The sequence below is a fragment of the Nelumbo lutea genome, chromosome 5, assembly GCF_056320005.1.
Source record: "Nelumbo lutea isolate HS-2025 chromosome 5, American lotus-T2T, whole genome shotgun sequence".
NCBI classification, from domain to species: domain Eukaryota; kingdom Viridiplantae; phylum Streptophyta; class Magnoliopsida; order Proteales; family Nelumbonaceae; genus Nelumbo; species Nelumbo lutea.
The window spans coordinates 53,701,523-53,773,611 of record NC_142688.1 but is presented as its reverse complement, the minus strand read 5'-3'; the positions used below and the strand labels follow the sequence as shown (position 1 = coordinate 53,773,611).

Sequence of the window (72,089 nt, the reverse complement as noted above, 5' to 3'; positions counted from 1 at the left end):
AAACCTACCCAATACCTATCCAATGGCCCCAATCAACTCTCACTTACACCTCAACCATTAGATCAAACACATCCACTAGACATAGGACCTTCCAGAACACCTACCCATGAAATTTAAATTCAACATTCCTTTATTTATCCCCTCATCAAATGAAGATTTCATTTCGATTAGGGTGCAAGTCGGGCGGGTTGGGTTGGGTTATGGTCAACCCAGGTCCGACCCTAAAATTTGAGCTTAAGGCTCGAACCTGAGGTCAAGCCCGATTTTCCCAACTCGAGCCCAGTCAGCCCTATAACTTGAGGCACTCGGGTTGGGATTGAGCTCGGGCCAAGCTTGGGTTGGTCAATGAACCCACTCTAAAATTATAAATATATATATGTACTTATGCAAATATATATACAAATGCTATATATACAAATATGTATGTATACACACACATATGTATAAATGTATATAATTGGGTTGGGCTCGCGCCAAGTTCGGGCTACCTAAGGGCTAGGCCTGAGCTCGACCCAAAAAAAAAAACCGACTTCTTGGGCCTGAGCCCAACCCGAGGACCGAAAATCCAAGCCTAGCCCATGTAAAATTCCGGGTTGGGCCAGTTCGGGCTCAGGCTGGGCCCACCCAAGTTGCATCCTTAATTTCGACCTCTCTTGTTAGTTTAAACACTCAGAACCCAGATCCCCTTGATCTTAGCACATTCAAACCGATCAAACCATACCATTAAACTTTGAATCTCAACCCCAAATTCCCCTATTTGCCCTTCCATCAAATCCAAATTCCATTCTAGATCATCCTGTTGACCTAAATTCCTACAATCTTGACCCTCAAAAACTAATCAAACCTCACCATCATATCTCGGACACCTCCAAGTACTCACCCATAAAATTTCAGCCCAAAATACCATTGTTTACCCCTCCATCGCACCTAGATTCCATTTCAAGGCTCTAGATTGTCTGGATTCCAGATCTGCTCGATCCAGGCCCAATTATCCCAATCTAACCTTATCAGTCATCTCAAACTACCCAAAATCCCTATCCTGTGAAGTTTCACACAAAACTACTTCTATTTGGCCCTCGATCACACAAAGATTCTTTTTCGATGTTTCAGATTGACCAAATCAAGCCCTTACCAGATCTACCCAATCCGAATCCAGTTGGCCCAATTCAACATTGCCAATCAACTCAAAATGTCCGAAAACCCCAATCTTTGAAATTTCAGCCAAGAGTACCCTCATTTACCCTTCCATCTAAAAGATTTCATTTCGGCCAATCTCATAAACCCGCACATGCATGACCCCACTCCATGGTCAAATCCAACTCAACCCGGTTGGACCTATTTTCTCAAAATTATCAAAATACCCCTTAAATTTCTAAAAAATAGAAAACTACCCCTAACCCATTATAAAAGAAAAACTAAGTTTTTAATTTAGTGGAATCGACTATTCACCTCCTCCCTCATTTGAATGCGGGCAGCATCTGCGGCAACCTTCTCCGACCCCCATCTCTGGCCTTCCCTCTCCTCTCTTTCTCTTCCTCCCTCTTATTCTTCTTCCCGTTTCCTCCTTTTTTTTTTTTTTCTTTTTTCTTTTTTCGGTCGCCGCTGCAATTCTTGGCAGTGACAAACCACCTTCTCTAGGCCATTTCTCCTCACCCCTCCCAGCCATTCTCTCACTCTCTCTTCTTCTTCTACTTCTACGTCTTCTTCTTTCTCTGCTTTCATTGGCCGCCGTCGAACATCGAACCAGTCTGGTCATGACTATTCCCTCTAGCTCTCTCTCCTATTCTTTTTCTTATCGTTTTTCTCTTTTCTCCTTATTTTTCCTCATCTGCCCATCCTTCCTGCATTTCCATCACTATAAACACCGACCGCCGCTCCCTCCACCCTTCTTCCTCTCCTCTCTACTAATCCTCTCGTCTCGAAATAAAAAATCCCCAGTCTCTGGCTCTCTGTACTTTCCTAGGACGGTCGAACCCTCAAGTCTCTACCGATTGTCATTCGGTCATTGTTCCACCATCGTTGCCGCACCGCCATCACCGAAGCCAACCATTAGTTTCATTCTATACAATTAGAGCAACAGAAGAACCTTCTCAACGAATCAATGGTAACAACCGTCGCCTATATCCATCCTTCACTCAGTTTCGAACACTGTGAATTCATGGTTGTCCTAATTTCCCAGTCCTATTAAAGGAATACGGTTTCGGACCAAAACCGATCTCCCCTCCTCTGTGTCATTGAACGAGCACAGACCAAAATCCGACCAGGTGGGTTCTGTAATCATTTTCTTCAGGTTTTCATTTCTGCGTTTCCATTTTGGATGTTCTGCTACAAGATGGTTAGTTAAGATCTGAGTAGGCGGTCGGAGCTGGTGATGAAGCCTCTGCCAAACCAGTTTCCACGCAATCCGCATGTCACTAGACTGTGAATGGATTGTGAATGTTCCCGATTTCTACAAATAGCATAATGTTCTTTCTCTAACGATTAAATTCAACTTAAATGAGAATACCAGCCCGAGCATTCTACAACAGTCCGCAGGTTTGAATTTTCTCTCTTCAAACCATTCCATTAAGTCCGAAGTTGGGTGTTCCAATAGAAAAGGGGTGAGGGAACAATCTTCCACCCTCTTGTTCAGGCCCTGCATCCAAAAGTTGCGAGTATGGAAGGGAACATCTTTTCGAGCTAATGGAAATGCTAGTCTTTGATTTAGATTAAAAAAAAAAGATAAAAAGGGGAAAGTAAAAAAATACTAAATAAATTAAATATATCTTCTTCTTGTTTTATTTTTAGTTTGTTACTTTCTTTATCATTATCGCTTTTTATTAATCATGTATTTGTGATTATACTCGTTTAAAACACCATGTGAGCTCCACCTATTGGACCTGGGAGAGGGGTGCCTAATCCTTTCCCTCTCCTATCAAAGTCTTATCTAGGCTGGTTAGTTGGTGCTTCAAGATTTGGAATCACTAATAAAGATGCTCACAATAGTTTATTCAGATCGAGTTGTGTCAACCTTTCTCTTTCTTATAATTTTGCAAGCAGACTTCTTCAAAGAGGTTGTGAGTATCAGAAAACAAGTTCACTTGTCACTTGGGTTGGAAATGGAGTCGCCATCCATCATATTGCAAAAAGGAGGTGATGGGACCTCTGAGAATGGTATCAAAATCATTTTGGTTTAATAACAACTCCAATAGCCCGAGGCACCAGTTAAACCAATCCTAGTAAGACTCAGATGGGAGAGGGAAGGAGTTAGGCACCCCTCTCCTGAGTCCAATAGATGGAACCCACATGAGGCTCATTGGCACTTAAAACAAAACAGAAATGATTAATTAAACAAACAATAACTATCTAATAGAAGGAAGGCATTTAAATGACAAATAAGAACTTAACTAAGTAATAAAGAAAGCATAAGTGTCCAACGCATGCATATTTGCCCTACTCATAAGCATTAACAACAATAAGGTAAAAGGGATTTATCAAAGAGAAAGATAAAGAAAAGATTGATGCATTAGCACTCTCAAAGCATCAATTGGATCAAATAAAACTAAACAAAGCATACTTCATCATGAACAAGCAGGTATGAGCTAGTTCAAAAACCATTATTTCAGAAATCACTAACTTAAAAGAAAAAAAAATAATAAAATAAACTAAAAAAACAAACGAAGCTACAAGAAAATGTCCTTTGTAATCAGATTTGAAGAAACCTACACCCATTTGATAACCAAAATTAAAGTAGAGCAAAACTAAACAATTATATCCTAATAAACATTAACTTTAACAACACACTAAGCATAGCAAATTCTAGGTCAGATTGGGCTGAAGAACAGATCTACTAGGGTGAGTTCGATAGAACCTACTTCATCGATCTGTTCTCCAACCTCTAATCGTCTCTGATAGAGATGAAACAAGAAGACTGGGTCCGCAGTTACATGAGGATGTATTGGCCAATTGTTGATTGCAAGAGGGAACAGAGAGAGAGATGTGAAACTTCAACCAGAATGTTGAGAACAATAAAGAAATGAATGCAGTAGAGAGCTTATGAGATGATGACAGATTTTGACTCCAGTTCAAGTGACGGTGGCCGAGCTTGGTTCCTTTTCATTGTCTTCGGATGTAGAGAACAGGAAAGTAAACGGGGGAGATTCAACCCATTTCATCATCGGGTGCTCTTCTCTTGACGGATACGACTCTAGGGTAACGATTGACTTTGATAATAATGGCCGGCAATGTTAGGCCATCTTGGATTATTTGGCGAAACTACTGCCGGTCTTGCATTTGAGTTCTGTCAGAACCATAACTTCAACATGAAAGAAGTGAAGAGGTGGCGGTAACAACCAACGGTGAAGACTGCCGAGAGAAGGATCAGTGGTGACAGACCTTCGGAAATGAAGAAGGAGGAGAAGAAGAAGAAGGGAGAGAGATCCAGTGGTGGGAGGAAGGAAAACGAACTGCTGCCGTAGCGACGTCGGTGAGAGAATGAGAGAGAGGGCGAAAGGGAGAAAAGAAGGAGAAGGAGAAGTCGAAGAAAGAAGAGGGAGAAATCAATGCGAGAAGGGGAAGATCGGTGTTGAGACGAATCACCGCCGCTACTGGTTCACCGCTGCCTAGGTTGGGTTCGAACAAAGGAAAGGTTGTTGCCGCTTGCTGCTTTGTATGAAGATGAGGAATAGTTTTTTTTTTATTAGGGAAAATGTAGAGTTAGGTTAAAATTAATATTAGGGTTAAGGGGTAGTTTTGTAGATTTAGGGAAACCTAGGGTATTTTTGTAATTTTGAGAAAATTGGGTCAAACAGGTTTAGGGGCTCAAACCGGGGTCCTAATTCAATAATGGGTGGTTTTGGGTAAAAAAATAGAGGGTTGAGATGGGTCCAATGGTTGAGAAGGGTTTTGATGCGTATAGACCAATGAGATTGACCAAAACAAAATCTTTTTAGATGAAAGAGTAAATGATGGTGTTTTATGTGAGATTTTACAAGGTAGGATTTTCGGACATTCTTAGTTGATTGGTAGGGTTGGATTGGCCCAAGTAGGCCCGGATTGGGAAGATCTGGAGAGAGCTCGATTTGGTTAATTTGGAGGCTCGAAATAGAATCTTTGTGTGATCGAGGGGCAAACAAGGTCTGTTTTGGATGAAATTTCACAGGGTGGATCTATAATCTGATCAACCTAGAGCCTTCAAACGGAATCTTTCTATGGTCGAAGGTAAATGGAGATCGTTTAGGGCTAAAATTTTATAGGTGGGTATTTGGAGGTATCCAGGATCTGATGACGAGGCCTGATCAATCATAGTGTCAAGATTGTAGGGATTTGGGTCAATGAAATGTTTCGAAATAGAATCTTTGTTTGATGGACGGTCAAATGGGGGAATCTAGGGTTAAAACTTTATGGGCAGGTGTTTTGGGAGGTTATGGGTTTCATGGATGTGTAGGGTCTAATGGTTGAAGCATAAATCAGGGTTAACTAGAGACGTCAGATAGGTATAGGACAAGTTTAACAGTGGATCTGAGGGATTTTGGGCTGGAAGTTGGTTTTTTTAGGTTTTTGGGTGTTTTGGAAGGACCAGAAGGGTCTAATTAGAGGTTCAAGTGGTGGATTGAACAAAAATTGACTGCTAACAAGGGCGTACAAGGTGGAAATCAATGTCAATGGGCTGTTTTCATTATTATTTTTTCTCTTAATTAACATTATTGGCTCCGGTTATACTTTTAAAGGAAAATTCTAATAAATAGCATCAAGCTAGACCACCTATAAAATGTTGATATTGGAGGCACTTTTACTTACCTCTACAAATTTGTTGAGGTAGGGCTTTGTTCTATAGGCATTTATATTTGTCTAACATATCCTTTTAAAAGCTCTTACCAAGTGATCATCTAATTATTGTCAAGGAGTCTAGATCTACTCCTCACCGCTTGGTGCCTCATAGAGTGTGCACAAAATGTAAGGATGCCACACATTCCCAAAACCATGTGAATTAGTATACATGAGTGGGGAGCTTAATAGTTGTTAGTCTCCATTTCGTTTGCCCACTCTCCCCCACCAAGTATTCCCCCCACCACAAGTCTTATTTCTAATTTTCTGTTCTTTTCCACTCAAAGCCCTGCCTCTCTGATTTTCTTTCTAGCAATGAAATTATGAACCCTGGCGCCCTCCACCAGTTGCAATGCTCTCCCTGGCAGCTGGCGATTTCACCGATGACAATACAAAGGCTCTCTGCAATCATTGACGAAATGAAACTTCTGTAACTCTATGCTTTCTATTTTCCTGTCCAAACACTCATCCCTATTTCTTTTCTTTACACGAAGGACCCAAACTAATTACAATCTACTAGCACCGTGAGCATTATCAGGTTCAGGTATTATTCCCATTATCAAGTTCACGAAGGACCCAAACTTATTATCCTATGATTTTTACTTGGTTCATGAAGCTAATTTTTTTTTGTTGGAGGGACTATAAACTCTTTTAGTCCAAATGACTATTTTTTATTTTATAAGCAATTAGTTTATTTTTGGATTGTAGTTTTTTACTAGTTCATGAACAAATGCTAAGCCTTTTTCCATCTTTTTTACTGTTGCATAATTATTAGTTCATGAACAATTGCTCTTGGGTTTATTTTCTTTTAGTTCTCTTATTTCTTCTTTTTTTTTTAATGCTTGTATTGAGTCCAGATCAGGTAGGTACACTTAAATGAATACACTGAGTAAGTTTGGTGAAACCATCTCCGTTGGATCTCATCTGAGTCGGGTGATAAAATCCATATAGAAAGCTTTATATCTTAATTTATTTTAATCTTTATATATCTATACTATTTTAAAAAGTACCAATAACCCCTAAAAATTTCTGGAATTTTAGCTTGATAAATTTTGTCCCTCTATATTAATGTTTTCAGATTTGAATTTGAGGACAAATTTGATATTTTGTTGATTGTTTTAAATGCTTTACTTAAATGAATTATAATTAAAATTTCATGGAGTGTTTAGTTGGATGTATTTATCTCTCTTTTAATTAATAATGAATTGTAACTGAAATTCCATGGAATGCTTAGGTAGGTGTACTTCTATGTTTTAATTAATATTGAACAAAATCATTATTATTTGATATTTAAAAATAGGTCCAATTGTAACTATTTAATGAGTTTAAAATGTAGATTTTTATTGTGAATCCACAATTTTGATAATGGTTTTTGGGTTCACTTTTCCATTGACTTATAAGTATTTTTTGCCCAATCTCAAGATGTTTGAGAGGGTTTCATCCAAAATATCCATTTCAAAAAGTTAACTTTTATCTAAAAAAATTGCTAGTTAGGCTTTAAAAATTAATTTCTAAGATTATGAGCATCCCAATATTGACAAACAAAGAAAAATACTTAAGTGCTCTAATTATTCAAGGTATAACTGATAAGAAGGCTATGAATAACATCACAACTGAAATTAAGAAGAAAATTTAGGGTTCAAAATTGAAAACTTTTTAAAGATGAAAGACCTGTCCTTATCAAATAAGTTTTGAATGTGGTTCTTCTATTTACTAGGTGCCAATTGACTAGACGGTAGGGTCTCATGGTCATTGTAGGTTAGAGCAAGGTTTTAAAAAATTGACCCGAAAACAACCACTTTAACCATCGATTTCCATGTCAGCGGTTCGACTGTTTGGGTTTGGGTCAAACGGTTCGGGCAGGTTGATTTATTTGACCTATTAAGGTAAGAGGATGATGCATTATATACTCAGTTTATGAGAAAAGAGAGAAGTTGTTGTCAGTTGGGAAAGGAAAGAGAAAAAAGAAAAGGAAAGAAAAGAAAAGAAAGGAGAGGGAAGAAAGAAAATGAAGGAAAAAAAAGAAGAAAGGAAGGAAGGAAGGAAAGAAGGAGGAGGAGGAGGAGGAGTTGGTCCATCGGCAACAGTTATAAAGCTGCGACAATGGTAGTGATTGTGACTTAGACTTCACGGATCTCTCAATCTCAATCTCTCTCTCTCTCTCTCTCAATCCCTCTCTCCCCCTCTCTCTCTCTCAATAGTGATTTTAGATCTTGAAATCTCAGATATGAGATCTAATTTCAATCCCTCCCTTCATCTCTTGATCCCCTCTTTGTACATGCTCTCTTAAAAAATTAAATAACAAATATTTTATTAAACTATGAACTGCTACCCGGGTCAAACAGTTTAGTGGTTTGACCGCCTGGGTTAGCATTTCCTGACTAACTCAAGAGTTTTTTTTTTTTTTTTAAATTGGTCCACTTGAAAACTGAACTCGGATGTATGATTGTTTCCCGAGTCAAACGGTTTAACTTTTTGGTCTTATATATTTTTTAAAACAATGATTGAAAGACTTGGAATCAAATCCTACTTACACAAGGGCTGGGAGGTCAGTTTAGGGGATGTGCTACCCCCATTGTGTAACCCCATGGAGCAAAAAAAATTGAAAATGTAACTCCCCTATTTCAAAAGATGTTTAAATGAACATGCCCTTAAAAATATTAATAAAATTCAAAGCCAATTCTTTTGAGACCTAAGAGAAGGCAAGGGAGCAATTGTAGGACATGTTATAAAAGGCTTTACAAATTAGTGACTTTTATTTTTTGGAAAATCATTAAGAGTCCTTGGAGATTTTAAAAAATCTATAAGAATTATTTTTCCCTTTTCTGTTAGTGCTTTCATATTTTAATTTGAGGAAAAATCAAGTATTTTTTTGATTGTTTAATGAGATCAAAATAGGACAAATTGAGCCTCCATTATTAACTTCATGTTAAATTGTATAAGAGGACAAAAATGAAATTCTTTTATGCATCTTAAATAACTACACGTGTTTGATTTTATAGATTTTTTTTTTATAACTCACAATGTGTCTAAATAGACATCTATAAATCATAGAATTTAATGAGTTGTAACTGTATTTAGTTGGACAAATTTAACTTCTCTAAACACTTAGAGCTACATGTTGATTTGTAGATGAATTACAATTTACTTGAAATCTATAAGAGGTGGCAATAGATCTCTAAGGCTTTTGATCTTTTTCTTAACTTTAAATACACTCTCTTTGAATTTGGTCTCTCTTTCTCTTTAAATATATATATATATATATATATATATATACTAGTAAATGTGTGCATGATTTGTACGTGACATTTTTTTATGATGACGATGATGATAGTAAATAATATGTTTCCAAAATTTTATATATTTTTTATATTTCTTTGTCTATGAAAATTATTCTTATTTGTTATACTTATTTTTGTTTAATATGATGTTAAAGATGTATCCAAACATTTTCTACTTTTTTTTTGTATTTTTTATACTTTTATGTGTTTTCATCTTTTTTAATTTTTATTATTGTTCAATTATAACATCAAGGGTTTATACACATGACCTAGAAGGTTGAATTGTTAACTCACTACTAAACATAAAATCAACTCCATTTTTGGATTATTTTAAATTTGTATTTCATTTTTCTCATCAATAAGAGCAATTATTCTTTGTCACTTATTTTTCTTTAATATGGGTAATCAATATACTATTGAAAGAAAGGATGTGAATTAATACCCCGAATATATGACTTAATGAGAACGAATCGAATGAAGAGAAATGTAATTATTCAAATTACATTTTGTGCCCTAACAATTAGATAGAAAACAAATTGAAAAATAGGGATATTCTAGTTAAGAATAGGATTCAATAAATGCTAATGAGAATTAATACCTTAAATATAAGAATTAATAAAAGAAATTTGAATGAGAAAAGTGGTTGTTCAAATTACATTTTTATCCTTACACTTAGAAAGTGACCAAATTAAAAAATTGGGGTATTTTTAGTAAACAAAAGTTCTACACTCTCATTCACACTTTATAATAGTGTATATTATATATACATACATACAATATATATATATATATATATATATATATTGTATTTTATTCTATTTTTTAATTTTATTCCATTCTCTCTCATTAAATCTCCTATTTAAGTTTAACTTCCATTCTCTCTCATTGAATCATATGTTTAATGCATTTTTATTTATCACCATTAAATTTTACTAATTAAATTCATGAATAACAATTTTAATAGTATAAAAACTTGGGTGCGACTATGATATGAAAAAAATAAGATATATGAAAAATAATTGACCAATAAAATGGAATCATAAATGTGGTAGCAAATAAGGTGTTATTTATCAAAATTCATGGGTGGGTTATGATTGGTGAAAATTCTTTCCATACCATATCTTTTCCACATCATAGATTTACTCTAAAAACTTATATATTCAAAATCAACTTGGAAACAAAATTGGTTTCTAAGTATGATAAATAAGAAGAATTTTTGTTAATGATAGAAATGGAATACAAAATTTAAAATTGCCTTAGCAATGAAACCACATTCATGTTTATTAAATGATGGAAATGAAATACAAAAATTATGAAAAAGGAAAATTAATGTTTATTCCATCACCCTTCTAAACAAATGAAATGATATGATTCAAGGTGGAAAATGAACCTAAAATTCTGGTTAAGTAACAATTCAATTAGTCTGATTGGTCTCTAGGCAAACAGTGGTTCAATCAACACAATAAATTGAAAATATTGATATAAGCTACAGAGTAAGAAGATATATATATATATTACATGCAGGAACCATCATGGATTGGACCATATGAAGACCAACAATTGAAGAAAAGGAGGAGTGTCTTAGCCTATCAATATAACTTGTTCATTCTTATTTATTTATTTAATCAATCTGAATTTTGTTAGTCACCTTATATGGACAAGAAGAGTCAAGCCCAAAAACATAGCTTTTGAAGATTGAATTTTAAATGAAAATTGTAGTATACTGAATGTATTACTACTCGATCCAACTTTGTGTGGGTTTAATATGTCATTGAAGGTGTAATTATTCCATGACTTCTGAACTATGGACCTATTTTTTGTAGATAATATTGAAGATTGATGAACATCTACGTATTAGGTTGTTTTTTTGTAGATAATATTGAAGCTTGATGAAGAACTATGGACTTGTTTTTTGTGTTTTAACATGTTTCTCTAGGAGAGGTGGTTAAATAAGTTCCAATGCAGTGATAACCTTAATGATGCAGTTTCATCATACAATTTCAATGTTAAAGAGATACTTCTTTTGGGTGTGGCACCATCTTGTATTTTTTGGGCACTAGTGAGTTGTGTGTAGTATCTTTTAAGGGTGTGACAACACCTTGTATTTTTATTAAGTAATTTGGACAACATGGATGTTTATTAGTTATATGATATTTCTTGCTTTGGCATGGCTTCTAGAGAGCTATAGCGGAAGGGATCAAATTTTATGGAACCTTGTCCCCTATGCAATTTCTTGGTTCATATTAGATGTAAAATCATGAAACAAGCATATTAAATTGGGATACCTGTACCCATAACTTTGTCATGGATTTGAGATGGAATAGATGATCATTCAAAAACAATGTGTCAATATTCATATTCAAGCAATTTGATTATGAATTATTAAGTGTATATGCATGAGAACTGATGGAAATTGCATTCATACCTACAAAGATCTCTATCATGCTTGAAAATTATGTAATCTAAATAAATGCTAGAGTTTTCAACCAGAACCTAGCATTATCCTAAAATTATGTAACCAGTATTTAGTTTTAATTAAAATTAGTGGTTGTGAGATATTGGACCTAGTTGGTTTCTTTCACTTAGCCGCATGATAAGGACTCAATTGTTTCATTCCCCTCAACATTATGTCACTCAGACCTCAACTACACATGGAAGAATTAAATGCCTACTTGATACAAAGGACTAATACAACCATTCAATCATAAATTTTACTTGTTGCAACCATTCAACCGATTTGGATCTCAAAAGCATCATTACTTAGTGCAGCCATTCTACTTATGAGTTTTATAAGGAAATTGTCCCATAAAATGTTCAACTAAATGAAAATAAAACTTTGAAGGAAACTAAAATGGTCCCTATCAAGAGTAAATGACATTACTAGCTCCTAGTTAACCCAATGATACAATAGACATATTCAAATCACAAAACCATTGCTTAGTGCAACCATTATGGTTGCCATCTTTGATTTAGATACTCGCTAAGCTATACTAGTCCTAAAATATATGAAATAAATTGTAGATTTAAAAGTTATAGAGTATTAAGGACATGGATTGAGTTTGTCATGTTACAATAGAGTTTGAGATAGATTAAGATAGACTACATAGAGTCCTAGGTAGAGTCTAAGAGTTTATTAAGGATATGGGTTGAGTTTGTTATGTTATGATAGAGTTTGAGATGAAATGAGATAGATTACAGAATCCTAAATAAAGTCTAAGAGTTTGAGTTTGCGTTTTAATATGTTTGGTTTGTTTTAATCTATAAATATGATGTAAGTACTATATTCAATTAATGCGATTTTTTATTGGCCTTCTCTGAAATCTAACATGGTACCAAAGCCAAAGGTTTGAACCTAGAGGCACCCCACCGTGCTTCCTGTGTTTCCGATGGGTGGCCAAATTCCTAGCCACCCGTCGGGTCTTGTTTCTATTTACATACTAGATTTCACATTTAGTCACTTGTTTCTCTTCACTAGTTTAACCACCCACCATGTCTGCTCTCTTCGTTTACTCATTAGGTTTCCCATTTAGATACTTTTTCAGTTTCCTTTATTCATAATATTGTTGCTATCTTTATTTTTCTAGTTTTATTTTTAGTTTTACTTTCAGTTTCTCCCATATTTCTATTTATTGACTTCTAGATACAAGCTCACCTATCAGATTTCAAGCCCCTATTCCAACATAGCTTTGGATCCTATCAGTTCGGACACTTTCTGCATCTAACATTACCCTCATCGATTTCTTGCTATTGGGATTTACCATCATATCATCCTCAGAAATAGATTTACCCCTTCCCCACCTTTTTTTACCCTCCTACTACTTCACTAATGATTCATCCTCATGTATATTCCTCTCATCTGCCTTCTTATTGGACTTCTTGCTACACAACTTACTTTCTTTACTTCTCTCTCAATCTATCTCTTTTACTTGTCTTCCTCTCTATTTTTGTTCGTCTATAGCCCTTGTTGGCCAATTTCAAATACGCTCCAAAAGAGTTTGTTATTTTATGATAGAGTTTGAGATGGATTGTGATAGACTACATAAAGTCCTAGATAGAGTCTAAGAGTTTATTAAGGATATGGATTGGGTTTGTTATGTTATGATGGAGTATGAGATGAATTGAGACAAACTACATTGAGTTCTAGATAGAGTCTAAGAGTTTTGAGTTTGAATAGGTTTGGTCTGTTTTAGTCTATAAATATGATGTAATTACTATATTCAATTAATGCAATGTTTTACTGACCTTCTCTAAAATCTAACATAGATCGAGCATACTAAAACCAAACATTTAGATGATATGATTTGTAGTCTTTTTTTTTGTTATATTACATGTTTATTTATCTTTGAAGGAGCATATTTGTAGAGTGTATGTGTATTGTTTTTTTGGATGCATCCCATCAAGAGAATTACATTACTCCTTGCATTGGGATATGACAAATTAAGAACTAGTTATTTAGTAAAAAAAATGAAAAGCTAGACAACAAATTTTAAAGTTGCCGGTCTCTGTATAAAAATAAAGAGAAGTTGTTGGTCTCAATCAAGAAATAGGAAGTATTGTTCACTAGAGCTGGTCTCTATATGCTCCAATTCAAACTAGAAAACACTACATTCATTTGGACCAATTTGGAAGAAAAAAAAAGATACTTGGAACCGGTCATGGTCGTCGGTGATAATAGCCTACCAACAATGGTTGTCGATGGGAGTACTCTACAGTAAAAAAAAAAAAATGAAAAACAAAGAACCCCAACACGAGAGACAAATTTTTCAACAACCTTTTGTTCTTGGGATTTTGGGAGATTTACCTGTGTTTGGTCACCAAAGTCAAGTCGTCGTGTCTATTCTTGCTGATGAGATTAACCCCCATTGGAGAGACGAAAGGCTGGATTCTGACAAGAAGAGAAAAGAGGGTTTGGGTCCTTCGTGAAAAGAAAAGAAACATGAGAGTTTGGGCAGGAAAAGAGAAAGCAACAAAGTTTCTAGAGTCTTGTTTCGTCGGTGATTGTAGAGAGCCTTCGTATTGTTGCCAGTTAAATTACCGACTATCATGGAGAGCACTGCAACCGGTGGAAGGCGCTAGGGTTTCATACTTTAATTGTCGGAAGAGGTAGGGGCTTTGAGCGAAAAAGAACAGAAACATAGAAATAAGACTTGCGGTGGGGGGAATAGGGAGGAGGGCAGGCTAATGGAATGGAGACTAACAACGGTTAGGCTCCCCACTTGTGTATACTAATTCACATAGTTTTGGGGATGCATGGCATCCTTACATTTTGTGAGGACTTTGTGAGGTGCCAGGTGGTGAGAGTAGATCCAGACTCATAGTCAAGTGCCTCTAAAATTTGTATTTTATTTAAATAGAAAATTCTAAGACCAAAGAAAATAAGGACAGAAAATCTACAAATGGCATAATTAATCAAACAATAACACAAATTAGCTAAAATAATGATATTTTAGAAATAAAATTTACACATTTCATTAAGAGAACAACATGACTAATCAATTCCACTTCTTTGGTAACAAGAATAACTAAAATAAACAATTCCACCTACTCCCATGATTCCAACCTAAAATGGAATGGTATAACCCAGAGGGGTGAGGCCAAACTATATAGTAACTTTCTAAGCCCCAAACCCAAAACTCTTGATCATTTTTATCAACTACACAATACATCCTTCCACAAGTACAAATCGACAATCCCCAAATCTTTTTTGTTATTTTATTTTGTTTTATTTTTATTTTTTAAATGTATTTCATATGTACTATTTTTTATCATCAATTAAAATAATCAATTATTGAAGAAATAACATGCCTAGATCAAAGCAAAACTCAATTGCCTAATAAATAAAATACCTAGAATAGAGTAATGATCCAAGTATTTTATACTAAGATGAAGAGCTCGAGAAATATCTTATAGCGATGAGGAAAAAGTTTCCAATCATCTAGCCCATGGTGAATGCACATTGATGAAGGGTGATTTGGTCCTCTATAGGACGACCTATGAACAACTTAGGAGATGACAGGTCGGCATGAAGAGGCGACATACCTCTACTGACCTAGCCCGGATCCAATTAGCGACCAGTCTGATATGATGAGTGACTTCATTCTTGAGTAGGTTACTGTTTCCAATTCCCTTGGGATCACGATGACACATCGATGGAGCTGATCTCGGTCCTACCCGCTTTGGACGAGACTAGATAAGCATTATTAGCTTACATGGAATCTATCTCTGGGAGTGAAACCACCTCCGAATTAGATGTGCTAGAGATCTCGGACGTGTTTTGCAGAGCTCACAACAATTAGCTTATATAAAGGTGTCCTCTTCCTCAAAAAATGTACGCTCAATTTAACTCTCTAAGCATTCTAGCTCTCTAGCTTTCTTATAATCAAATACCAGCTCACTAACTTAAGCATTAGAATGCCCACCCGAGGTCAAGCAACTCAGATATACACTCCGATTTGTTCTTCTTACAACTCGACTAGGTGATCTCATCAGCCCCAAATGTAGTAAAATCTTTTTGTTTTGAAGGTAAGATAAAAGTTTACTAAAAGGAAAAAAGAGAGAAACACAAAGAATAAACAACCAAGAACCATGCGATCTGGCCACACACTGACTAGGCTCACCACGAACCAGAAGCACAAACAAAACCCCCCATCCCTCAAAACCAAAATAAACATCAAACTGACTCAAGGAAAAAGAAAAAGTAAAAATAGAGACTTTTGGTACTTCTTCAACATGGCTTAATCAATACAATTCAATCAATTCAAGATGAAGCCCTCCCAAATAGCTTAAGTTCAATGGCTTTCGGCTTTTATGGTGAACCATGCATATATGTATAATCCTTTTGGTAAAAAATATTGAGAGCCCAAGTCACCTGCCACTCGGCTATGTTTGAGTTGTCCACTTCTACGTTCTTACATGGTTTATTTAGAACACTTCAAAGCCGCAGAACAAGCTTATAGAACGTACTCAATAAAAAGAAAAAGTAAAAGTAGAGACTTTTGGTACTTCTTCAACATGGCTTAATCAATACAATTCAATCAATCAAAGCTGAAGCCCTCTCAAATAGCTTAAGTTTAATGGCTTTCGGCTTTTATGGTGAACCATGCATATATGTATAATCCTTTTGGTAAAAAATATTGAGAGCCCAAGTCACCTGCCACTCGGCTATGTTTGAGCTGCCCACTTCTACGTCCTTACATGGTTTATTTAGAGCACTTCAAAGTCGCAGAACCAACTTATAGAACGTACAATCCAGGCACAAAAGTAAAATTATAATACTAAAAGATATTAACAATTAATCAACTGGCATCATAGAAGTGATAACCACTTTGGCGGATTTTCATCAAAATTCATAGAAGATTTTGATTCGTTAAAGCCTTTCAGATACCATGTCTTTCTAAAATCATAGATTTTTCCTAATATCAAATTTTACAAATGGTAGCTATTCAAATAATTTATTCTTTAAATCTAATCCAAGCATTTAAAAAAGTATAGTACAAAATTCTTTCTTTTTCTTTTTACATAAAAACAATATTTTCATAATCTAAGTGTTTTTCTTATCTTTCTACCCTTTTATTTTTGTGAAATATGGTTTATTCTACCTCACAAAATTTTTTCTGTTTTTTTATTTACTTCCACCTATGACAGACATACCCGTCCTCTTGTATTGTATCAGATTCTCCACCTATCACTGTTACAATCAGTGACAAATTTGTGAGGTGGGGAATCAATAATTTGCCCTTTATTTTCAGTTGTGCACTGCCATTTTATTAGTAACACTAAAATAAAATGAGATATGTCAAATTAGGGATGGCAAATTTTCAACATTTTAAAAAACGACCTAGAAATAGAACCGTTCTAGCCATCGATTTCTAGGTCACTAGTTTGACCGTCTGGTTCAAATGGATGGCTCATTTTGACAGCAAAATTAAAAAAATGGTCAAAAACCGTTGAACAGGTCGACAGTTCGACCACCCGGGTCAATGGTTTGTTGACTTTTTAAATGGTTTTTAACCAGATTCTGAGTTTTGGGTAAAACAGATCCGGTTGCCTGGACGGTTCCTGGGCTGAATGGCCCGACCGTCTGGGCCAACAGCGGTTCGAAAACATTGCAAATTCAACCTAGGACAGGTCGGTCTAGTTTGACCTGAATCTAAAATGGGTCCTTTCGGATGGTTTGGCCTGAACCCAGACTCGGTCTAAACCAACCCAAAAATCATCCCCACTTGCTTTATCCGGTTTGGGTCGTCCGGCCGTATCCACACAATCCGACCTAAAACTAGACCATTCCGAATCTAAATGATTAAACCACCCTTGATGTGATTAGCTCGTAGAAAATCCAAATTGATAGTTCAAGTTGGTTTGACTGGTTTAAACTTAAGTTGTTTGGTCAAACACAAAACCCGAACATAGTCAAATGGCTTCGCCGCTTGTGTAAAAATAACATGCATATAATGTGATTTGAACCTTCACCACTTGTGCAAATAACAACTACTACCACCACCAAGCTATAACCATCTTATTTGTCAAGAGAGAGTTTTTTTGTTTTAAGTACATAAATATAAGATTAATGGATTTGGGCGGATTGAATTGGGTTAAAGCAGGTTTGGGTTGAACCCAACCTATTTAATTTTATATAACTGGGTCATTAATGAGTTGGCAGGTTTGGATTGGCTGAGCTCAACCCAAACCAATCTTAACACAACCCACCCAATTGCCACAGCTATGTCAAATAATAGTTATTCAAATATTTTATTCTTTAAACCTAATCCAAGCATTTACAAAATATAGTAAAAATATCTTTCATAATTAATCTAAATGTTTTTTCTTATTTTTCTACCTTTTATTTTTATTTGTACACGTAACTTTTCATTAGTAACACTAAATGAAATAAAATATGTTTCCATTGAACTGTATTATTATATATTCTTCTTGTCCTTTATTTTTAATTTTTCATCATATTAAGCTCAAAAGATATGAAATAACAACATATAAATTAAAACTTACGATATAGTTCATTATTTATTTTTGGTTTTGCTTGCCATAAATGAAGAATAAAAAAAAAAGTTTAAAGGAATATAGAAACTAGATAACTTTCAAAACTCTGGTCAGATTTTCTAATGGAAAGATATCAATGAGCTGAGAATATTGGACATGGTGTCTTAGTTGGACCTGTTGATGGGCTGGGTAGCCCGATGGATTTGCCCTCGGGGTTGGGTTCCAGCATATTTTTGAGGGCCGCAGGTTTGGTCTCGGGTTGTACGTATTAAGCCTGATTTTGTTTGGACAGGCTTGAGGCTTTTAAATAAGCCCTGGTCCCAAACTAATATAAAGCCCTGGGCTTTATATTAAGGCCACGCTTGGGCTCGGGCTCAAATATAAGCCCAATAATTGGGCCAGGCTCAGACGTAGTCCTGGACATTTTCTATCAAGATTTTTAAAATTGAATGGACAATGAACTGGTCAGGGGTCCGGTTCCCAGGTTAAATGATTCAACCATTTGAACTGAACGGATGGCCTGTTCTGACAAAAAATAAAAATAAAATAAAAAATGATCAAACTGTTGAATGGTTCGAACAGTTCGAATAGTTAAACCGTCCGGATTAGAGGTTTATTGACCAAATCAACGACTTTTGAGAAAATAATGATTTCTGGGTAAAACAGAACTGATCACCTGACTGATTGCCAGTTTTTCTGGTCCAACCATCCAGTCTGGTCCGATTTTGAAAACCATGTTTTCTATTAATAAAGTTGCAAAGCCTGGTCAAATCCACACCTTATTTATGTTGCAACCTCACAAACTGTGATCTAGCAGAACATAACCTCCTTTTATCCCACTTATCTAAAAAAAATGAATGCTCAACAATTAGGTTTTCTAAATTGATTATAAGCAATGTACTATGAGATTACACATTTAAGGTGTCATCTGATAATAACTGTAGTGGCTGAACTTAATTACTTATTAGGGCTGAAACCGAAGATGGCATGACTACTATTCTCAAATCTTTCATTATTTAATTATTTTATCCATTAAAGGGCAATATAAATAAGTCACTCAGTTGTCATTGGGTTTTCATATGTTGAGACTAGTTTTTCAGTAGAAAGTCCTCTTCAAGTCATTTGGTTTCGATAACAAATAAACCACTGAATTTTAATTAAAAAACTTAAATTTTTTAACAAACATGAATCCAAATTCAGTAGGTTATAATTATATAGGTAGAGCCTCTCAGTTATGTATTTAGCACAATATCTTCCTTTTCTATAGAGAAAGTGGAAGAAGGTTGAGTGTAATCCAGTCCGCCTGAGGGAGACCCGGTGGAAGGTGAATGAAGGAAAGGCTTTGGGGGCATTTGCAAACCGCCAATGTTACCTTCCAGCATCTCAACCACCCTGCTCATCGATGGACGATCCTTGGGGCTTGTTTGTATGCACCACAATCCCACCACTACCATTTTCTTTGTCAATTCTTCCTCAATAGCATCTTTAAACCCTACCAGTCCAATATCACCTTTTTGCTCAAGACGATCATAAACCCAATCTGCAAAATATATCTCACTGTTATTCTCCACACTTAAATTCATATTCCTTCTTCCTCCAACCATTTCCATCACCATCATCCCATAGCTATAGACGTCAGACTTGTAAGAGACACCTCCGAAGTTTCTACAGAAGACTTCTGGTGCAATGAAACCACAGGTTCCTCGTGCCCCAAACATTGACACAATGCTCTCTCTTGTTGGGCAGAGTTTAGCCAGCCCAAAGTCGGATATCTTAGGACTGAAGTCTTGGTCCAGCAGAATGTTGTGTGGTTTTATATCAAAATGTAGGATGCGACTGCTACAACCACGGTGCAGGTACTCCAGTCCTCGAGCTATGCCTACTGCAATTTCGAAAAGCTTTCTCCACTTCAGTAATGGATGAGCATCTATCTGTTGCTTAGCATATATGTATTTATCAAGGGATCCGTTTGGCATGAACTCATAAACAAGGGCTCTTTTGGACCCCTCTGAACAGAAGCCCAGAAGCCTAACAATGTTAATATGGTTGGTCTGACCGATGGTGATGACTTCATTAATGAATTCTTCTCCATTCCCTTTGGACTCGTTCAAAACCTTGATGGCTACTGGGCGGCCATCAGGTAGCTCACCTTTGAAGACACTACCAAACCCACCATTACCCAATTTAACCTTAAAGGATTTGGTAATTTTCTTGATATCCGAGTACTTATATCTTTGTGGAATTAAGGATGCATATTTCTTTAGAACTGCTTCAACATCTTCAATATATTTTGTTTGCTTCCTATAGACTTGCATCCCAAAGCCAACTAAGGCTAGAATAACTACAACAAGTCCACTGGAAATACCTGCAAGGGGGAAGTAGAAAGGAGTCTTTTTAGATTATGACATTTACAAATCCAAAGGTCAACAAAAGCAAGCTTAATTGAGTCTTGTCGGCTAACCTATTAATATCTTGGCTAACAAACTTAGACCTGAAAGCTGCACACATAGAAACACACATGTTAGAGAGTAAATGAGAAGAAGAAAAGGAGAATATTAACATTCACTGATCATATGCAGAAGAATGCATTGTTTATCCTTTTCTTTTCTTTTTTTCCAAATAGGACTGGAACATTAGTTTAGGGGTTGTTTGCCAATACATATGACTTTTGTTTCTTAAAACAAAAGCAACTGCCATGTTAGAAAAACTATAATATAGTTTTTCTGGCATGGAAGTTGCTATTAATCTAAAAAGAAAAACCCAACATATTTGCAAACACCCCCTTAAACTGAAACTGTCCAAAACAAGTCTTTGCTGAATATAACCAGCTAATCCAAACAATGTTTACTAGTCACTAAACCCATCTGCTCTAAAGTATAAAGAGGTTTCAACACAGAAGAATGGAATTCATTAGTGTTCACTAGATTTATACCTCTTTTGTCATATAAACCATGGAGTTTAGACAAGGTGCCAAACCAAGGGAGTCTTGTCGCCCAAGTGATGACTTAGGCAACTATGAAAACAACCTATACATGCTTAAATCTTATGAAGTTAAGGGCTTTTGATTTAACAAAATGAATGTCTTGCCTTTGGGACATTGCACCTAAATGCGAGTCCAGATTAGCTTCGTGTGATGACCGTATACTTATTATCGATTCTTCTACTTCTAGATTAGATTGCACAACAAAAATAAGAGATAGATGTGCAAAGCATGAGGAAGAAAAACCTTAAAGCCCACCTGAGCCCAATTCAAGTTCAATTTGGTTTAGCTCAAGTTTGGTCATGGGCTAGCCAACCAAGGCTTTAAAGTTGGGTTGATTGGGCCTGGATTAGCATAAAACCCAAACGAACCCAACCAAGTTGCACCCTTTGGCACATGTACAGAAGCTCCTTGCTTGAGCAGATTAAAAAAGCACTTTTACATCCTCTATTGATCTCAAAAATCCTTGCGACGTGGTCAATATAAAGCCTCCTTTTGAATAAAATTAGTAAAATACTAGTAGGCCCTGTGTGATGCATGGGAAAAAAAATGTTAGGGCTTATAGGGTTTAAAACTTATTGCTCTATGAGGCTACACAACCCGATGGTAGGGATGGAAATTTTCCCTATGTCTACTGAGTGCCCAGTTGGTGGGGATGGGGATGGAGACTGCCTTAGCGGGGACAGGGTGGGGATGGGATTAATAGGAATATCTGATTGGGGACGGGAAGTGAAGTCCATGCCACGCCCGATCCCAAATATATGTGTCTCTATGTACATATTTTATTAAATATATAATATTATTCGTGTTATTTATAATATTATTTATATCTGGAGATTCAGGTCCCGATGAAAAATCCATTGCCATCGGGGACCAGAGATGTAGGCTAATTTTTTCCCACCAGGGATAAGGATTAGAGTCGGGGGTTAATTTAAAATTGGGGTCGGGGACAGGGAGTATGGTCCTCACCCATTGCCATTCCTACTTGGGGGGTCATCCCCCAAACCAATGAATATAGTTCTAATAATTATGGAAATTATAAATATAGTATCCAATAATTATGAAAATGATCAAAATTTGCAACTAATTATTTGAATAATTGAACATTTTATTGCTAAATTAAATTACCAAAATAAGTAATTTTTAGTAATTAAATTACCAAAATCAGTAATTATTTCTCAAAAATTGCATTAAATAACAAAATTATTAAAAATATAAAAAAAATAATTTATAATTACTGAAATTAATTTTCCATTGAAAAAGTTTAAATTATTTTCTGATAATATCAATTAATTATTAATAAAAATATCAATAACTAATTATTGCTAAAAAAATTACTGATTGTATCAAGTTGATTGTAAATGTAAAAAAAAAAATAAATTTATATTTATTGAAATAAATTTTAGGTAAGGGAGATATTTTAGTAGGAATTTTAGGTCGCAGTTAACTAAGTGATTAGGAACATGAGAGAGAAAGAATTGAAGTGAGACTAGTGAAGAGGATAGGGCTGCCACGTGAGTACATGAAAGGGATGGGAAGGGGAATAGAGGAAAAAGAGAAATAAAGAGAGGGAATTAAGGGGAAAGAAAAAAAAAAAGTATTTTCATTAAAAGAAGCATGCTGACGTGACCTATGTTGCTATACAATATATATATATATAGTATAGATTAAAACTTCATAGCAAATATTACATGTGAAAAACAATATTAAAGATGAAATAAAGGCTGAGGTGGACCATAGGATTGAATAGGTGACTAATATAGAGTTTCCCAAATTTGATAAAAAAAAGTTTGGATTGCCATGCCCAAACCTCCTAGGTAGGAGAATTTCAATAATGGGCCATCCCCATGCCCAACGCGTAGAGCGAAGGACATATGGGAGATGACAAATAGTTCCGTATTGAAGTGGTTGCCTCCAACACAGAGTTCAGACCAACAATAATCATTCGAGGACAAAAGACTGACCTTCCTTTTTCCGGGGGCATCTGCCCTTAATTTGCGATCCATCTCCACAAAAGCAAGAGAAACTGCTGTCAGTCCGATTGTAACCGCACTCGCCACCGGATTCTTCACAGACTCCACAATCCTTCGGAGGAATCCACTTTAATAAAACGACCATTTCAGCGCCGATGCGTTTGTTGATGGATCAGAAAGCAGCTGAAGATCGTAGGTTCTCAAAATTGCAGGCCCCGGAACCACCACGCTTTTATCACAATTCCGATACCAATCGAACTTCGGAATCCGATCGTCGGAGAACACAAAAGACTTTCTGGTTGAATTATCCTGTCCCCAAGTCAGGGTACCACCGTCGGGAGGACCCATAGGTATATCAGGATATGGATAGCAATCAAAGAAAAGTACAAGTCTCGCAGTGTCTTGGGTGTAGTAGTTATATCTATCTTCGTCCAGGGTGACGTTTTGATATGTCCTTGGGCAACTATTGTTCTGTACGTTAAGATCGGTAAGTGTGAAAATGTAATTGCCATAATCGATCTCAGTATCGAGGCTGTAAGAAACGTTGTTGGGCAGTTGAATCGTCGGACCGGTACCTGAGCCGCCGCAGTGGAAACTGAGGCCTGGGTATCCGCAGATCATGGGACTAACAAATTCACCTCTCCAAAATGGGTACTCTACTAAAGGACCGTTGCCACACTTCATTGGAGAACATAGAGGACTGTAACTAGAACTACCGATGGCGTCGCCGCCGAGGATGCCGAGCGTGAGAACGAGTAGGAAGAGAATCGATTTGGTGGTGAGAGAATAAAACATAATGCCTATGGCCGTCTCGGCCTCTTGGGCAGCTCGAGGCTACAAATTTATATTGAGGCATGGTATTGCAGTCAACGCCCCTTTAAGATGCGTGACTTACTTCGATTTGTCTCTTCCTTCTGGTTGGTTCATGTAGTGGAATAGTTGACAATCTTGACTGTTTCCATTCCAGTTATTGTGCCCAACCACGTTTGACTTCTGACTTCTGATTTGGGTTGATTCGTTAGACAGTGTCACATTCAATGCAGTTGCTTTCTGCTTTTAATGTCAGACAGCTTTTTCTCTTATCAATAAAACACGAACATTTTCTTCTTCTGTGGAACGCTTGGTTTTTGAAATTTCTGAACTTTGAAAGTTGAAACGGACAAATTATTCTCCGCGGTACCTCTGGGTTGATTCGAGCCGAGCCGGCTCCCAGAGAAATTATGAGCAACTCGAGTTAGAGATTTGAGTTTGATTTCGCTCATTCAACGACGGACGAAAGCATCCGTCCCAAGATTTTTATTGAGCCAGCTGGATCTATTAATCCACGTCAGAATTGCTTGTCCCAATGCGTTTAAATGAGAAATGATTGGTTATGGCGTTTGTCTAACGACGTCAGGTTAGATCTAATTTGAATAACTTATATGTATTTGGGTTTGCGTTTTTTTTTCCCAAAATAAAAAAGCAGAGAGAAGAGGGAGGCCGAACTTACTCCTCCCCATCATCATTGCAGAGCTCATGAAAAGCACAACCATTTCCGTAATACGAACCAATTAGCTTTTATTTTTTATTGTCTAAACTTTTTTTTTTTTTTTTTTTCATTCTGGTTTTTGTTACGCCAATAAACCTTTTCATTTCCGCCAATAACCCTTTGTTTTGATTATTAGAACAAGTTAGCTTTAAGCCTTTAAACAAAAAATCTTCTTTGTTCTGCCGATAACTTCATCACTGACTAGGTTTAATCTTTAACATGAATTGTTCTCTGCCGATAATTATAGAAAACGACTTTGTTTTTAATGCATGAAACTATTTGTTTGTATCTCACCAATATATAAAGAAAAAGACAAAGGGTAATATTTGGCTCGTTAACCTTATGTTAATGTGTTTCTTTCACATGTAGGGAGTTGTTAACGTATTAGATCTAAAACCATATTTCATCTTTTTTTTTTATATTTTTTTGCTTGATATTACATTGTTTTCAGAATGGTGAGACAGAGTTATTGGCGTAACAGAAATCAGAATGAAAAATATAGACAATAAAAAAAATAAAACACAAAAATAAAAGCTAACCAGTTGGTATTACGGAAATGGTTGTGTTTCCTTCTTGTTGTCTACAATGGTGAGACAAAGGAGATATTGGCGTAACAGAAACCAGTTCGTATTACGAAAATGACTGTGCTTTTCATGTGCTCTTTAATGGTGATTGGGAGGAGTAACTGAGTAAGGTCGGTCTCCCTCTTCTCTTTAAAAGTTGAAAATAGTTGGAATTGTTCAATTTAAATCTGACGTCGTTAGATAAACACCATATCCAATAGTTTCTCATTTAAACTTTGGGACAAGCAACTGTGACGTGGATTAATAGATCCAACTGGACCAATAAAAATCTTCAGACGGATGCTTTCATCCATCCTTGAATGAGCGAAAGTGAGGGTCTATTTGTTTTCTAAAAAAAGATTAATTGATTAATTTAACTCTAGATATATATGTGAAAGTTTGTTTAACTGTTTTATAAAATAGTAAGTGTGATCGTGTTTCACATGTGACAATTCTAGATGATGATGATGGTTATAATAATGTAATAAAATTTTTTTATAAATACATATCTTTTCGTTTTTTATTTTTTATTATAATTGGATGCATATTGAAAAATCCAAATCTGATTATATAAACACATCATCCAAATATGTGATAATCGGGTCGAGTTGATAAGTTTCAAGTATACTTGACAAGCCTACCTGCTTGACTAGATTATTCTTTTTGCAATGTCTTATCATTTTGGGTTTTTTTTGTTCATTTATCAAAGAAATGTAAGATTTAAATAGAGGGAATTGAATGAGGTGAAAAGTAGTAATTCAATTTACAATTTAAACCTCTAAATAAAGACTAAATTAAAAATGAATATTTTTGTCAAAAAAAAGTTCCACAATCTTATTCATATTTCTAATAGTAGCGTAAATATAAAATTATAGATGTGTTCAATTTTTTCTTTTTTTTTGTATTTATGTGAGTAAAAATTATTTTGATATGTCACACTTAATTTCTATTTAATATGATAATTATATGATATTATACATGAGACAAAATGCTTTTTTCTTGTAAAATTTATGTATTTTTTCATTTTTATATTTTTACGATTTATTTATGACATTAAATGTTAACACATTTGACCCAAAAGTTGAACTATTGATCTTTGCCAAACAATAAAATAATTTCATTTTGTTGTTAGTTCTAAATCATGTATTTCATTTCCTTTGTCAATAAAAATTATTCATGTTTATTACACTTATTTTTTTAATTTATTAATAGAAATATTATAAATGTGTTTAATTTTTCTATATTTTTATAATTTTCTATGTTTATTTCTATTTTAAATTTTATTACATAATTAAGATTTCATAGGTTGATCAATTTGATTTAGATGGTTAAATTGCTTATCCACAACTTGGATAATGAAATATTTTTGTTTTTCAGTCAGTTTTAAAATAATGGGTTTATTATTAAAAATACTTACATAGATCTAATTGGTAGCATTTATTATTGAAAATAGTTAAAATATAGGATTTAACAAGATAAAATGAGAGTTAATACCTTAAGTATAAGACTTAATGAGAGGGGATTAAATGAGTTTCAACCCTTACAAAGAAATAGAATGACTTTCATACCATTTCTCAAACAAATGACTTTCATACAATTTCTCAAACAAAGAAATAGAAATAGAAATTGACTTAATGAGAGGGGATTTCTCATACCATTTCATACCATTTCTCAAACAAAGAAATAGAAATAGAAATAGAAACAAATGACTTTCATACCATTTCTCAAACAAAGAAGTAGAAATAGAATGACTTTCATACCATTTCTCAAACAAATGACTTAATGAGAGGGAATTATTATTTGTCATTAAAGTTGTAATAAAATGACTTCCATACCATTTCTCAAACAAAGAAATAGAAAGGAACTTTAGTCCAAAAAAGCTTCAACTCTACATCCACACTTTCATATAAAATATAGATAATTAACAAATAATTAGTGAATATAAATTACTAAAGCATAATTAAATTGATCAAAAAATTATAAATAAGTAAATAATGTCTTCAATAAATATATAACTAGAAATTGTTAATAATTAATAAAAACTAAGTATGTAACAATTAATTATTAAATAATTATTAATTATTAATAAATATTTATTAATTATTAAATTGTGAAACAAATAATAAAATTAAATAATGATTACAAAAAATTTGTGTAATTGAATATTTAATTAATTATTGAATTTTATAAAATAATTAATAATAATAACAATTAATAATCAAATATTTAATAAAATAATAAAATAATAAAAATAATAATAACCAATACCACCCCTCTCTATCTAAAAGTGGCAAAATCCACTTTACTGATAAGAGTAAAGAGGAATTAAATTAACCAACAGGCCCTGAGAGAAAGTCTTTGAGCTGAATCTAGGTCAGTCCAGATGAGCTGGAGACAATCATACACATCAAGCTGGGTATTCACTGTTGGGTTTACTGAAAACTGGCATTTTCACTCAGTAATAGGTAGCCTACCCCAGTGTGCATGATTTTGTCTCAGTCAATTGTCGCTCAATCCATCTGACCTTTGGGGATAAGGTGAATTATTTATTGTGGACAAAGCATAGAATATATTATCTTTCAATCCCCAAGATTCCTTTCCTTCCACACGTCCCAAACAACCAAGATTAGTTGTCAACCCAATAATTCGTTTATGAATTATTCTATAGGTATGATTATTACATTGAAAATGTTTACTCGAAATTGGATTTTCCCTCAAAATCGAGTGATGAGTTCCTTACATACTACTTCACCCATAGAAGTTTGATATCAACTATGACTAACTTCACTAGTTAAATAACTCAAAGTTATTACAACCCTAGAAATAATGCTTGTATTTATAGCATTGAATTAGGGTTTTGATGTATCAATTTTTTGGCTAAGTACCTCATCATTTGGTCTGCTTCCGAGAGGCCGATGACTCAAAGGCCAAAGTTAACTTCTGCTGGATGAGGACCTGGATGGCGAGTTGACCAGGCCAAGCTGGGGGTAGATTAGGTGTCGAGTTAACTGGGCCGAGCTAGGCAGGTTAGGTGACGAGCTGACCAGAGTGCCGAGCTGACCAGAGTGTCGAGCTGCCTATTAGGTGCCGAACTGACCAGAGGGTCGAGCTGCCTATTAGTTTCTGAGCTGACCAGAGGGTCGAGCTGCCTATTAGTTTCTGAGCTGACCAGAGTGCCGAGCTGCCTGGTGGCGATCTGGATTGATTGTTGAGCTTCGTAGTTCTTTAGAGACCTGCAAGGAATCAATGTCAGAGGACCTGGGGTGGCTAACCCGGCGAGGTCGCTCCGATGCCTAAGTCAGTACTCTCATAGTAGACTGCGAGCTAAAAATCACAAAGTATGAGAGATAGAATATGCTTACTTGCCCCTCCTTTGCCATTGGGGTTGGTGCCTTTATATAGGCATAGTTTGGCGTGGGCTTTACACACCGCATCCAAGATTTCCAAGAAGTCGTCTAAGTGGTCCGAAATTCCCTAAGGTAACTGCCATGGACGTTGACCACCCTCTGGATCGTTCGGCACGTGGGCCAACTTCCAAAGATCGTGGGAGTGTTTGGATATGCATGCCGAATTTGTCGGCGAGCACGTCTTGTAGGTTGCCAGGTTGGCGCCTAGGCCAGGCCGCCAGGTGGGACACCATCAACTTGGCTAAGGCAAGTTGTTGCATAAGTGGTTCCGGGTGTCACCTATTTGTTCCGAGGTGTCATGTGTCACAATATCATTGGAGGGCCAAATCCGCCCTCATCAGGTTTCTTTTGGGTACCAATTAAAATTATAATATTTCCAGAATATCCTAATCCAATACATCCCCCAACCTCTACTAGTGTTGCTTTCTCATGGCATTAATTAGTTGAATTCACATCCGTGCCCAAGAGAGGGCACCCCGCAAGTACATCCCAACTGTGAATTGGGAACATTTCCCAATGATAAATATAAGAATGTTCTTAATGCACGCTGAGATATGCATTTGGGCTACTCTTTATGGGGCGTAGAAGTTAACTCGCATTAATCAATGTTGGGCGTTGATGTAGCGCAATCCGGTCACTCCTACCTGGCACTCGCGTGGCTCCATGAAGACACCTGAGATGGGGAAGAGTAAGAAGAATCCCTTGGGGGTTTGCCCGGCGGGGACACTCCGTTGCTTAAGTCAGTACTTGGTAGAAGCAAGGAAAAGGTGAAAGGCTAAGAGTGCAGACAGCGTGTTACCACTATATTCAAAAGATCAGAAGTTCCAGGAGAAGTTCCTCCCCTGCCGTGAGGGCTTTTATACGGGTGCTCGTGTCAGGTCGGGCACAACCGCCACTAGGCTCCTGCCACAGCCGTTACCTGTCAGGACCGCATAGGCAGCTGTTGGGACGTACATTTTGCCTGGGTGAGTGACACGTCCCTGAATTGGCAGGCACGCCTCCGCCTGCCGAGAGATGTGGATGCAGACGGTCGAAAGGATAGGGACTACGCCGTTAGTAAGGAAAGTGGCATAGTCTGATCGGTACGGCTCGTCAGATAGAAGCTTACTGAGAAGCGCTCATGCGGCTTGTCCCCGAGCTACTTTGTAGCGGGCTCGGGGTGCTTCAGGATCACCCTTAGTAAAATTGGTCCCTGGGATGACTTATCTGTTCGGGGGCTCGGGCGAGCTAGTTTCTCTAGCTCGCGAGCTGAAATTGCCTCGGAATATCCTTTTTGTGGTAGCTCGGGGAACCCGGAGCTCGCGTTGTGGCGAGCCTCTTTTCTTGCGAGCTACGGTGTAGAGAGCTGCTCTGATGGCTCATTACTTTTTCGTGCGGAGCCACGATGTTGAGCTGTTGCTTGTGATGAGTCAGGTCCATGTATCAACGTTTCGTAGGTCGGGTCAAACCATCTTCCATCATTTGCCCCCCACTCCTCGGATGAGAGTGTAACCTTAGCGCGAGGAGTTCATGAAGTGCGATGGGCTGATTTGACCGAAATTCAAACTTGATTGACCACTAACATTAAATGCATTCGCAGGAATGAGGAGATTTTCTGACTTTTCAGATTTTGAAAACGTGCTGAAGTGGCTCTTATCTCTGGGCATCGTGCAACCGTCTTTACCTTAATCGTGAAAGACGTGCCACCAATCACTTTCGGTTTTCAGAAGGTGGGCGGTCAATGCGCCTGCGAGCCGTTGGATCCGCTTTGATCTGGGCCGTCGATTCAGGGGTGTGGAGACCATAAATAGGAGGGCCCTCTGAGCCTCACCTTCTTTCACGCCATCTTGCTGTCTTCGGATTCTGAGGTCGTGCACTCATTTAATCTGCCCAGAGTTCCTCAGTTTACTTCATTTCGCCTCCTCTGATGAGTCCTAATCACTGTCAATGATGTCTGGGTATCCGTACCACACCTACCACTGGAGCGATAACCAGGATGACAATTCTCCCTCGAGCTCGGAGGAGGTTGGGAACAGGTCCTGGAGGCTCGGGAGGCCTCCAGTGATGTAGCGTCTACCTCTCGGGGGAGGGAGCCTGACACTTTTGGCCCTTCCTCTATGACAGCGGAGAGAGTTAGGTCTCTAATTCGCTACTTTTGCCTCCCTGGGGACCTGGTCTACAGTCTACCCACTAGAAATTTCCCTTGGGAGCATGGTCCCAATGAAATAGTCATCTTTCAGGAACAGCTCGAGGCTGCCCTGCGTCTCCCTCTGCACCCCTTGATAGTGGAGGTGCTAAACCATTTTAACGTCACCATTGATCAGCTTCATCCCAACGCCATTCGGAATATGGTTGGGACTATATCCTTATGCTATGAGTACTGCCTTCCCTTGGACCTTGAAATTTTTGTTTCTATCCTCTGTATAAAGAATGCCGCTCCCGGGGTTCCACCGGAGAGGCGCTTTTACTACCTCTCTCCCCGCCGCGGCTATAAGCTCTTGTATGAGCTACCGAATAAAATTCCTGCTTGGAAGCGGGATTACTTTGTAGTTTGTAATCCCGAGGGATGACCCTTCCCAACTTCTTGGAGGGGCGCCATCCAGAATTTTGGGGCCGAGCTGGACCCCGAAATCCGGAAAATGATGCTGTCCTGGGCATCGGTAGGCTTCCTCTGTTCGGACTACTTGGCCGAGGAGAAGCTTGTGCAGGCCGGCCTGAGCCCGGGTAGGTTGTCCTTTTAGGTCGCATAGTTTTTTGTCACGACGTTGTGTTCATATGCACATAATTCATCCTTACCGAGCAAACACTTGATTTCTTCTTGGTAGCCATCATGTCTGGTGTCGACTCACACTGTCTTCTCTCTAGCAACCAGAGGCGCAAAGTGAAGAGGTCTTGCCCTGATCAGACTCCCACTTCTGAGGGCTCTGAGTTCGAGTCTGCTGGACTAGACCTTGTTTCCCCGCCGCCTGAAGTTTCGCCGGCCCCGTTTGAAGGAGGCACCAGAGAGGGTGGCCTCGAGGGGGGCGAGCTCCCGAGTCAGAGGGTGGTTCCTCCTGGTCCTTCCCGTCTATTCCCCTACCCACAGTTCCCGGTATGGAATTGGGAGGGGGTCAACGACTAAATCGTGGCTGGGTGGAAGAGCCGAAGGGCGATCTACCATGAAGAGGTTGCTAGGTGGGGGGAGATGGAGCCCAAGGCGCTTGCCGCTTTTGCTGCCTCTCACTGCATGGTGGTAAGTGGTCTTTCTTTCCCTCTCATCCTTTCTTTCCTTTCGCTGTCTTCTGACCTTACTGTCTCATTCGGCAGGTGAACACTGCCATTCACACCATGGCCCTCCAAACTAACATCCACTCCGGCGATGCTCGTATTCAGAGGACCCTCGTTCAGAAGCTCCAGGGCGAGCTCGACCAGGCCCGAGGCGAGCTCCTTCACACTTGCAAGGGGAGCGAGGCCTAGGAGCTACTCGTCCGTGACCAGGAGGCGCAGATCGCCAGGCTTTCCGAAGAGAGCACGCGCTACAAGGAGGAGTCGGCGGAAAGGGAGCTCCTTCGCCAACAAGGTCGGGACTTGGAGTCTACACTTCTGGACCGAACTCGGATCTTCGACTCCATGGTGGAGGCCGAGCGGGAGAAGGCAGTCTGGGACTTTAAGGACTCCCAGGAGTATCACGACCTCCAAGCCCTTGGGCTAAGGGGGTGACTTATAGTCTGCTCTTAAAGTTTGCCCATGCCATGGAGGTGGCTGGGTCTCATTGTACCGAGATCGCGTTAGCTGAGCATTTCGGTCCTTAGGCTTTGGGAGTGACTCGTGGTCTACTCAATAGTTACAAGTAATACTGCCTTAGGTTGACAATATTCCATGCCTGAGGTACTTGTTTCTCCGAGTACCTGTTTCACTTGGTAAGGTCCTTCCCAACTCGGTTCGAGCTTGCCAACGCCGGGCTCAGATACCATAACTTTACGAAGGACCAGGTCGCCGATGCGGAGGTTCCGCTTCTTGACCCTTGCTTTATAGTACCGATATACACGAGGTCCCTTACTTTGTCGAGTAGGTCGAGGTTGGTACGTAGCTCGTCTTCATTCGCCTTGTCGTCATATGCTTCCAATCGTAGCGAGAGAACATCAATTTCAGCTGGGATGACTGCCTCGGTGCTGTAGGTGAGGTTGAAGGGAGTCTCTCCTGTGGCGGTCTTCATTGTGGTTCGATAAGCCCATAGAACATTGGGTAGCTCGTCTGCCCATAGTCCTTTAGTTCTGCCCAACCGCGCTTTCAGTCCACGGAGGATAGCTCTGTTCGTGACTTCTGCCTGACCATTTTCTTGAGGGTGTGCGACTGAAGTAAAATTCTGTCGGATTCCCATGTCTCGGCACTAATCTTGGAATTTGACGTCCTCAAACTGCTTGCCATTGTTAGAAATCAATACCCGGGGTAATCCGAAGTGGCACACAATGTTTTTCCAAAAGAATTTTTGGACATTTCTGGCTGTGATCGTAACAAGGGGTTCGGCTTCTATCCACTTGGTGAAATAGTCCACTGCTACTACTAAAAACATCCTCCCACCCGTTGCTGGCGGGAATGGCCCAAGTAAATCGATGCCCCACTGTGCAAAGGGCCACGGGCTAGTGAGATACTTGAGATCAACAGCGTGTTGGTGGTGAATATTAGCATGTCTTTGGCATTTGTTACATTTTCTAACGAGCTCAATGGCATCTGCCTTCATTGTTGGCCAATAATATCCCTGTCGAAGTGCTTTCTGGGCAAGGGCCCTGCCCCCCAAGTGCCCGCCGCACAACCCCTCATGAGTGTCGCGGAGTACGAGCTCAGCTTCAGCAGGTCGCAATTAACTAGATAGGGGAGCGTGTAGGATTTCCTATACAGCCGTTCGTCTTTCATGACGTATTTGGCTGCTTGGCGCTGCACCCTTCTGGCTGCATTGCGATCTGCAGGGAGGGTCCCGTGTAACAGGAAGCTCGCGAGTGGTTCAATCCAGCTTGGCTCTGCTTGAATGACGGGAGTGACCTCCTCTGACCCCCCCGAGAATGCTAGGCTGAGGCAAGTCCTCTATGTACATGGTTCTCATGGTGATATCGCTGGCGCTGGCTAATCTGGACAGGGCGTCGGCCTCAGTGTTGTCCGACCTTGGGATTTGCCTGATAAAGTGTAACTAGAAGTTGAACAGGGCCTCTCTGACTTTGGCTAAGCAGGCGATCATGGTTGGCTCGCGAGCTTCGTACTCGCCGGTGACGTGATTGACCACGAGCTGGGAGTCGCTGCAGACAACGATGTGCTTGGCTTTTACTTCTCTGGCTAGAGATAGTCCAACTATCAACGCCTCGTACTCCGCTTCATTGTTAGATGCCGCGAACTCGAAGCGTAGCGCGTACTCCAGTTTCATGCCATTTGGGTCGTGCAGAACTATTCCGACTCTGCTGCCCTATTGGTTCGAGGAGACATCTACGTGACGGATCTAGGGCTCCTCATCCCAACTCGCACTTGGCTGAACTAGCAGAGATGCCACACTGGCTGCTACCTCATGGGGCTCGGGCTCGACTGGCCTGGGAGCTTCGGGCTCACCCGAGCTGGGAGCCTCGTGCTCAACCGGCCTGAGGACTTCGAAACTGAATGTGCACTCGGTGATGAAATCTGCTAAGGCTTGGGCCTTAATGGCAGTTCGCGGCTTGTACTTGAGGTCGTACTCGCTGAGCTCAACGACCCACTTCGTCAACCGACCAAAGACCTTGGGCTTAAGTAAGACTTGCCTCAGAGGTTTGTCGATGAGAACGATAACAGTGTGAGCCTGGAAGTACGGGCGGAGAGGTACAGTTCTAACATAATAGATGGCTCGTTGAATCCTATCTACTTCCTTTATTAGTACCGAACTGACCAATTCATCGCTTGCCGAGAGGTACAATTCTAAAACATCGCCCTCCTCGGGCCGGGTTAAGATCGGCACGCTAGCGAGGTATTTCTTGAGCTCGTCAAACGCGAGCTGACAGTCTATGGGTCCATTCGAACCCTTTGCTCTTGATTGCCTTAAAGAACGGCAGACAGCGGTCTGCTGATTTGGACATGAAGCGGCTCAGGGCGGCTATGCGGCCATTCAACCTCTGAACCTCCTTCAACTTCCGAGGTGGTCTCATATCTAAGATGGCCTTAACTTTATTCGGGTTGGCATCAATGCCGTGCCGGTTGACAATGTATCCTAGGAATTTGCCCGAGGTCACACCGAATACACACTTATTCGGGTTCAGTCTCATATTAAACTTACGCAAGATTTCAAAAACTGAATGCAAGTCTTGTATTAATTCATTAGAGAATTGAGTTTTGACGACCATGCCATCTACATAGCATTCTACTTTTCTGCCAATTAATGGTGCAAACAATTTATTTACAAGCCTCTGGAAGGTCGCCCCTACATTTTTCAACCCGAAGGGCATAACCTTATAACAGTATAGACCGAACTCCGTGATGAAGGTAGTGTTTTCTTCGTCCGTCGGGTCCATCTTGATTTGGATGTAGCCCAAATAGGCGTCCAAGAAACTTAACAACTGATGTCCCGAGGTCGCATCCACCAAGCTGTCAATTCTGGGGAGCGGGAAATAGTCTTTTGGGCAAGCCTGGTTCAGGTCGGTGTAGTCGACGCACATGCGCCACTTGTCGTTGGCTTTCTTTACCAGGACGGGGTTGGCTACCCAGCTCGGGTAATGGACTTCTCTTATGAAGTCAGCTGCGAGGAGCTTCCCGACCTCCTCGTCGACCGCTCTCCACCGCTCCAGGGCTAGGTTAGGTTTCTTCTGTCTAACGGGCCTAACAGTTCGGATCGTAGAGGTTCCCGGATGGAAGCACCGATCTGAAGCGTCCGAGCTGGGTCTACCGTTGAGGTCGGGACTGCGACTGTTTCTTCCGTGGGCGCGGCTCATTCTTCGCCTTGCTCCATTGGTCGCTCTAGTTCGAGGTCGTCTGGCACCTTGGTTTTTCCCTTCAAGGTGGCAACATAGCACTTGCGGGACTCGAGCTGGTCGCCCCGCGCTACCCCCACACCGAAGTCTGTAGGAAACTTCATAGCCAAATGGTAGGTGGAGATCACCGCCTGTAGGATATGGGTGATCGACCGACCTATTATGGCATTGTACGAGGAGGGGGTTGCGACCACCAGGAAGTCGTGGTTGAGTTTGACTGTGCAGGGCCATATGCTGACTTCCACAGGTACTGTTATCTTCCCAAGGGGCCGGACTTCTTCTCCACTGAATCCCACCAAAGGAGTGTCCGCAGGCCTCAAGTCACTTTTCTGTAACTGAAGCTGGTCGAACGCAGCCTTGAAGAGGATATCTGCCGAGCTGCCTGAATCGACGAGTACACGCTTGACCTCAAAGTCGCTGATCCTCAGCTTTATCACGAGTGCATCGTCGTGGGGGTAATGGACCCCTCGCGCATCATCTTCCGTGAAGAAAATCGACTCTTCTGTCCTCGGCCGCTTAGGAGGATTCTGTTCTTCTCGGGCGGCTTCGCGAACTGACGCTCGAGCTGCTGCTAAAGTACAGCCCGCGACGATCGATCATCCCACTATAACTTGGATAGTGTCCCGGACTGGCCTCTCTTCCGGAGGCTGCCTCTGTGAATGCTCGGCCTGCCTGCTGCTGGACTCGGGAGCGTCCTTACCGTGCTCCCCTTGCCGACCTGCTTTATTATTATTATTCCTGTTTTGTACGGAGTTTCTTAAATATCCACGACGGATGAGTTCTTCAATCTCGTCGCGGAGATTTTTACAATTTTCTGTACTATGACCGTGATCTTTGTGAAAGCTACAATATAGATTCTTATTTCTTTCATTGGGGTTTCCCCTCAAACAGGGTGGTCACTTCACATACGGAGCGTCCATGATCGCCATCAGGATTTTGGCTCGCTTCGTATTCAGTGGGGTGTAATCAGTTCGGTCCACCGCAGGAGCTCGGAACGACTGTCCTAGCTTTGCCCCCCGAGTTGCATCCTTTTTCCTTCGGCTGTCCCCTTGGATGGAAGGCTCTCCTTCCCTCTTTTCGGGCGCACTCTCGCCCTTTTGGTTGATCTCCTCCTCGGTGGCTATGAACTTGTCCGCGAGCTTAAGAAATTTAGTTATGGTCGCTGGTTGGTTGACGACCATGTGCCATTTGAACTCCTTGTGCGTCACGCCTTTCTTAGCTGCTGTAAGGCGCATGGCAGGGTCCAAGCACGGTATCTGCAAGCAAGCATCGTTGAACCGCTTAACGTAGCCCCGAATGGATTCTCCTTCTCTCTGCACTATGTTGAGGAGGCTCTCTTTAGTCCGCGGGCACCGCTTACTGGTAACAAAGTGGGACGTGAAAGCCTGTGCGAATTGCACCCAACTTCTTATTGATCTTGGCGTCAGGTTTTGGTACCATGTGTGGGCTACTCCCCTGAAGGTGGTGGAGAAGGCCACGCACATGCACGACTCACTTGCTCTTGCTAGGTGCATCTGTGACTGGAAGGCATCTATGTGATCATTTGGGTCGAAAGACCCGTCATACTTATCAAGAGGGGGGAGCTTGAAATCTTTAGGCAATGGGACTGCCAGTAGCTCAGGAGATAGGGGGATTGAACTGAAAGAATGGGCGCTTTGACCTCGCCCGAACTTACCTCTTCTTTGCCTCTGAGCTCGGGTAGGTCGCGGGTAGCAGACCGACGAGCTTAGCGGCGGCGTCTCTGCTTTCTGGCGGGCTCGGCATTCGTGCTGCTCGCCTTTGTACTGTCAGGAATGGTGTGTATAGGAAATAGCTCGGGCTGCTGCTGATGACTTCAGACAGAGGGCTCTTACTTGGAACCTGCGGCTAGGGCTTCGAATCGGTTTTCCAGGAATGGGGTACCGGGCCTTGAGGGTCGAGGTGACGTGGGCTTGCCGAGCTGAGGTCCTCCCAACCTGACTGCTTGTGGTGAGGTCGGGGCGACTGGTCTTTCTTGTCTGCCGTGGGTGGAGGCCTGGCTCCTTGGAGGGTTCTGGGGGGACTCTCCTCGGCGAGGCGAGTGCTCCTCCTGCCAGCGAGACCCAGCTTGCTGCGAGACCGGGTGCCAAGGGGGAAGCTGTGATTGCTGAAGCTGAGGTTGAGGAAACTGGGGAAACTGCTGCTGATACTGGTACTGGGAGACCTGGTGCAACACATGTTGTTGATAAAGCTGAAGTTGCTGGAACTGTTGCATTTGGGCCTGCATGGCCCGCATGCACTACGTCAAGTCCTCTATTTGGTTTGTGCTAGCCATTGGGGGCACAACCGAAGGTTCGATGAACATCATTCCGACTGCAATAGGGTGTGGCGCGATGACGGATGCCATTGCAAGAGGCACACTCAAGCTGAGAATTCCGTCCACCAAGAGGGGGATGGTAAACTGTCCAATGCAGATAGTAGGAAGCTGGGGTTGTTCTCTGGAGTCATCCATTTCTGTGCTTCGTCCGATGTTGCTGGAGGAAGCCATGAGTGTTGGGTTTCAGTAGAGTAAAGAAACGTAAAGGTTTGGAGAAAGGCTTTTTGAAGCGTTTTTCCCACAGACGGCGCCAAATGATGTAGCGCAATCCGGTCACTCCTAGCTGGGCATGGCTCCTGGAAGACACCTGAGATGGGGAAGAGTAAGAAGAATCCCTTGGGGGTTTGCCCGACGGGGACACTCCAATGCTTAAGTCAGTACTTGGTAGAAGCAAGGAAAAGGTGAAAGGATAAGAGTGCAGATAGCGCGTTACCACTATATTCAAAAGATCAGAAGTTCCAGGAGAAGTTCCTCCCCTGCCGTGAGGGCTTTTATAGGGGTGTTCGTGTCAGGTCGGGCACAACCGCCACTGGGCTCCTGCCACAGTCGTTACCTGTCAGGACCACGCAGGCAGCCGTTATGAGGTACCTTTCGCCTAGGTTAGTGACACGTCCCTGAATAGGCAGGCACGCCTCCGCCTGCTGAGAGATGTGGATGCAGACTGTCGAAAGGACAGGGACTGCGCCGTCAGTAAGGAAAGTGACGCAGTCTGATCGGTACGGCCTGTCAGATAGAAGCTTCTTGAGAAGCGCTCATGCAACTTGTCCCCGAGCTACTTTGTAGCGGGCTCGGGGTGCTTCAGGATCACCCTTAGTAAAATTGGTCCCTGGGATGACTTATCTGTTCGGGGGCTCGGGCGAGCTAGTTTCTCTAGCTCGTGAGCTGAAGTTGCCTCGGAATATCCTTTTCGTGGTAGCTCGGGGAACCCGGAGCTCGCATTGTGGTGAGCCTCTTTTCCTGTGAACTACGGTGTAGCGAGCTGCTCTGAGGGCTCGTTACTTTTTCGTGCGGAGCCACGATGTTGAGCTGTTACCTGTGCTGAATCAAGTCCACGTGTCACCGTTTCGTAAGTCGGGTCAAACCATCATCCATCAGGCGCCTTCTATTCAGAGTTGAAATCTACCAATAAAACTTGTTCCAACTCTGTACCAACATGATCTAACGCACTGTACATTTCACTATGAGGCTGAGACTTGCCATAAAAGTGGGGTCCGCCATATATGAGATGTGTACATGGTGTGAGATTTTGTTGGTAGAGGGTTGGAATGTGTTCTGTTGACAGGTGATCCGGACGTATTCAGGCTGATAGCCAAAGCTTTGACCCCTCTTATTTGGTGTCTTACCACCCATGATAGAAGACATCCAGACACATGGCGCAGTCACCTTCCATCAAAAAGTCTATGCCAACGATTGAAAGAGTCTAGCTTGATGAGCAGGAGGGGTTGGGGTGAAGATTTTAGAATAACCCACTTCAATAAATACATGCTAAAGATGGCAACACCTCTGCACATGTTGTTTTCTTATTACTGTAAACATGGGATTCTATGTCGTTTCGCCACAGATGTATCTGATTCAGCAAAGATGGAAAGTAGCCAAAGCTCACCTTATATTAATCTACTGTTTAGGTTTCATCTTCAGAAAGAAAAATCAAAGGGAAAGTTATATTTGCTAGTGGACCCTGTCTTCCGTAATTTTAGTGTCATTAAGAGCAAAAGCATAGGTCCAGACTTACTACCTATAAAAAATTAACCTGATGATTAAATGATGTTAATTTTCCATAGAATTGCTTTTTTCCTTTTGAATGGTCTTTATTTAATCCTTCCAAAAGAACTGGAATGATTAATGAACAAAAGACACTTCATATAGTCCATCCTTCTCAATGGCGTTCTATTGACATCCTTTTGCAACTGATATTGCTTAATTTATATTTCTCATCAACCTATAATTTCATGCATCTTCGCTTTGGCTTTACTTTTTCCTTTTATGCCTCGGAAGCACACAATGTATAGTTCTTTCCTAGTGTTGGTAATATTGAAACTTATCCTTAAGGGGGTATTCTTTTTCTAGATTTTGAAAGGGTGAAAGTTGGTCAATCAGATTTTGATTCTCATCGACCAAAAAATACATATTTTTTTTTCGGATTTATATGGGGACTAAGGAAAGTTTATTTTTCCGGGTATCACTTACTTGGATAAGTGATACCCATCTCCTAGGTGGGTAAATAATTTTACCACTTGGAGGAAAAGTTGTCAACACTTGAATGAGACAAAAATGCCCCTTTAATATTGGATTTTTATGGTTAAAATGGTCATTACCTTATTTACATGGAAAATAAAAGAACATGGGTAAATACACTTACTCAGGTAAGGATTTCCCGGAAAACACTTACCTGGGTAAATAACTTGCCAAAAAGTGAAGGGAGCCTAAGTACACTTAGGCAGGTAAATGTTTTCTTGTTAAATTCACTTATCCATGTTTATTTAATTCTCACATAAATAATAAAATTCCATTTTTACCCATAAAAATTAATATTAAAATGGATAAAATTGTCATACCATGTTGTGCAAGATGGTTAAATAACTTCCTCACATTTTACCATGGAGCCCATTCTAAGGAACAACTTCAATAGGCGCATATATACATGTATTTGCCAAATAAATAAATTGATAAAATCATAAAATAAATATTAGGTTGGCATTAGGGTTCTTAACTTCTTTGTTGGAACTTCCACTTATATTGGTGGTAGGAAAATAAGACATAGTATTGTTGCTTCAACCTTCCTTTGCATTTAGAGAGCACAACAGTTTAATATTCAAAACAGAAAGCATCCAGTAATGAATGTTTATTTAGAGAAGATAACAATGGAAATATTATACCATGGCCAACCTTTTCTAATCCTAGGTCTATCTTCATTTACCATGAACAAGCTAGCTAGCATAGAACAATGCAGCTCATTCTATATTAACGCGCATATATTAGATGAACTTTAGTTCACGGACCGGAAACTGTGAACCAGTTCCGACATGAGGCACCACCGTCTGATCATCTCCACCACGATGGTCTTGTCCAGATGGTTTCATATCTTCCATGAACCAATTTTTCCTTTGCAATGCTTCTATCACCATGGACACCTCTGATCCTCTCTTCTCCTTCGCCTCTGGACGCCAACCGCTCCTCTCATCAACCCCGATGTGTTGCGAAGCTGTCTTCCTAAGTTGTTGAATCCTCTCGTCGATTAACTTCATCTTCTCATCGACTAACCGTGCCATATCGTTCAGATCCTCGACGCTCATACTCTGCAAATCCTTACCTGCCAAGCTCTGGTTCATGAGCAGTGTCATCTCATTGACCCTGTTCTTCTTCTTCTTCCTCTCCAGTATCCTCTTCAATCTGTGTATGCTCTGCCTTAGGAATTCTTCCTGGTTCATCATCCTCCTCCTTTTCTCCATATCAGGCATGGTACGAAACCTTGAGAGCACCTGACGGGCATCCTGTGGGGATGGCCAAACATCCGGCTTGGTGTCATAGGGACCATAAATGATCGCACAAGCACTAACCCCACATAGGCTGCCAAGTTCTTGCATTTTCTTGAACAGATTTTTCTTCCTTTTCTTGAAGCTAGTTTTCCTATTACAGGGGTCGGCAATCTGTTCAAGTTTAACCTTTCCCCTTGGTCCTCCTGACACCCTCGCCATGCCTAGGACAGACTGTTGGAAAGGGAAATGGGGTGATAGGTTTTCTCGGGTGTTTTGTCTGTAACAATGGCGTTAAATATAGAGGCGAAGAGACATGAAAGAATATCAGTAGAAGATATTCTTGGAGACTACCAAAGAAAGCAGTAGAGGTAGAGATTAATATAGGCAGTTTTGATGTGAGAAGGGTGTAGGTTAAGAATCTCTGAGTGGAAAGAGATGAAATATGGTTAGTCATTAAGTAGGTCTGTAGGTGGGTTTGTTGGAGGATAGAATTTGCTTTACTAGGACAGGCCATTTTTCCTTAATTAGTATTCTAAGAAAGGACAGAGACCGTGGGCCTTGCAAGGGTGTGCACAATTACACCTTATACACAAATTTATGTACAGAGAGAGAGAGAGCTTGTGACCTAAAATCGAATTAGTGAATCTCTTCTCTGCAATTTTCGGAGTGGGCGTATCTACATTCAAATTTCAAAATACCAAGAATTACTTGTTTCCATGATGGGCTGTTGTCTCATGCAATTTACCCTCCCCCTACGGTACACAGCCTATGATTAGAAAGGGTTCGATGGCGGAAAGACATGATAGTGGAAAAATATAACACCTCTGCATTAGGGTGCAGGGCCTCAACTCGAGCCCCATGAGATCCAATCCGAAAATTTGCATGAGTTGAGCCCCAGTTTTTGGGCTTTGGGTTGGGCCTGGGCTAGAAAAATTGGGCCCAACCTGAACTTGGATTGGGCTTGAGTTGACGTACATCTTGGATAGCCCGAATCTACCTGAAGAAATATATGCATATAATCCTTTTTTATATCTTTTCTAATTATATATAAACACTAGTGAGACTTGTGCGATGCACGGTGTTTGTTAAGTTAAAGATAAACAATAGAGACATGTAAGAGTATACAATTGTTTTATATAATAATTAATAGTCATTTATATTTTACATACTACTTTCAATAATTTTTTTACAATACAAAAGTAAAAATAATTAATTTTATATAAGATTGTTTATCAAACTTATAAGGAATGGCAATTTTTTCCATTTCCCTGATCCTCGTCGATATCTGCCCCGAATGGGGCGAATGACGCAGAACGGAAACGAAACACATGAGAGAGAAAAGAGCAGAAGTCAAATTTTAGGAAGAAGAATTCTTCACTAAACAATTAAGTGAAAAATGATAACAAGAGAACTGCCTTGGCCTTCCCCTAGCTACACTTTATATAGGCATACACCCTTATGTCTCCTAATCCTAATTTGAAAAAACTCCATAATAGAATCCTATTAAAACTCCTTAAAAATAAAATCCTAATCTAAGAAAACATTCCAAAATATAATCATACTAAAATCCTTTAAAAGGAAAGTCCTAATTGAATATAAATTCGAAATAATGCTATCTTGGTAAAAACGAACTAAGATGGAAACTCTGAGATGGCGCCAACTTGGTAAAAATGTACTAAGACAGAATTCCTGTGATGATGCTATGTCGGTAAATATTTATTAAGCTGGGTCGGTGGCGTCATTTCTACTTCTTATGTGTCTTGGAATGGTCCCAACTTGCATAGAACTTTTCGGCCTTCTCTTGTATTGCATCATCCTCCCCGAGTTGGGGAGAATTCATCCTCGGATTCAAGTCATCATTTGATTGACCACCAACATAAGGTACTAAGTGTTTGACATTGAAAACATCATGAGTACATATATGGCTAGGTAGCTTTGTTCTATACGCATTCTCATTGATGACTTCGATTATCTCACATGGTCCAGCATTCCTTGGTGCTAGCTTTCCACGTTGCCCAATCGATAGACAGGGCCCAAACATAGTCTCCCGTATCAAATACTACTTTCCTCCTTTTTCCTTCAACATATTGTTTGTACTTGGCATTGACTACCTCCATCTTGTTGTCGACTTCTTCTTGGAGGTTCTTAATCTCCTATACCATATCATTAGCCCTGTCATGAATTAAGCTTGGCCAAGTACTAGTAGCAAGGTCAAGGACGCTACGAGGGTTGGCTCCATATACTACCTCAAATGGATTGTATCCGGTACTCTTGTTTTTGGACCTATTGAAGGTGAACTCAGCTTATGCTAATAAGAGATCCCATTGTCGTTCATGGCAAGCTGCAAGGGTTCTCAAAAGATTCCCAAAACTCTTATTGGCTACTTCGATTTGGCCATCTGTTTAAGGATGATATGAATTGCTGAATTGTAATGAGGTACCCATTAGCTTCCAAAGACTTATCCAAAGTGTGATATGAATTTGGAGTCTCTATCTGAAGTAATCGAAAATTGTAAGCCATGGAGTTTGGCAATCTCCTTGAGGAATAAACTAGCAATAAGTCAGGCATCCATTGTCTTCCTACATACCACGAAGTGAGCCATTTTTGAAAATCGGTCTACGACCACCATTATGGAATCTACCTGTCGGTGGGTACATGGCAACCCAAGAACGAAGTCCATAGATATATCTACCCAAAGTCCTTTAGGAATTGGGAGGGGCATGTATAATCCAACATTGGTTACCGTTCCCTTAGAAACTTGGCATATGTGGCAACGCTCTACAAACCTTGTGATGTCTCTTGTCATCTTAGGCCAAAAGTAACTTGCTGAGATGAGATGAATTGTTTTGTCTCTCCTAAAATGTCCTTCATTGTGAAGCTCTTTGACGATTTTTAGTTGCCATGAGAAATCATGTATACATAGGCTAGTTCCCTTGAATAGGAAGCCATCATATGTCACAAAGTTTGTCCTACTACCTGCTTGCACTTCCTCTATGATACCAACAAATTAAATAAGGATCGGTGAAAAATAATTCACAGAAAGTATCAAACCCCGGTACCTATTCTTGAAACATGGATAACATGGCTCCCCGTCGGCTAAACGCATCCACTACTTGATTGTGCACACCTAACTTGTGTTTAAGCACAAACAAATACTCTTTGGGGATTGCGGCCCATTTAGCATGCCTTGCATTCAACTTATGTTGGGCCCCAATATGCTTAAGTGCCTCATGATCTAAATATAGGATGAACTCTTTATAGATGAGATAATGTTGCCAACACCAGAGCGCTTGTACCACAACATAGAATTTCACATCATAGGTTGAGTAGTTGAGGCGTGATCCATTCAATTTCTCACTATAGTAGGCTATGGGCCGGCCACCTTGGCTAAGAACAGCACCGGTTCCAACCTTAGAGGCATCACAATCAACGTTAAAGGGTTGCTCGAAGTTGGGAAGGGCTAGCACGGGTGCAGCTGTCAACCATGCCTTAATCTCAATGAAGGCTCTCTTTGCTTCAGTGGTAAACACAAAATTGGTTGTATCTTTCATACAATCTATATATGGTGTCATAACAGTGCTGAAGCTGCTAATGAATCGCCGGTAGAAGCTTGCAAGACCATGAAAATTTTGTGCTTCAATAAGTGTTTTGGGGATGGGCCACTCAACAATGGCACGAACCTTCTTTATATCTACATAAATTCTTTCCCTTGAGATGATATACCCAAGGAATAAGACCCGATCTTTGGCAATAATACACTTTTTCATGATTACTTAAAGTTGCTCCCTGTGCAAATTCATAACTATATCTCGAACATGCAACAAATGAGAGTTCATATCAGTGCTATATATGAGAATATCATCAAAATATACCATAGCACACTGACCAATAAAAGGCTTGAGAACCTGGTTCATGACCCTCATAAATGTGCTTGGTGCATTGGATAAATCGAATGGCATTATTAGCCATTTATACAAACCATCCTGTGTCTTGAATGTTGTCTTCCACTCATCATCAAGACGAATTCTGATTTGATGCTAGCTTGACTTCAAATCCAACTTAGTGAACACATTGGCCCTAAAAAGTTGATCCAACATGTCATCCAAGCGTGGAATCAGAAATTGGTATTTGACGGTTATCTTATTAATTGCCCGGCTGTCAACGCATATCCTCCAAGTACCATCCTTTTTGGGTACTAATAAAGTGGGAACCACGCATTGACTCATACTCTGTCATATGAACCCCTTATTAAGTAACTCATTTACTTGCTTTTGCAACTCCTCATATCCAGTGCGACTCATTTTGTAATGGGCCTTGTTGGGGAGACTAGCACTTGGCGTTAAATCTATGCAATGTTGGATATCCCTTAATGGTGGTAATCCTATCGGTAAATCCTTGGGAAACACATCACTAAATTTATCAAGCAAAGGCCTCACCTCCTCTGGAGCCTCCACACCTTTCAGCTCAAGTCCCTTGTCGATCAAAGCATACGCAACACCGGTCTCTTTTAAGGTACTTGTGAATTCAGTCATACCAAAAAGGCTAGAACCCTCCTCGGGTTTCGGTTTAGTCTCTTGTGATGGACATAAGGTCGGCATTTTCCCTTTAAAATCAAAAGAGTAGGTATTCTTTCGTCCATCATGGACTACGTAGTGATCAAATTGCCATGGGTGCCCAAGTAGCAAATGGTAGGCATCCATGCATACAACATCACACCACACAAGATCACTATAATTGTTGCGAATAGAAAAGCTCACTAGACACCATTGTGTGACTAAAACCTCATTCTTTCTTTTTAGCCATGCAAGCTTGTAGGAGTGATGGTGTTGTTAATATTTTAGGTTCAGCTTGTGGACGACTACTTTCGCTATAACATTCTCACAATTCTCGCTATCAATTACAAGACTTGCAACTTTCCCACCCATTGTACACGTGTTGTGGAAAATATTATTTCTTAGCCAATCCGGTGATTTATCCCTAGGAATTAAGAATGACCGTTCCAATACCAAGGCCTTTCCCACATCCCCATACACCATTTATCCCTAAAATGTTTCTTCATTATAAGAGTCAAACACGGGTGGGGCTGAACAGTCAAATGCTTCTAATTGGATTTCACTCTCATCTTCTACAAACATCGCCCATTTTCTTTTATAACCCCTCACACATTCAACAGATTTATGACCTGGTTCACCACACTTGAAACACTCCAGTCCAGGTGGACCTACCTGGTCTTGATTAGGTCCATGCCCTTGGTTTTGGTCCAGCCCATGGGGTTGCAGCTAATTTAGAGGCGGGTTAGGATTATTACGTGGGGGTGGTCTGGCCACATTAGTTTGGATTCGGCCCAATTTGCTAGGTCGGATGCTTTGTTTTTCTATGGTTAAAGCATGTTGATGTGCCTTAGAAACATCATAGTAGTCAAATAGGTCTAATATATCCTGAATATTGGGTCTCAGCCCACCTATATACCTAGCCATCAATTGGTCTTCGGTTTCAACTAACTCATTTCAGGCCACTAATAGATGAAACTTCTTTGTATATTCATCTACCGTATCAGTTCCTTGCTTTAGATTTTGCAATTCATAATAAAGTAAGCAAATATAATTATGGGGTAGAAATTCTGACCTCATTTTTGCCTTGAATTTCTCCCATGTCTTAATCTTTTCCTTGCCTCTTCTCTATTGCATGACCTTCAATTGGTGAACCATGCTGCCGCTCGTCCTCTAAACCGAGTAGTTATTAAGGACACAACTTTATTTTCCAGAACTTCCTTAAGGACTCGACTACAAAGAGCCAATCCATGAATTCTTCTAGAGTCATGCCTCCCTAGAATTCCGAGATCTCAACCTTGAGACCTACCTCCCATTGTCTTTGATCACCACCCTCAACTACTGCCGACCTAGTCACTTGCCTTGATGATGAAAGGGAACGTGTGGAGATACTTGCGTCAGAGTCACTATCCCCTGTTTCCAACTGAGAACACAACGATTTCACTTCCTGAGCAAGTGCATCGACTTGTCTTCTCAACTCTTTCATCTCTTCTTGCATTTTGTTGTTGAGTTCCTGCTCCATTATATGAGCTACTGGTTTCTTCTTAGGAGCCATAATCCAAAGAAGGATCAACTCGAGCTTTGATACCAATTGATGCAAAACAGAAATGAAACACGTGAGAGAAGCTTCAAAGAAAAGAGCAGAAGTCGAATTTTAAGAAGAAGAATTCTTCACTAAACAATTAAATGAAAATTGATAACAAGAGAACTGCCTTACCCTTCCCCTAGATACTCTTTATATAGGCATACACCCTTATGTCTCCTAATCCTAATATGAAAACACTCCATAATAGAATCCTACTAAAACTCCTTAAAAAAGAAATTCCTAATCTACGAAAACACTCCAAAATATAATCATACTAAAATCCTTCAAAAGGAAAGTCCTAATTGAATATAAATTCGAAATAATGCTGTCTTGGTAAAAACAAACTAAGATGGAAACTCTGAGATGACGCCAACTTGGTAAAAACGTACTAAGATAGAACTCCTGTGATGATGCTATATCAGTAAATATTTACTAAGCTGGGTCGGTGGCATCATTTATGCTTCTTATGTATCTTGGAATGGTCTCAACTTGCATAGAACTTTTCGGCCTTCTCTTGTACTACATCAGCGAGGATGGGGATGATTTTCCCCCTATGGGGACGGAGATGGGGAAACTTTCATCCCCATTGGCGGGGATGGTGCAGGGACAGGGAGAGCACTCCCTGCCCCACGTGAATTCCAATCCCTGTCCCATGGAACCCCCGCTAATATATATGTATATATATGCATACGTTTATATATGTATATATGTACACATACGTCTATATGTTAATATTTTTAAAAACATGGTTGAATATGTTTGAATCTTTTCTAATAGGATTGTAAAGTTTAATTATTTTATTTTTATTTTCTAAATAAAATAAAAACAAAAACATGATGGTTGACATTATAAAGAATCACAGGGAGTGGGATTCCTGTGGAGACGAGGATGGGGATAACTTTGTCCCTGTTAATTGGAATAGGGATGGGGACATGGATGGGGAATTTCACGGGGATGGGGTTGGGGAGAGGCTCCTTGCCCCTACCATTCTGAATCACAAGGAGCGGGATTCCTGTTGCCATTTTGAATCAAACTGATGAAACTAACCAACCCAATTTCTAGTATTTCCAGTTGGCTTTTGTTCAACAACTTCTCAACTCAGTTGGGTTAGATCAATTTCATTTTGACCATTTATAAACTAACTAAAATCGAACAACCGGACCATATATATATATATATATATATATATATATATATATATATATATATATATATTAAAAAAATATATATATATTAAATATATTTTTTAATATGAAAAAGTGGGAAAATTTCAATATTTCTTAGGCTAAAATAGTTTATATCATAAATTTAATTTTTAAATTTATTTTTATAATGACATTGTAATTATTTTAAATTTAATTTTTAAGTTTAAATCTTTTGAATTGACTGACCAAATCGAAAATTGACCCAAACTGATATAACCTGAGTGACCAACCACCCAAACTGACCATGTCGATTTGGTTGGCCAAACAACCTACAACTAAATTGAACCAACCCATGAACAATAGTTTAATCTCCAATATTTATTAAATATTTATAGCAAAAATACATGATAAATTAAATTTAAAAATCTAAATAACAGTAGTTTAAACTCCAACAATGATTTAAAATTTTGTATTAAATAACAAAACAAAAATATATTTATACATAATTATTGAAAATAAATTATCACAAAAAACAACAAATAATTACTCAAATACAATAAATATTGATTATAGTATAGATAAATAGATAACAAAGAAAGATTAAGTTTTCAAAATTATTATTAATAAACAATATTTTTTTAAAGTTATTTTCTAGAATGATTAATTGGTATAAATTAAATTAGCTATTTACAATATTACTTATTTCTTTAAATAATATCATTATTAAAATTCTAAAATATTAACTACTTGTTGAATTTAATAATCCATAAAATTATAGTACTATTAATACATAATGTTTTTTATTTTAAACTATTTAGAATATAGTTATGTTAAATATTTCGTTATTTAAATTATTTAATTACTTAACTAAATATTTAAAACCTTAATATATTTATTATAATTGAAAGCTATTCAATAACTATTTAAAATATATTATTAATTGATTTAAAACATTAATTTTAATATTTTTTTATTTAAGATATTTAGTTATTGAAATATTTAAATAATATTTCATTTTTAATGTTAGATTTTTATTATTTGAATAACATTTAGATTGAATAATCTAGAAAATCATAATTTATATTGTTTGTACATAATTTCATGATGAATTTTGTAAAAATATATAATTATTAATAATATGAATATTAAATCGATTATAATTATTTTTCATATTTTTAATAAATAGTTTAAAGTTATTGTTTAATTTTGTTAGAACATTAAAATAAATCTTAAATATTTTTATTTCAAACTTTCTTTAGATAGATGTATACAAAAGGTGAGGGAGAAGATAAATAGTAATTAGAGATAATTTAGGAGAGAAACTCTCCATTAAATTAGAGAAATCTTAGGAGAAAGTTGGGGAGAGTGGGGGAGATTGTTTAGGAGAAATTTTGGGAAAGTAGAGTTTATAAGTGGTAGTTTTGAAAATGACATGGATTAAAAAAATTAAAAAAATGAGAAAATTTCTAGACTTCTTTGTTTTAATATATACTAGCGAGCACCCATGCGATACATAGGATTTATTAAGCGAAAGCTAAATAATAGAAAGGGTCATTTACTAAAATACCTCTTATAGTTTCATCTATTTACTAAAATCTACCCTATAATTAGCATTTTACAAAAACACCACTTATAATTTACAATGGATTTAATCATTGTTCCATTAAATGATAGTAAAAAATGACAATGTTGACCCTAATGTTCATTTAAGTAAATTTAATCAAAAGAAAATAAAAATAAAAATACCATTTTTGCCCTTAATAAGACACGAGCAACCACTCTATTAGCTATATTTGTTCAATTTTGTTTTTATACAAAAAAGTGTTAAGGGTATTTTTGGAATAAAAAATATAGGCCTAATGGAAAAACAAACACTCATGAATGAAAGGTTGATTAAATAAATAGGTTGTAAAATATATGGGATGTTTTAGTAAAATGAACACTATAAGGTAGGTTTAAGTAAATATGTGAAACTATAAGGTTTGTAGGAATGGCAACGGGTTGGGGATCATAATCCCCATCCCCGACCCTGATTCTGAAATTAACTCCCATCCCCGATCCCCGACGGGGGTGGGTTCCTCGTGGAGACCTGAATCCCCAAAATGTTTTCAGATAATAGTATTTTTTTAAAATAAATTTATTTAAAATAAATAAAAATTTTAAATTATAAATAAATTTTTAAATTTGTTTTGATATATTTAACATAAATAATATAATAGTATATTTAATATAAATAACATTTAATATATATATAATCGGGGTCGGGGGTGGGGCAAGGACCTCAATCCCCATCCTTAACCCCGATCTCGACTAAGGATTCCCATTAATCCCCATCCCTGCCCTCGCCCCGCCAAAACAATCTCCATCCCTAGCCCCATTGGGTCGGGGAAGTGGGGTCCCCATTGGGGATGGGGAAATTGCCATCCCTAAAGGTGTGTTCTAGTAAATGACCCTAATAGAAGTACATAAGAGTATACAATTGTTTTATATTTTCAACTTTTTAAATAATTAATAATTATTCATATTTTATATACTACTTTTAATAAAATTTTTATAATACAAAAATAATAATAATTAATTTCAGTTAATTTTATTCATCAAATTGATGAAACTGACCAACCTGATCAACTCGACCCGAGTTGGTTGGTTTACTAGTATTATAGGTTGGCTTTGGTTAAAAAATTTCCCAATTCGACCAAGTTGGATTAGTTTCAATTTGACCATTTGTAAACTGACCAAAATCAAACAATCTAACCATGGATACATATTAATATTATATATTTTAAATATAATTTGTAATAAGGAAAAGCGGGAATTTTCCCATATTCCTTAGTCTAAAATGTTTTATAACATAAATCTATTTTTTAATAATTGTACTATAATTTTTAAAATTAAATTTAATTTTAAAGTTTAAATCTTTTGAATTGATTGACCAAACCAAAAAATCAACCCAAACTGATAAAACTTGAGTAGGTCGGTTTTCACAAAAGGTTAGTCGGTTTCAGTTGACCAACTCCCTGACCTGACTAGGTCAATTTGATTGACCAAATAGCCTACGACCGAAAGGAACCAACTCATGAACACTTATAATTTCAGCTAAAGTAATAGTCTCATCTCTGAAAAATAACAATAGGTTAATCTCCAATAATTATTGAAAGCTTATAGTGAAAATAGACAACTATTGAAAATATATTGATAATGAAAAAATACAATAATTACAAAAATTACAAAATTACAATAAGTACTAAAAATATATTAACTTAGTTAATAAATAGTATAATCTCAAATAATAGTTTAATTTCTAATAAATATTAACCAATAACTTATAACAAAAATACAATAAATATAATAAATACAATAAGTACAATAAATTAAATTTTAAATTTTCAATAATAGTAATTTAATCTCTAATAATTATTAAAAGTCTTCTGTTAAATAACAAAACAAAATAAATTTATACATAATTGTTAGAGAATATCAACCTATTCAAGGACCTCACCTAACAGTTTAGACTTTTAGGTTGAATGGTTCTTTGAGATGGTATCAGAGCCATGTTGACCAAGTAGTCTAGTATTTGATCCCCATTACCCCATTATAACTAATTAAGTTTCCACACACGGTATGCGTGGGCCTGTGCTTGTTCACACTTCAAGCCCAATAGGTTTTCATGTGAGGGAGCGTGTTAGAAAATATCAACCTATTCAAGGACCTCACCTAACAGCTTAAGCTTTTAGGTTGAATGGTTCTTTGAGAATAATCATTGAAAATACATTTATCACAAAAAACAATAAATATTAATTTTAGAACATATAATTACATAATAAATACAGATTAAGAGTTTAAAAATATTATTAATAAATATTAATTTTTTTGAAAGTTATTTTCTCAAATTATTACTTGATATAAGTGAAATTAATTATTTACAATATTATTTAAAAAATTAAATTATTATTAATTTCAATATTGTGTTATAATTATTTTTCCATTTTTATAATTTTTTTAAAATTTATTACATAATTTCTTTATTTTAGCTATCTAAAATATAGTTATGCTAAATATTTTGTAATTTAAAATATTTAGTCATTTAAATACTTAAATAATATGTAAAATATTTAACTTTTAAAATAATAATTATTTATTGAATTTAATTATCGATAAAATCATAATTTATACTATTATTACATAATTTCATTCTTAGTTTTTTAATTTATTAAATTATTGTTAATTTCAATATTATGTTATAATTATTTTTCTACTTTGAAGAATTTTTTTAAATTTATTACATAATTTCATTATTTTAACTATTTAAAATCTAGTTATGATAAATAATTAGTTATTTAATTATTTAAATAATATATAAAATATTTAAAATTATTTGTTATTTGAATTTTGTTTATTTAAATCTATTACATGTTATTAAATATTTTAAAAACATTTAAATTGATAATCCAAGAAAACATAATTTAAATTTTTAGTACATAATTTCATGATATATTTTGTAACAATATAAAATTATTTTTTGTGTTTTTAATAAATATTTTAAAGTTATTATATAATTTTGTTAGAATATTTAAATAATTCTTAGTTTTTAATAACTTTTTCTAATACAAAAATAACAATAATTTATTTTAGCTAAGCTTGTTCATTGAACTGATGAAACTAACCAACCCGACCAACTCAACCCAAAAATTAAGTTTTCAATTTAATCTTTTAAACCAATTGAGCAAATCAAAAATCAAGTCAAACCAATACAACCCAATTTAGTTGGTTTTCTCTAATGGTCAATAGATTTCGAGTAACCAACTCCCCAACCTAACCATGTCGATTTGGTTGGCCAAATAGCCTACAACCAAACTAAACCAGGTCATGATCAACACTCGTAATTTCATCTAAATTAATATTTTAATCTCTAATAAATAAAAGTAGTTTAATCTCCAATAATTATTAAAAATTTAGTTATTTACTAAATATTTAAAATATTTAATGAAAGCTAAATAATAGAAAGGGTCATTTACTAAAATACCCCTTATAGTTTCATGGATTTACTAAAATTTACCCTATAGTTAGCATTTTACTAAAACACCACTTATAATTTGCAATGGATTTAATCAATCTTCCATTAGATGATAGTAGAACTGTATCAAGTCCTTATTTCATTTACTAAGATACCCTTCAACAATTGTATGAGATCTTCCCGAAGACGATCTTCCAAGAGGGATCCAACTTGGACCATCTTCTCAGAGTCTTCTTCGGAGAGCGGCACCTGTATCAAGTGTTTGACGGGCTGGTTGCGTTGAGTCTTTAGCTCATCTCGTAGGTCTATGCTCTCTATGGTCAATCTCTCTGTGGCTTGGCGCTTTCCTCGGCAGAACGTCAAGTAACATTGTCGTGCTGCCCTTTGGTCCCCACGTTCTACTCCCACTCCATATGGGATCAGCAATTTCAATGCAAGATGGAATGTGGAGACAATGGCCCATAGAGCATTCAAGGTCGGACGACCGAGGATGGAATTGTAGGATGAGAGGCATTGGGCGACGATGAAGTCCATCATTGCCATGGTTGTTATTTCACCATCTCTAATTAGAAGGGACAAGGTGATCTTCCCTTTAGGCATGAGTAACTCCTCGAAGAAACCAATAAGAGGAGTGTTGATTGGGGTGAGGCGGTCCTTGCCGATGTCGAGCTATTCAAATGCTTCTTCGAAGAGGATGTCGATTGAGCTCCCTGTGTCTACTAGGATGTGCTAGACTTTGAAGTTTGCTATTTCAGCTATTATCACCAAGGCGTCGTTGTGTGGGGTCTGGACCCCCCTAAGGTTGTCATCGGTGAAGGTGATCGGGTTGTTTGGCATATGCCTTGTGGCCTAAACTGTTCTCCTCTCTGGAGGCCATCCCTCCTAAGATCATGGCAATGACCCCAGTTGGGAGAGTTCAGCCCGGAGGTCTGGGGCACGGTTCTTCTTTTGGCTTGTGCTCCTTGATGCCAATTAATCCCTCGAGGTAGCTACCCCTAATCAGGTCCTCGAGGTGGTGCATCAGATCATGGCAGTTGTCTGTCTCGTGTTCGTGGTCCCAATGGAAATCACAATATTTGTCTCTGTTTCTTTGTTGCTTTGGGACTTCATCTTCTCGAGCCACCTAACATAACCGCGGTCACGGATATGCATCAAGATTTCTAACCGAGGTGCGATCAGCGGAGTGAAGTTCTTATAGGTCAGCTGTGGTGACCTCGGTCTTCTATCTGATTGGTGATCTTGTCTTTTGCTGTCCCTGTCCGCCCTTTCTGCTTTGTGGTTGTCGGGGTCCCTCCTCTTCCTATCGGGCTGCTCCTCCTCACCTCTCTACTACACTTGTGCTTCTTCGGTGTTGATGTATTTTTGGGCATGATTCATCAACGCTGCCATAGTTTGAGGAGGATTTTTTGATATGGAGAAGTTGAAGGGAGAGAGGCATAGGCCATGCATGACAGCTATGATGACCATCGACTGGTTCAAGCAATCGGACTTAATGGCCTCAGAGTTAAATTTGTTCAAGTACTCTCTAAGGAACTCTCCCTTCCTCTACGCACTTGCATGAGGCTTGTTGAAGTCTTCCAATGCTTCTTACTAGCCGTGAACTGTGCCAAAAACTCTCTCTCTAGCTGCTCCCAAGAGGAGATGGAGCGCGAGTGCGAGGGAAGGGAGGAGTACCACATCAAAGCCACACCTTTAAGCGATGCTACGAAGGCTTTGCACATCAGGCCTTCGGACGAGCCGTGCAGCATCACCTGGGCTTTGAAGGCTTCGAGATGGTCACTAGGGTCCGCGGTCCCGTCGTATCTTTCAAACTGTGGGGCTCACCATCCGGCTCGCTCACCCAAGATGTCTTGGGTGAAGATCGACTCCTTGGCGGGCAGGTTGTTGGGTTCCACAGGCCGGACTACGGGAGGAATCGCACTTCTGTCAGCATGGCTGCACTCCAGCTCAGTTAGGCACTGTTTGAGTTCCCTGATCTTCACATAGTCTTCTCTTTCTTGGGTGCTATTGGGCGGTCTTTAATCGAACTAGATTTGGTGATGGAGATCTGTTGTTGTTGTGTCCATCCACCGAGCCTTTCTTTTGCTGGAATTTGGGCAAATCGATGTGTTTTGCTGCGGTCATCATGTTCACGAGACCGGGCCTAGAAGCCTGATCTTCTTGATGTCTGTCTTTCTTGATCATACTACACCTTGCCCCTATCCGACCAACGCCTTTTGGGGTCCTCAGGGCGAGAATTAGTCGCATTAAGCGTCAGGGAATGGGGAGGGACGACCTGAGGAGGTTGTGGCATAGAGCCTAGCGTCTACATCATTGCCAAGATTTGGTCGACCTTTTCCTGCATCACCTGAAACTGGGTGGGGTCGACTACGGCCTGCGGTTGGGGCAGTTGTTGAAATTCACGCGGTGGAGGGTTACGGTGAGAGCTAGATCCCCTAGATGGAGATCAACTTGTTAAGGGATCAGGTGTGTTTCTTGGCATCTTTCTTGAATGCACGAAAAAAGGGTTAGGAATGGCTTTTTGTACGATTCCAAAAGACGACGCCAATCTAATGCTGCTCGATCCGAAATAGTTCTTGAACCGAGGTCGCAATCAGATAATCCTGCCAACTGGATGGAGTTGAGATGGAAGGATGAAACCACACTCTAAGATCTGAAACCAAGAACGAAGTCAGAGGCCTGAGGAGTTATCCCCATGTAGGTACTCTAATGCTCAAGTTAGTCAAGAATGGTGGGTGGTTAGGCCGAGCAGTTGAGAAAACGGTGCTGGTCCGAGCAAAGTAACAGTATGGAAAACCAGAAGTCAAATCCCTTACCTTGAGCGGGAGGTACCTTTTTATAGCCAAAGATCTATGTCCTGATCGGATGAGGCTTCTAAGGTTGATGGGATGAGGTTGCCCACCGAGGTCTTCGGGATAAGAACTAATCCCCAGCAGAGTTGCCCCCATTTGTACGATTCTTTTATTAATTCAAGACTAGGTGAAACCGATTCTGAACTAATAATAATGAGAACACTATATTAGAACCCAAAATCGACTCGTCGATTCTAGTTCCTAGAAGCAAAGCCAGCCCAATCAATTTGAATCCATCGAGTCCATCAGGTTGAACCCGACCCACAACCCTACTGTAGATGGAGGAATATTCCATCTAAACCTTGCTAAATGTGTAGAAGGTGACAATATAGGAACCTCTATTTCATTCCTCATACCATCACTTACTTAACAAAAGTGCAAAACATTGGATACAAATGCATGAGCCCTACAATAACAACCGCACTGAATACAATTCCTTGAAAGATAAGGTAATAAAAATTGGATACAAATGCATGAACCATACAATAACAACAATTGACAGAATACAAATCCTCAAAAGATAAGGTAATTGCAGGCACATGATATAGCGCAAAGGAAACTAGCACCCCTCCAGAGTAGAGTAGTGACACCAAGAGTCCTAGATGGCTTGATCATGTTCCCACTACAATGAATTGAGAATGGGGATCACTAGTGAATGATCCCATATTAAGTACGGGGAATCAGTAATGTTAAATTTAAATTATAAAAATTAATAATGTTAAATTTATATTTATTAATATTTTAAATAATTATTAAAATTTTAAGAAATATTTATTTCAAAAGATACCTTTTCAATAATGATTAAAATATGGATAGTTTTCTTTTATTATGATACGTAATTTGAAAACCTTCATTTAATATAAATATAATATATATATATAAGATATTCAGTCATGTCAAAAAATATGAAAACAAAAACAAAGCAAATTATTAATGGAGATGCAGGGGATCAAACCCTTTACCTCTCACATGCAAAGCGAACACTTTACCATTTGAGCTACATCCCCATATTATTATAATTGATATTTAAAATCCTCTTCTATGGTAATATAACGTTCTTGTTTCTCATATAATTTGATTATTTTCCATACCATCATTGTTACCATAATGCCGAGGACCCACCCATTTCACGTAGTGATCCAAGGAGTGTTCGGATCTCCTACCAACAAGAGCCCTATCCACACCTATCCATATATGATATATCACAACTGCGAGATCGGATCTGCTCCTCACAGTTGGCGCCTCACATGCACATCCTATCATGCATTGAGAACATCTCCCATACTTATTGGTTATTATTCATGAGAGATGTTCTCAATGCATGGTGGATGTGCCTGTGAGGCGTCCATTTGTGAGGAGCAGATCCCGTCACCACAACTGCAGGTTGAGAATGTCTCCCAGTACTTATACATTACCATTCAGAGTTCAGATCTGCTCTCACAAACATGTGTCGCACTCAATTCACAGCACGTTTCAGTGGTGCACCTGGAACATCTCATACTTGAAAATTTTTAATTCATGAGAGGTGTTTCAAATGCATGGCCGAAATGTACTGTGAGGTCAGTGTGAGGCGCGTTTTGTATATGGCATGGCTTCTGTTATTAAATAAACATTTGTATTTGATTTGCTTTCAAAACTGAAAAAAAAGGGGATGATGAACATTTTTCTGATATTTATTGACACCTAGACGCCACTAGGTGCCACATAAGTGGAACAATAAATAAACACATTTTTATTGAGGCAAGCATTAAAATAAAGTTTCTTTCAACAGTTAACTTAAAACAAATATTTATAAGATAAATGATTAAGAGTCACGTTCTGTGCACCCGTGGGTGCATTGAACACAGAACGTGTGAACCTGCGAATAGAAGAAGGACACGTCGACTATGCCAACGTTAACGCGTGTTTGAGCGTTAACTTGGTGTGGTCGGTTCAATCGGATATGACCCAGTCGTGACACCGGAGCTCTTCCATCAAACACTCCCCATGCCAACGTTAACCGTTGCTTTCTCTCCTCTTCTCTTCTTCTCCTCTTCTTTGCCTCTTCTCTTCTCCTTTTCTCCTCTTCTCTTATTCTCATCTGGTCTCCATCGACGGCGACAGGTATGACCATCTGTGGCAGATGGCAACTCTACCTCGTTCAATGATTTGTCTTCTCTCTCTCTCTGCGGTTGACGGGGAAGTTACACAGAGTTCGGGACATAAATCCTTATCCTTAGTGGTTCAGTCCTTCATCTGCTCACAGAGCCTCAGACCCAGACCCACCCAGAAACCAGGGTCCTTTAAGTTTCAGCGAGAAAAAAACAACTGAAAATCCTCCTGTTAAAAACGGGTTTCCTTCCTGATTCCAACCATATCAACAACAGCAGAACAGTGAGTGTTGCTTTTTCGAATTTCAATCTCTTTCCGATTTTTGATTAATTTCTGATCTTCTCATTTGTTGATCACTGAAAATTTTGTATCGATCCCATGAGCTTCACATGTTCTAATTCTCTCTGTAGTTCGAATTCTTCTGTCTTTGATTCTGTTGTTCGAAATTTGTGATTTTTTTTTTGTTTTCTAATCTCTAGGGTTATTCTTTAAAGAGGTTTTGAATGCTTTATTGCTGGAAGAATCAGTTTTAAATTGGATTTTGAAATTTTCGATTTCTCTCCCTCTGGAAAGAGTATTGAACATTGAGTTAACATCGATGAAATTGTTTGTTTAGAGAGGGAGAGAGAGTGAGAGTTAATGGCTTCTTCTCAGAGCAATATTCACTCCGAATCAGCAAAATTGAGCAGATAATTACTGAGTTTTTACAAAGACCTTGCACATGATACTAGAATCCCTGTGTTTCCTCGCGGAATTACAGTGGTGAGCAGACTCTCTTGTCTCCATCATCGTCCTCGTCTTCGTCTTTGAATGTCAAGCCTAGAGATAAATGGTTCAACTTAGCACTTTGGGTCTGTCCATCTGCTTTAAGAACATTGCTCTGGCGTCAGAGCATTCAGGAACGAGTCCTTGTCACCGTCGGAGAAGAAGAGAAGAAGCAGAGAAGAGGAGAGAAAGCAACGGTGATACTTGTCGCCGCCAGAGGTCTCCTTGTTGCCGGAGGTTTCCTTGTCGCCGCCGATGGAGAAAGGACTCGGTGGAACGAGCTCTGGTGTCGCGACCGGTTCATGTCCGATTGAATCGATCAGACCATGTTAACGTTCAAACGCACGTTAACGTTAGCATGGTTGATGTATCCTTGTCCTATTCGCGGGATCACAAGTCGAGTGCACCCACGGGTGCACAGAACGCGGACTCATGGAGTAACTGCCCACATGGCGATGACGTGGCACCCTTTATCAAAGCCATACCAAATACCTTTATGAGTGGAGATCCAATCTCTAGTATTCAAGGGAGATGTTATCGATGTACAGCTGTAGTGTCTTTGTGGATAGGATTTTGTTTCTATACTTTTGTAATGCTTTCTATTGTTTCTTCTTATGTCAAGTAGATGGGTATATGTGAATGTAATCCTTTACAATTGTTTCTACTTTTGTCAAGTAGAAACCAGAAAGCCTTCTTGAAGTTGTAAGTTTGTAACCCTCGAGGTTCAAGCTATCCGGCTATGTGAGCATTTGATATGGTTGGAATAACTCACAGGAAGGGACCCACTTTTTCGTAGGTCCCTGCCAGTGCCAGCCTGCCAGGTGTAAAATTGTAAGGTAAACGATGAAAGGTTGAGGAAAGAAGGTAGACCGTTTCAAATTGGGTTTGAACAATTTGACTCCTCAAATCAAGGTTGATTCATTGCTGCGCCTTTACCACAAAAATAATGAACAACTAAACAAAACGAACGGTTACTTCTCTTTATCCATTGAAAGCAATACTCAAAAACTCAGAAAATTTTCTCTCTCTCTCTCAGACTGAATTCTCTGCAATCAATGTGCAAGGATGGCAAAAAGGAGGACGATGACCCTGAAGTTGGATACTTTGGGGGACGATAATGAAGACTGCTTCTTCGATTCCTCCGGATTGCCCAACTTCTCTTCAGGATCGGATGACGACGATGAATACCAGGAGGTAAGCTGCATCTCTTTTGCCTCCACCAGTTCGACTCCGCCGGAGGAGCTCTTTTGCTTCTCTAATGAAGGTCCAGTGGTGGCTTCTCACTCCATGTCCGACGAATACAGTGTATGGATGGCAGAGCCCATTTCCATTAAGGATAGACGCAGGCGCCTTCTTGAAGGCATGGGCTTGACGTCCAACAGGGAGCTCCTCAGCCTCACCACCTCTGAACTTACGCATGCTGCTTCGACAAAAGGTGGAAGACTCGTCAAATCGCCATCTTTGGTGGTGCCTACCTCAGCTCCCCCAGGGAGAGACGAACAGAACCAAGAGCCTTCATCTTCACCAACGTTGTCTCCAACCATGATTGTTCGATCTAGATCAGAGGGAAGCATAATATCAGCTTATGGAATTGCCAAAAGAAGAATGGAAGATTTTCACTCTGTTGCATTGACGAAGCAACTGCTTCGACACTCTTCGGAATCATCCTTGTTATGCAACCACAGTTCACGGTTACGTTCTGCTTCCATCGAGCTGTCTATAAAGAAAGCTGGGATTAAATCCTCAGATCTCCCCAATGATCGACTAACATCGGTTTTGCTAAGAAACAAAAATGATTCTTTCTTTGTGATAAAGAACCTAGACACAGGTAAGGATTTCCTTGTCAACGAGTTCGATGACAATGGTATGTGGAACAGGTTGTGTGATCTTCAAACTGGAAAGCAGCTAACCAGGGATGAATTTGAGAAGTTTTGCGTTGGTTATTCCCCAATTGTTAGAGAGCTGATGCGTCGAGAAAACGTGTCTAGACTTGATGACAGTGGAAGAATCAGTGTAAGTGAAAGAAAAATCGGCTCCAATACTATTTTGAGTAAGAGTTTCAAATCAAGCAAGAAAAAGGGTGCTTCTTTGTTGAAGAACATAAAGGGTGTTGCGAATTCAGTTACTGGGTTCAAGGGTGAAAAAGAGAAGTGTCCATTAGTGGAACAGCAATCTCCAGAGATTCGCACCTCCGCATGGACAAAAGCTCGCCAGAATGGAAAATCTTTCAAAGAGCTAACCGCTCTATATATGTGCCAAGAGATTAAGGCTCATGAGGGTTCTATTTGGACTATTAGATTTAGCTTTGATGCACGTTACTTGGCAAGTGCAGGAGAAGATTGTATAATTCATGTCTGGGAAGTGTTGGAATGTGATGTGGAATCAACCCTAGATGATCAAAATTTCAATGCTCCACGTCCATCCAATGCAAGCATTTCCTCTGATCGATCTCTTGCAGAGAGTCATTCATCTTCATGGGAGAGGAAGAAAAAGGGAAAAGCTTCATCTACCTGCAAAAAGGGATCGTTCCCTAATCATGTGCTCATACCAGAAACCAGTTTCTTACTCTCAGATAAACCAGTTTGCTCTTTCGAAGGTCACCTGGCTGATGTTTTGGATCTCTCCTGGTCCAAATCACAGGTCAGCTCTGCTAATTCCATGAATGTTGAAACTCTAAAAATTCTTGCCAATGTTACTGAAGGAAAAGGAACTAATATCTGCTTTTCTGTGAATTTTCAGCAATTACTACTTTCCTCTTCAATGGACAAAACTGTTAGGTTGTGGGACATAGAAAGCAAGACATGTTTGAAGTTGTTTGCACATAATGATTATGGTGAGATGCCCAGAACCAAAGCTAGCTAGGTTCAATGTGATAAATAATGTACTATTTCAGTATCCTTTGAACATGGTTGTTCATCCTTCTTATGGTCTTGTTTCTGTTATGGTTGGGCAGTAACTTGCGTACAGTTCAATCCAATAGATGATAGATATTTCATCAGTGGTTCTCTTGATGCCAAAGTCCGAATATGGAACATACCAAAACGGAAAGTTGTTGATTGGACTGATCTTCATGAAATGGTTACTGCTGCTTGCTACACTCCTGATGGAAAGGTTCATATGCTGCTCTATGTTTTCTTTTCTTCTTTATTTTTACATCATCCTCATCATCCTCATAGCCTTGTTCCAACTATGGGCTGAGCTACATGAATCCTGTGTACCCATTCCCTTCTGTTCAGTAGATATCTATCAAAAAATTATGGGTGCTTAAATCATTTCTTAGTACTTCCACCTAAATCCTATTAGGATCTATCTGCCCCTATTTTCTTCGAGCCCCTTCAACTTGTAATAGATCATATCGTTTTTTTTTTATCAGGTGATGTCGCTTTGCTTGTGATCATTAAACCATCTCAATCTACTTTATCTCATTCTATCACCTATTGGGGCTACTCCTAGGTTTCTTTGTATGAATTCATTTTTTAGCCCTGTCCTTCCTAGTTTTACTTACCATTAGTCTCTCCAAGCATTGGCATTTCTGCTACATTCATTTCACAAATCATATAATTCCTTCACTGAACTATTTTTGTTTTCTAGAACTTATCCCTTATTTTTCCTTCAGGCTCAGTTTGGAAGGAATACAAATACGAGTTCGGCTTCCATCAAGGCAACACCCATTCGAGCAGCCTTTACAGCCTTGCCTTGGGAATATCTCCACACTCATATGCTTTATTTCATGGGGAGATATTCCCGGTGTAAGGGTGCAAGAGGCTGTTGGGACGGTGTGAGCATGGGCTTGCCCTGATGGAAGCCAATCTCTACAAATACAAATATGTACAATATAAATACATACAAATTAAAATACAAAGTTTTGCACCCTACATATTTGTATTTGTACTCCTTCCAAACTTGAGCGGCAATGACATATTTCGTTAAGATTTTCTTAATGTATAAAGACTTAATTAAATTGGATATTAGATGATCCAATTTTACAAGTGCTTGGTTGAGTATTCTTATCATAATGCCTTGGTCGATCCTTTTGAGCACTTCATTGGACTCCAAAAGAACATGCTAAAATGAGTTTTTCCACTCAATGATGCTTTCTTTTTGTTATTGAAGGGTGCATTAGTTGGCTCACAAAATGGAAGCTGCTGTTCTTATAACATTTCTAGCGGTATGAGCTATTCTATTACTGTCACTCTTATGATCTAATTAAACTTATCAATAATTCTGGTTGAGTTCTATTGCAGCTAAACTATGTCAGCATTAGACAATAATGATAAAGTAATGTAGAACAGAAATATAAAAGAAGAAGATACTTTCCAAATCTAAGTACGGAATCACTCCAAGCTTAATATGAGGCCTTCAATGGAGTTAAACCAGAGAAAAAAAAACTATTTTTTAAGCATTACACTCAAATAAAAGGACTCAAAGGATTTAAACTTACAAATTGAATTTAATTTTAAAGATATAGTGCAATTATTAAACAATAAATTTATAAATTAGATTTAGTATATAAAACATTTTAGACTAAGAAAAATAAGAAATTTCCCACTTTTTCAAATTAAAAATTATATTTAAAATATTAATATATATCCATGGTTAGGTCATTCAATTTAGGTTGGTTTACAAATGGTCAAAGTGAAATTGATCCAACTTGGTCGAATTGGGAAATTTTTGAACATAAGCCAACCTAAAATACTAGAAAACTGACCAACTTGGGTTGAGTTGATCGAGTTGGATTGTTTCATCAGTTTGATGAATAAACCTAACTGAAATTAATTATTGTTAATTTTGTATGATAAACAATTCATTAAAAGTAGTATATAAAATATGAGTAATTATTAATTATTTACAAAGTTAAAAATATAAAAAACAATTGTATACTCTTATGTGTTTTATTAGGGTCATTTACTAGAACACACATTATAGTTTTACATATTTACTTAAACCTACCTTATAATTTTCATTTTATTAAAATATCCCATATATTTTACAACTTATTTACTTAATAAACCTTTCATTAAGGAGTGTTTGTTTTGCCATTAGTCCTATTATTTTTTATTCAAAAAATATCCTTAATAATTTTTTGTACAAAAAAAAAAACAAATGTAAGCAATAGAGTGGTTGTTTGTCTTATTAAGGACAAAAATGGTATTTTTGTTTTTATTTTCTTTTGATTAAATTTATTGAAATGAACATTACGGTCAACACTGTCATTTTCCATTATCATCTAATGGAATATTGATTAAATTCATTGCAAATTATAAGTAGTATTTTAGTAAAATGCTAATTATAGGGTAGATTTTAGTAAATCTATGAAATTATAAGAGGTATCTTAATAAATGACCCTTTATATTATTTATCTTTGGCTTAATAAATCCTGTGCATCGCACAGGTCCCCACTAGTTGCAATAATAATAATAATCTTATGGGGATCCTCTAGTAACAAAACATGCTAGCCACATCACAATTTTGTGTCATGCACTTGTCCTCGACAATGATAAACATGCACTTGTGCAAATTATTTTCTTAAAATTATTATGGCTTGAGGATAGGTGACACAAAAATTTGATGTGCTTTGATTTGTTTGTTAGTAGCAGTAATGCTCTAGATCTACTACCAACAAAAGCATATTAACACCCTGACACACAACATCCAACTACACATTGATATCTCCCATACTTGTTTGTTACATTCATGGTTGCCACTTGTTAACATGTTTTTCGCTCACAACACATCCCATCATGATTTTTTATTGGAGCCTAAGGGCATGTTCGTTTGCATTAAATTATGAACTCTAAATTCCTCTGAAACTGTAATAATTACTTTTAGAAGTGTACTATTGTTTGTAACTTCTCTTGGCTCTGAAGTCTGAATGTAGAGAATGTTGTTCTGAAATTTGAATGCTGAATTCTCAAAAATGACAATTGACCATTTTAACCTTGGATAATAGAAAGTTTGTTTAATTGTTTAACAAACTAACTAACAATTCATAAATTGAATGTAAAAACTTATAAATAATTAAATATTTTTAAAAATTGAGTAATTACTAACTAGTAATAAATACTTTTATAATTAATTACCTATTTTTTTAAGATATTAAGCATTACTTAAACAATTTATATAAAAATTATATAATAATTTGTTATTTTAACTAATTAATCATATAAATTATTTAATTTTTATTAATTAAAATAATCAATTGATTTAATAATCAATTCATTAATTCTTAATAATTAATAATAAATTATTTACTGATTTATAAATAGATAATTACATAATAGGTTATTAACATAATAAATTATATCTAGATAATAAATAATAAAAATATTTATTACTAATGAAGTTTTATTGTTAGTCAATTACTTTTTAATAATTAATATTTAATTTTTAATTAATTAACTAATTTTGAATAGAAATTATTGCTTCTTAACTAAATTTTATTATTTATGAATTAAATTTTAATTAATTAAAATAATATATTGGCAAATAATTTAATGGATAATAAAATAAAATTATGATTTAATAAAATACTCAAATAATACATAAATAATTAATAATAGTAATAAATTTAAATATTACTTTATTATTATTATTATTATTATTATTATTATTATTATTATTATTATTATTATTATTGTTGTTGTTATTATATAGGTTTTTCAAATTGTAGTATATGTGAAAGGAATAAGCTTTTGGGGGTAATTTTTGGAAAACAAAAAAGTAAAGTTAGTGGAAAATAAGGACTGACATGACATTTAAGGATGAAGCGAGAAATGAAACCGAACGCTCTTATTGGCTCTGAAAATGCATGAATGATTTTCAACATTCAGCATTAAGAGGCATCAAAGAGTTCCTAAGTAACTCACAGCTAGTATCATCATCAATTAAACCTTTTTTGGGACAAATGTGGAAAATTTTAAACACATATCATCATCATCATCATCATTTGGTAGTATTACTATAGATATAAAATTTTTGTTTCAGTTATATCTTTATGTGAAACCGTGGCCCCGCCCCGAACGGAGCAGGTTTTCTTTGACCTTAAACGGGTACGGGGCAGGGACGGGGAAAATATTTTTTTCTCAAATCAGGGACGGGGTGGGAACGGGTTTTGTATATAATTCCCTGAACCTGAAGGTAAAATTAGTAAAATATCTCTAGGTTTAATATAATATTTAAAATATTTCTAAGATTTCCCTAAATTCTTAAAATCCTAGAATCCCATAGTTTTATTTTTGAAATAACCCCAAAGTATTATAATTCAATTCCCAAAATACCCCTAAATTCCTATATTATATGTATAAATTATCCACAAAAATAGATAATTTTTAAGTAGTTGCCTTGGAGCGGGGAAAATTCAGGAATTACTCGTCCCTGACTGAGAGTAGATGCCCCACCCTAAACCCGCCCCACCACCGGGGACGGGGTGGGGATAGGGAAAAGTATCTTGACTACGGGGAAGGGACGGGGAGGGGGTGCCCCGCCCCATTGCCATTCCTAGTTTTCCTTGGACTAGCTAGGAGATCTTTTGATGGAAACTCCTCAATTTTTCCAAAATTCTTGAAAGATGTTCACATTTAGAAGACATTTAATTTGCATAGAGGTACTAAAAATGATGTAGTGTTTACAATTCCTCCTGAGGGATACTTCTTTTTTTCAGTTCATTTGGAAAAGCAATGTTGATTCCTATTTGATTGATGGTTCAGAATACAAACTGCTTCCCAAAGGTCGGGTAAACATCCAAAAGAAAAAGAAGATAGATATCCAGAACAAGAACAAAAAGAAGACTCATGCAAAAAAGATCACTGGTTTTCAGGTTACCAATATCCATTTTTAGGCCTGTAACTCTCTGTACAAAGTTTTTTCTATTATTTTGCCAATTTGTGTGTTTAGTTTCTTTCTTTTCTATATAATTGATATATAATATGCAGGTTGACTAAAATTTGTCCTTGGACAGTTTCGCCCAGGGAATCCATCCGAGGTGTTAATTACCTCTACTGATTCACGGATCCGAATCTTTCATGGTTCTGATCTCACTCATAAATTCAGAGGTATATATCATCTGTATCTTTATTATCCAAATATGTATATAAAATGAGAAAGCTGACCAGAGTATTGGATATGGATCTAATTTACACTAAGGTGGTGTTTGATAAATCTGAAATCTGAAATCTTAAAATTTAAAAAGATATTAAGTCCCTATTCGCTTTTCATTAAGTTATTTACCCGGGTAAATGCAATTGTTTGGGTAAGTTTTTCATGGGAAATACTTACTCGGGTAAGTGCATTTACCCATGTTCTTTTATTTTTCAGGTAAATAAGGCAATGACCATTTTAGCTATAGAAATCGATTATTAAAAGGGGCATTTTTGTTACATTCAAGTATTGGCAACTTCCCCCTATGTGGGAAAGTAATTTACCCATTTAGGAGATGAGTATCACTTTTCTGGGTAAGTGATACCCAAGAAAATAAACTTTCCTTAGTCTCCATATAAAGCTGAAAAAAGAACATGGGATTCGTAATCAATGGGAACCAAAATTCCATTGACCAACTTCCCCCCCCCCCCCCGCTCCAAATCCAAAAAAAGAATGCCCCCTAAAAGTATGTCTGGAATCTGAAAAGAGTTGTGATGTTTTTCTACTTTAGATAAGGTTGTTTGTGTTGGATCAACCATTCAGCATATGAAATTCCCTGATTTTACTAATTTACCCCAAGAACAAACTAGTTGATAATTTTGAGTTCAATTTGTATTATTTCATATCAAATAATTTATGAAATTCAAAATAATATAAATAAAAATAATAAATTAGTAAATAATAAATAATACATTTAAAATTATTAATAATTAATAATATACAAATAAAAATTAAAATAATTTTTAAAATTTGATAAAAATCAATAATTAAAAAATAACACAATTAAAATTAATAATTAATAATTTAGACATAAAAATTAAAATATTTTAAAAAATTAATAATTACTATTTAATAATTAATATTTTATAAGTAACACAATAAAAATTAATAAAAATAACTAATTACATATAAGATACATACACAGATGTATAAGGCGTGGGAACCGGAAAATATTTGATTACAATTTTGTTGGATTGGGCGTTAGTTATAATTAATTAACTGGAACTACATGAATACAAGCACCTGTATTAATTTTCTGACTGGACGAACTATTCTTCAACAGGATTTCGGAATACGAGTAGCCAAATATCGGCATCATTCACTGCAGATGGGAAATACGTTGTCTGTGCAAGTGAAGATTCTACTGTCTGTGTATGGAAGCACGACGAAATCCGTAATCTGGGTAGTGGAAAGATCAAAGGTCATGTCACCAATCGAGCCCATGAGCGATTCCAATGCAACGATGTATCAGTTGCAATCCCATGGCCTGTTGGTACCAAGCATGAGCCACCAATGCCGACAGTCCACTCGAAAAAACACTCAAAACGCATCAGTGTGCTGCCACCTTCTTCCTTCTTGAGCCCTTTATTTCCTGAAGACTCCTCCGTGCACTGCAGCGGGAGGAGAAGTAGTTTCTCACCGTTCAAAAAGAAGAACAGCTTCTCGGATAGGGCAATTTTCCCAGAAGAGGAGTTGGACAAAGCAGCAACTCGTACAGACTCAGGGCTCTGTCGCAACGCCTCGGCTTCTTCAGGTGTTGCTTCGCCTGGGCATCTCGAGTCACCATCTACGCATACTCCACGCCATTCTCCATCTTCGTCTTGGTCGTTGCAGGAAGGGAGTAATAACAGCGGGGCTACTGCCGTCCAGGCAACAGCTTGGGGTCTGGCGCTGGTGACAGCGGGGTTAGGAGGTGAGCTTAGAATATATCGAAATTTTGGGCTGCCAATTCGGGTTGGTCGCCAAAACAATCTCTTCAAAGAAACATAAAAAAAGCTGTATCAGTAAGAGTTGGAGCTTACTCATTTGTTTGTTCAAAGCTTCCATGGTAGAATGAACATGGCCTGTATTAATTCTGTTCTAGCTTGCAAGTTCAGTTGACCCAGAAGACATTCTAGAGTTCAGAGGCCGGAAAAAGGCATCAAAGACAAAGAGTTAAAGAGGTGGTTCCTTTTCCAACATCAAGGATTTACAAAATTCATGAGTAGGCCCAAAAACCTTAGTGTATTAATGTGGGCGCAGCATTTAAAGTTGGACCAAGGATGGGCCTCCATTGACATTGGGCCCATGTTTCCATTAGATAAAACCCATCACGTCAGAAGTCTAGTTATGCATTCCCAATCGTGGAGCAGCAATCCAATTTCAGGTGTGGCTGTGAGTGGGGTCATATTTTTCAACAGAAGACGTTTGCTGATCTACAACACTTGCAAGCTTCAGCAACAGATACATACAAACTAGTTTTATAACTATTTTACATAAAGATATGTAGGAGAATTATGCCTTGCTCTAATTTTTCTTAATTGACTGTTAATAAGGGTTTGGTCATTTCATATGGAGTTTAAAGAAAAGAATTCGATGATAATGTAGTACCTCCTGAAAATTTCATATATTTGTTTATTAATTTTTAATTTGTTTCCAAGTATTCTGATTTTTTTTTAAGGTTAAACACGAAACTGGTTTAAATTCCAGTAAAAATATTGGATGACAAATGGTAATTTGTAATTAATTATTAGATTCAATTTGTTTTATCAAATGACACAGCATCGAATTCGTGATGTTGATATATTTTGAAGGGTTACACAACCGTGAGGGGTAGGGGGTAGCCCATCCCCGAACCCATAACCCCTAACCCAGGTGCAAACCAACAAGAAATTTTACCAATCAGCTGCTTCCTTTCTCTGTATCATATGCACAATAAATGCACAAGTCCTGGACAAAATTCTTAGGCGGTGTTTGGCATCCATGTCGTTGCTCCAAAAAATGATGATACATTAGCGTTATGTTGGAAAAATTGGTATTTCATAAAAAATGGTGCTCCAAACTACGTCTTAGAAATCGAGAAGGCGTGATCTGAGGAAGTGCTGAATTCAACGTTTTTTCAATTTAGAGACCATTGCTGCCAACGAAGAAATAATGTAACATTGATGTGGACTTCCTATAATAGGTACCAGTGTTGAAAACAGATATGGAACACTGATACCAAACATAAGGTGTTGTTATTGCCCATAAATGTCCTACCTGACAACAACGTTTCAGAAAACGGTGCTTCCAAACCATAGTTGGATTAAATGCTGGGCGTTCATAAGCATTGATTGGTTATCACTTATCAGTTATGATACCATAATCGACTACTAGAAGTTATGATATACAGAAGTTATTAGATATCAATAGGGGTGATGATGGACCAGGCTGGACACGAGTCAAGCTTAGCACCTGTGCTAGGGTATTGCTCAGGCCAGGCCCAGGCCCTAAAACATAGAAATTTTAAGTATATAATATGTAGTAATAATGAAATAAATTGTATAAAAACACATTGGGCTGAATATATATAGAGAGATAGATATGAATGAAGTACTTGGAGAAACACATAATTGTCTCTTCTTATACAAATGAAGTACTTGGAGAAACACCCAAGCAATGTGAGACTTGGAAGTTGGAACAACATTCTTGTTAATGCATTACACCCAATAGTAAGCATAATTATTAGTCTAACAGCACTTAGGAGTTGAAAAGTCTTACCTTCATCTATATAAGGGAAGACAAGCCTAGAGAACAAGTTATTTTCTTATGTAATTGATTTATATGTCAACTCATGAATATGTATACTATATATTTTAACTTTTATATAAAATATTATAAACAAAACCAAATATGTTGTATATATAATATTTAATATATGGTTGGGTTTGACTCCCAGTTGGACCTTAAGTTCTTTACTAATAATCTAGGTTCAAAGTATCGATATTGTATCTTTTGAAAATGATACGGTTCAGACCCCCAATTTTTTTTAATAATAAAAAGCATGTTAAAAGTTTTCCAAAAAATCAAAATTAAAAAAAAAAATAAACTAAAAAAATAAATAGAGTTTCGGCCATTTCTAAGTGACAATACGATACGGGCAAAACTCGTTTCGTATCGATACTTTGAACATTGCTAATAACAAGATTTTATAATGCTTTGGGGCAGAGCTCCTCCTAATTTTACAAAAAAAATATATTAAATAAATGATTTACATAGTATAATATTTTATAATATACAGATATTATGTATATGTTATATATCAGGTAAAATTATATATTAGTACCTATGTATGAATGTAGTATATTTAAACATTAATCAACTGTCAGTTACGTGTATCATCATGTGCGAATTAAAACTTTGAAAATATTAAAATTATCCTTAAAAATAAAATACTGTACATCATTTTCTTTCTCAAGAAGATGAAACAAAGGCGTAATCGCATTTGATTTCCTTCCCAAATTCTTTCCTGAAGGCTCCTTCCCTGTTGGAAGATCCAAAGAACCACAGTCGGGCATAAAAAAGCTGTTCGGTTTTCTGAAAAATTCGATAGAGGAGGGAGGCGATTTCCGGGGATGGGATGAACTAATAACCGATGCGTTGGGGCTAATCTTCAAGAATCTTTCTCTTCAGGAGTCAATGACTGTGACTCCAAAGGTTTGCAAATCTTGGAACAGAGATGGCTTTTGACGGCACCTTGAGATGGCTTACCTTCTCATCACTACAGAAGATGTGTTTGAGATCCTCTCAAACCGCCGGGATCTTGAATTCCTGAACATCAGAGGGTGTTGGGATGTGAAACTTGATTAGAAATTCCCCAAAGAAAAGTACTCATGATTGAAAGGTTCTGGAACCCCTTATCGTAGATTGTTA

The 72,089-nt window shown here is 37.9% G+C and overlaps 4 protein-coding genes and 1 long non-coding RNA gene across 8 annotated transcripts in view; 1 reads left to right on the top strand and 4 right to left on the bottom strand.

Annotated features, from left to right (window-relative positions):
- Positions 1 to 19,187: 19,187 nt before the first annotated feature.
- Positions 19,188 to 23,846, bottom strand: LOC148852454 (rust resistance kinase Lr10-like). The gene is made up of 3 exons (XM_088943691.1): positions 23,025 to 23,846; positions 20,542 to 20,578; positions 19,188 to 20,445 (listed from the first exon to the last, which is right to left on the bottom strand). The coding sequence occupies exons 1-3, from the start codon at positions 23,064 to 23,066 to the stop codon at positions 19,313 to 19,315; spliced, it is 1,212 nt and encodes a 403-aa protein (XP_088799817.1). The 5' UTR covers positions 23,067 to 23,846; the 3' UTR covers positions 19,188 to 19,312.
- A 16,933-nt stretch (positions 23,847 to 40,779) lies between these two features.
- LOC148852453 (agamous-like MADS-box protein AGL80) lies at positions 40,780 to 41,499 on the bottom strand. The gene has a single exon (XM_088945799.1). The coding sequence runs from the start codon at positions 41,497 to 41,499 to the stop codon at positions 40,780 to 40,782; it is 720 nt and encodes a 239-aa protein (XP_088801925.1).
- Positions 41,500 to 45,512: 4,013 nt separating this feature from the next.
- Positions 45,513 to 47,385, bottom strand: LOC148852452 (uncharacterized). The gene is made up of 2 exons (XM_088945797.1): positions 47,192 to 47,385; positions 45,513 to 46,008 (listed from the first exon to the last, which is right to left on the bottom strand). Exons 1-2 carry the CDS (start codon positions 47,383 to 47,385, stop codon positions 45,513 to 45,515), a joined length of 690 nt encoding a protein of 229 aa, XP_088801923.1.
- Positions 47,386 to 58,430: 11,045 nt separating this feature from the next.
- Positions 58,431 to 69,823, top strand: LOC148852451 (uncharacterized). Of its 4 annotated transcripts, XM_088942847.1 has the most exons (9): positions 58,431 to 58,799; positions 60,319 to 60,476; positions 60,587 to 61,922; positions 62,022 to 62,115; positions 62,236 to 62,393; positions 63,396 to 63,450; positions 66,989 to 67,098; positions 67,240 to 67,333; positions 68,482 to 69,823. In XM_088942847.1, the coding sequence occupies exons 2-9, from the start codon at positions 60,400 to 60,402 to the stop codon at positions 69,186 to 69,188; spliced, it is 2,631 nt and encodes an 876-aa protein (XP_088798973.1). In that variant the 5' UTR covers positions 58,431 to 58,799; positions 60,319 to 60,399; the 3' UTR covers positions 69,189 to 69,823. The 4 variants fall into 4 exon arrangements, with proteins under 4 accessions (XP_088798973.1, XP_088798972.1, XP_088798971.1 ...); XM_088942846.1 differs by having other exon boundaries at positions 58,669 to 58,799; positions 60,319 to 61,922; XM_088942845.1 differs by lacking the exon at positions 58,431 to 58,799 and having other exon boundaries at positions 60,220 to 61,922.
- Positions 69,824 to 71,530: 1,707 nt separating this feature from the next.
- Positions 71,531 to 72,089, bottom strand: part of LOC148852450 (uncharacterized) — a 1,075-nt gene continuing 516 nt past the window's right edge. The window contains exon 2 of the long non-coding RNA XR_016098979.1: positions 71,531 to 71,987. This is a non-coding gene — a long non-coding RNA (uncharacterized LOC148852450). The remainder of the gene's footprint in view (positions 71,988 to 72,089) is intronic.

What these genes read in the sequence shown, in the direction of transcription:
- LOC148852454 (XM_088943691.1), bottom strand. Translation starts at nt 23,066, where the DNA reads ATGGATCGCAAATTAAGGGCAGATGCCCCCGGAAAAAGGAAG. An exon ending in ATGCCCCCGGAAAAAGGAAG is followed by an intron (nt 20,579 to 23,024) that starts GTCAGTCTTTTG and finishes CTATGTGTGCAG; the next exon opens with CTTTCAGGTCTAAGTTTGTT. An exon ending in GTTAGCCAAGATATTAATAG is followed by an intron (nt 20,446 to 20,541) that starts GTTAGCCGACAA and finishes TCCCCCTTGCAG; the next exon opens with GTATTTCCAGTGGACTTGTT.
- LOC148852451 (XM_088942846.1), top strand. Translation starts at nt 60,348, where the DNA reads ATGGCAAAAAGGAGGACGATGACCCTGAAGTTGGATACTTTGGGGGAC. An exon ending in TCTCCTGGTCCAAATCACAG is followed by an intron (nt 61,923 to 62,021) that starts GTCAGCTCTGCT and finishes GTGAATTTTCAG; the next exon opens with CAATTACTACTTTCCTCTTC. An exon ending in TTCTTATAACATTTCTAGCG is followed by an intron (nt 63,451 to 66,988) that starts GTATGAGCTATT and finishes TTGATGGTTCAG; the next exon opens with AATACAAACTGCTTCCCAAA.
- LOC148852453 (XM_088945799.1), bottom strand. Translation starts at nt 41,499, where the DNA reads ATGGCGAGGGTGTCAGGAGGACCAAGGGGAAAGGTTAAACTTGAACAG.
- LOC148852452 (XM_088945797.1), bottom strand. Translation starts at nt 47,385, where the DNA reads ATGGCTCCTAAGAAGAAACCAGTAGCTCATATAATGGAGCAGGAACTC. An exon ending in CGTTCCCTTTCATCATCAAG is followed by an intron (nt 46,009 to 47,191) that starts GCAAGTGACTAG and finishes CAACAATTATAG; the next exon opens with TGATCTTGTGTGGTGTGATG.